Source organism: Indicator indicator, chromosome 1, assembly GCF_027791375.1.
Source record: "Indicator indicator isolate 239-I01 chromosome 1, UM_Iind_1.1, whole genome shotgun sequence".
Classification (NCBI taxonomy): domain Eukaryota; kingdom Metazoa; phylum Chordata; class Aves; order Piciformes; family Indicatoridae; genus Indicator; species Indicator indicator.
In genome coordinates, this window is record NC_072010.1 from 105027128 (window position 1) to 105099216 (window position 72089).

Genomic DNA, 72089 nt, shown 5'->3' on the forward strand with positions numbered 1-72089 from the left:
TTTTTATTTTTTGGCGCCCAACGTGGGGCTCGATTGCTTGTGATTTATTTCTGCTCAGATTAGGAAGCAAAATGAAGCTGTTTTGGATTTTGAGTAATTTTATTTCCTCTGTTATCAGTGTGATTGTCTACAGATGGGCTGTTTCCTGCATGATAGACAAGATTGTGAGATATGTGGCATATAAATCATTTCTTTGGGTTAAGAACAAGTTACTGAATGTTGGTGAATTCTGTTGTGGTCTTATTGGGCTTAGAAGCTATGGTAACTCAACTATGGATCTGCTAGCAGACACATATGAGTTTGTTACTCCTCTTACAACTACAGAGGGTCTTTGTAACCAGTGGTACCCTAGATATCTTGTGCTAGCCTTAATCTTAATTTTGTTGCTTCTTGGAATAATCATATGGCTACTGATAGCACTGTGTCAAGAAAGACATAAGGCTACTTGCTCTTCCAACTCTGCTGTGAATGTGAAAACCAAGCCAGTAAATTTGGTGGCCACTGTAACCAGAAAGCGTAAAGGAGATGCAGATGCTGCAGGAGATGGTGCAGATGGAGATGAGGGTCCTTCTACTCAGGGTCCCTCTGTTAAGAAAGATCCTTCTGATGAGGAAGAGAGGGTTAGCCTTAAAACTCTGGTAGACCTCTTGAGACCCCACATGGATGATGGAGATGTAGGTCAGGATGTAGACCCTAGTAGATTAGCAACTGCTGGTAGTGCCTCTGAACTCAAAGAAATTCAACGGAGGATTAAAATAGGATTATGGGGACAGCGACCTCAGGATGATGATGATGATGATGATGATGAGGATGACATACAGTCAGCTAATGCACCCAGACAGGAAATTAGACATGTGAGGAAGGATTACATCAGAGGAGATAATGAGCCAGTCCTGTCTTGGCTAGCCAGGTGTTTTGATATGGGAGCCCCAGCATTGGTGGTAGGTGACAAGTCGGCCTCTCAGTTGGGGATGCTCTCAAAGGATACAGGCATAGACAGGCACCTAGGCAAGTGCATTGGTAAAGTTTCTCTGTGGGCACGCCTCCTACTGGCAGTCTCGCTGAGGTACCCCAGCAGAGATGATTTACCATGGAACCCTAAGCCTTGGACCACAATAGCTGAGGGAATCAAGCGTCTGAGAGAGTTTGCTGTGAGAGAAGTAATGTATGGAGATCATAAGACTCTGAATCCTGATGAAATTCCTGTTGGAACAGGCCTTGCCAAAAAGCTCATTAAGCTTGCTCCTCCTAATTATGCTACTATTCTGGCAAGCAGGATTGTGGCAAGAAATTATGGTGGAGCACCTCCTACTGTTGGCCATTTCACTGACCAAATGAGGCAATTGGAGGATAGTCTTGCACGTACTTCTTTGGTTTCAGCCATTGAAACTCTGTCTGGAGAAATAAAGAATTGCATGAAAGAGCTGAAGGAGGAACTTAAAACCTCCATATCCAACTTGATGAAGGGGGATGATTCTAATTCCTCTTCCTCCAGATGGATACAAGTTTCAGCTGTTAGGAACAGACGTGCTCCAAGAAGGCCATTCCAGAATAGGTCAAACCAAAACAGACAGCAGAGGCAATCACGTGGCAGTATCTGGATAACTCTGCGTGATCAGTTTGGTGAGAACATGAACAGATGGGATGGTCAACCAACTTCTGATCTTTTCAAGAGGTTACAGGAGCTGCAGAGGGGCAGATCCCGAGGTAACAATACCAGGAGGGTAGCTGTCGCTTCCTCAGTTTCCCAGAACAACTCTGATAGCTCCAACAGTGATCCTAATTCTGGTGCTGGACATGGTGCCAGCTGTACATGTGGAGGTAATCCCCACCATTAGGGGTGCCCTGCCTTCCGCCAGGGGGAGGTAAGGGATAATGGAGATAACAGAATCTATTGGGATGTGTACATCCAGTGGCCTGGCACTTCAAAATTTCAGAAGTATAGGGCCTTGGTTGACACAGGAGCTCAGTGCACCATAATACCATCAAATTATCAAGGGGGAGAATCTATAACTATTCAGGGAGTCACTGGTGGATCTCAAGAGTTGTTTAAGATAGAGGTTGACATAAGTTTAACTGGGAAGCAGTGGAAGAAACATACTATTGTAACAGGTCCTAATGCACCTTGTATTTTGGGAATTGACTTTCTGAGAGAAGGGCGTTTTAAAGACCCTAAGGGTTACAAATGGGCTTTTGGAATAGCAACTGTAGAAATTGATGGAGGGAAATTGAAGTTGTCCATTAGACCTGAGCTTTCAGATGAATGTGCAGTTGTGGGACAACATGAGATAGAGGATGTAAAGCTGCCGGTTGCTTCTCAAACTGTGCATCACAGACAACACAGAACCAACCGTGACTCTTTGGTGCCCATTCAAAACTTGATTCGTCAGTTGGAGAGTCAGAAGGTCATCAGCAAAACTCATTCACCTTTCAACAGTCCAGTCTGGCCTGTGAGAAAGCAGAATGGAGAGTGGTGTCTGACAGTTGATTTCTGTGCCTTGAATGAAGTAACTCCACCCATGAGTGCAGCTGTACCAGACATGATGGAACTCCAATATGAGCTGGAATCCAAGCAGGCCAAATGGTATGCTACCATAGACATTGCTAATGCTTTCTTCTCTATTCCCATAGCAGAGGAATGCAGGCCTCAGTTTGCTTTCACCTGGAGAGGCATTCAGTACACATTCAATCGTTTGCCCCAGGGGTGGATTCACAGTTCAACCATCTGCCATGCAGTGATCCATGATGCTTTGGAGAAAGGTGGAGCTCCAGAACACATTCAGTTCATCGATGACATCATCGTCTGGGGTGAGACTGCTGAAGAAGTCTTCGAGAAAGGTAACAAAATCATTGACATTCTCTTGCAAGCTGGTTTCGCTATCAAGCGAGACAAGGTGAAAGGACCTGCCAGAGAAATCCAGTTTCTGGGAGTGCGGTGGCAAGATGGTCGCCGTCACATCCCAATGGATGTGATAAACAGAGTCTCCACCATGGCAAATCCCATCAACAAGAAAGAAACTCTGCGTTTCTTAGGCATAGTGGGATTTTGGAGACTGCACATTCCTGGATACAGTCAGATTGTGAAACCTCTATATGATGTGACTCGAAAGAGAAACAGTTTCCAATGGGGTCCTGAGCAACAAGCAGCCTTTGACCAGATCAAGCGAGAGGTAGTCCAAGCGATGGGTCTGGGACCTGTCCGAACTGGTCCAGACATTAAGAACATTCTGTACACGGCCGCGAGTGACAATGGTCCAACCTGGTGCTTATGGCAAAGAGCTCCAGGGGAGACACGAGGACGTCCTCTTGGTTTCTGGGGTCGTGGCTACAGAGGCTCAGAGGCAAACTACACTCCAACAGAGAAAGAGATTTTAGCTGCTTATGAAGGAGTGAAAGCTGCTTCTGAAGTGATCGGAACTGAGTCACAACTTCTTCTAGCTCCTAGATTGCCAGTTCTGAACTGGATGTTCAAAGGCAAAGGTTCTTCACCACATCATGCAACAGATGCTACCTGGTCTAAGTGGATGGCTCTGATAACACAGAGAGCTCGAATGGGAAATCTCGAAAGGCCTGGTTTGGTGGAGGTGATCACAAACTGGCCAGAAGGCACAAGCTGTGCTAAACCTCCAGAGGAGAGAGTAACTCGTGCAGAGGAAGCTCCTCCTTACAGTGATCTGTCTGATGATGAAAAGAGATATGCTTTGTTCACAGACGGTTCCTGTCGTCTGGTTGGGAACAAGCGGAGATGGAAATCTGCAGTGTGGAGTCCAACGCGCAGAGTTGCAGAAGCGAGAGATGGAGAAGGAGAATCCAGTCAGTTTGCAGAGGTAAAAGCTGTCCAGCTAGCTCTTAACATAGCTGAACGTGAGAGATGGCCAAAGCTTTATCTCTACACTGACTCGTGGATGGTAGCCAATGCCTTGTGGGGTTGGCTGAAAGACTGGAAGAAGAATGGCTGGCAGAGGAAAGGAAAGCCAATCTGGGCTGCAGATCTGTGGCAAGACATTGCTGCTCGCATTGAGAGAATCCCAGTGAAAGTGAGACACATTGATGCTCACATTCCTAAGAGCAAAGCTACAGAGGAACAACAACACAACCATCAGGCAGATCTAGCTGCAAGAGTTTCCCAGGTGGACACAAACTCTGATCCTGATCCTGATCTTGACTGGAAACACCGAGGTGAGCTGTTCTTAGCCCGGTGGGCCCATGACTCGTCAGGACATCAAGGCAGAGATGCAACCTACCGATGGGCTCGTGACAGATCCATTGACATTTCCATGGATGCTATCACACAAGTCATCCATGACTGTGACATTTGTGCTGCTATTAAGCAGGCAAAGCGGATCAAGCCCTTGTGGTACGGTGACCGATGGTCCAAGTACAAGTATGGTGAAGCCTGGCAGATTGACTACATCACTCTACCACGTTCTCGATCTGGTAAGCAGTATGTGCTGACTATGGTAGAGGCAAGCACTGGATGGCTGGAAACTTATCCAGTTCCTCATGCAACTGCACGTAACACCATTCTTGGCCTGGAGAGACAAATCCTGTGGAGACATGGAACTCCAGAGAGGATTGAGTCAGACAACGGAACTCATTTCAAGAATAATCTTGTAAAAAACTGGGCCAAAGAGCACGGTATCGAGTGGATATTCCACATTCCCTACTATGCACCAGCTGCAGGGAAGATCGAACGCTACAACGGTTTGCTGAAAACCACTCTCAAAGCCATGGGGGGTGGATCTTTGAAAAAATGGGAGAAACATTTAGCACAAGCAACCTGGTTGGTGAATAGTAGAGGTTCAGTGAATCGAGCTGGACCTGCCCAATCAGATTTGTTGCGAAAGGAAGAAGGTGATAGAGTTCCTGTTATCAGAGAAAAGAATCTGTTAGGCAAAACTGTTTGGGTATTTTCTCCTTCAGGAGAGGCCAAACCTGTCCGAGGGGTGGTTTCTGCTGAAGGTCCTGGTCACACCTATTGGGTGATGCAAGAAAATGGTGAAATTCAGTGTATTCCACAAAGAAATCTAACTTTGGCTGAGAGAGGTTAAATTCAGAGTGTTGCGCAGATACAGCATCGCGCCCAAGAGGAGAGTTCATGAGATCTACGGTGCACGAACCCTGAGAGCCCTGAGTCACCTGAGAGTCCCTGTTCCTTCCTTCGCTCCATCTGCGAGGAAACAAGCTGTTTGCTGTTTTTCCTGTGATTTGACTCTTTTGAATCATCTACATCTGAGATAGCCGGAATGGACTATGGTCTTTATTCACCTATTGTTGTAGATATTATTTTAGATTAGATAAATGATAGTAGCAGCCAATGGAATTGTTTAGAAGGGGTGGACTGTGATGGTTTGAAACTGTCTTTTTAATTTTTCCTTGCAAAGTTCAAAACAGAGAAAGTGAAAGAATGTAAATAAGTCACTATTGGGTGTAAGAAAGCAAAATAACGATTGTTCTAAACACTTCCATTGGATAGATAGAAATGTTTAAGAACTATTACCCAAAACAAAGTAGGCATTCGGCACATTCTGCGTTCTGCAGTGCGGGCAGTTGCTGGGCTGTCTGGCTGCTGTTTCTTCTTCTCTTCTGGCTGAAGATAACACACTGACCTTGGCAGCTAAGTTAACGACTCTCTGCTTAACTAACTGTGCTTCTCTGTCCAGGGGGGTCTGGGGGGGAAGCTCCTGGGAGAGGGAGGCCCCTTTGGGAGGGTCCCCTTGGGGGGAAGCAAAGGGAGATCGGTTGTGCTTTTTCTGTTGATTGTATATATTTATGAATGTTGTGAATTTTTGTATATTTGTACATATTCATTGCATTTCATTGTAGATTTTAGACTCTGCTTGTAAATACAGCTTTTCATTTGCTTCCAGACTGGGCTAGCCTGGTTATTGTTGGTGGGGGGGGAATTTCAGCTCACACCAACACAGCCCCTCACTTCAGGAAGGATATTGAGGTGCTGGAGCACGTCCAGAGGAGAGTGACAAGACTGGTGAGGGAGCTGGAGGGAAAGTCATATGAGGAAAGGCTGAGGGAGCTGAGATTTTTCAGCATGGAGGAGACTTACAGGGGACTTTATCACTCTCTACAACTACTTAATGGAGGTTGTAGTCAGATAGGGGTAGGGCTGTTCTTCCAGGCAACTAGTGACAGGACAAGAGGGCATAGTATGAAGCTGCACCGGGGAAGGTTTAGGTTAGATATTAGGAATCACTTCCTCACAGAAAAGGTGATTAGGCATTGGAATGGACTGCCCAGGGAGGTGGTGGAGTAGCCATCACTGGAGGTCTTTAAGAAAAGATTGGATGTGACACTTGGTGGCATGGTTTAGCTGATGTCATGGTGTTAGGTCATAGGCTGGACTTGATGACCTCAGAGGTCTTTTCCAGCCTCAATAATTCTGTGATTCTATTGGCAAATGAAGCCAGGAGGAAAGATCGAGTAGCATTCCAGGAACCTCTGATGAGAGATGAACAAAATTATTTATACAAACCAGACCTGGTGTTCATCAAAGGAAGTCACGCCCTTATAGCATATGAGAGTAAATCTCACGTCTTTGGCCCATGCAGCAGCACAGAAAATAAAGACATACCAAAATCTTAAAGACCAAGTTCAAGAACTCTCAAATGCCAGTACTATTAAATTTACTGGATTTCCTATACAAGCACTTGACAAGTGGTATCAAGGCAACTACAAATTCTTAGAACTAGGTGTCATGGTTTAGACCCACACAGCCAGCAAAAAAACACCACACAGCTGCTCACTCACTCCTATGTCCTTGGTGGGAGAAGAAAACGTAACAAATGCCTTGAGGGTCAAGACAAGAACAGGGAGAGCTCACTCACCAATTATGCTCACAGGCAAAACACAGTCAGCTTACACAAACCAAACCAAACCAAACCAAACCAAACCCAACCCAACCAAACCAAACCCCAATTTAATTTAAACACCACCATCACCACAAAACTACCAACCAGAGCAGAGCAGGACAATGAGAAATGCAACTTCAAAACACCTACCCCTTCCCAAGCTCATATCTGCTCCTGATTCTCTATGTCCTTCCATCCAGCAGTACAGGGGAAACGGGGACTGCAGTCAGTTCATCACATGTCTCTGCTGCTCCTTCGGGAGAACTCCTCACACTCTTCTCCTGTATGGGGTCCCTCCCATGGAAGACATTTTACCAGGATCTTCTCCAATGTGAGTCCTTCCCACACAAGTGCAAATCTTCAAAAACTGCTGCAGCATGGGTCCCTTGCATGGGGTGTTGTCCTTTAGGAACAGACTGCCCCAGTCCTGGCTTCTCATGGGGTCACAGTTTCCTTCACGTTTCCTCCTCCGGTGTGGAGTCCTACATGGGCTGCAGATGGGTACCTGCTCTGTTATTAACCTCCATGGGCTCAAAGGGGACAGCTTGACTCACAAGCCTGTCTTCACAACAGGCTGCAGGGAAGTCTCTGCTCTGGTGCACCTCCCCTCCTCCCTCATCACTAACCTTGGTGTCTGCTGAGTTGTTACTCTCACTTTCCCCTTCTCTCCTCTGGTCCCAAAAAATAGAAAAATACTTGCCCAGCAGGTGTTTCCCCTCTTAAATATGTTATCACAGAGGCACTGGTTAGTTCAGCCTTGGCCAGAAGCAGTTCCAACTCGGAGACAGAGCAGTGTCCAGAAACTTCTTACAAAAGTTATGCCTATGGCCCCTCCCCACCACTAAACCCCACCACCCACAGCCCAGTTTCTGTCCCGAGAAAGTCACTCATCATCTATCAAATTGGCCACTATTTATGTCAGTAGATCTTGTACATATATTTACTAGCCAAGAACAGGTTCATTTAAGATCTTAATGAATCAATGAACTTTAATCATATGAACTAGTGAATTGTAAATAAATTGATTCTTTCTATCCCTCTAAGGTGGGAGCCAAAAGATGAAAGGGCAAGTGAGAAACCATTGGGTTATTGATAGCATGTGGGGATGACAAGGTGTCATGGGTTGAGTTGAGTCTGCTGCTGACACTCAATACCATGTTGCTGTCATGCCAGCTTCAAAATTAGTGCTGGCTGGAGCAAAGTATCATGGGGCTTGAAGTTCAGATTGTAGCATAAGAGGCTTCCTGTTCCAGTTGCTGCTTCCAGTTTCTTATTTTGGGATGTTGGTCTTTTCCGCTGGGCTGGCTTCTGCATGCTTGGGTGGAGGAACCATTTTTATCGCTGGCTTCTGCATTTTGCTGCACATTTTCTCTAAATAGGCCAAGGTAATTGTGCATTATCTCAGTAAATGTTATCTCAATCCATTTTGGTGTTTTCCCTTCTATCTTGTGGGGAGAGGGGGCCTTCTGAAGGTGCACTGTGTTAACCCAGGACACAAGGGACTTGGAGTCATGACGTGTCATCTGTCCTGCTGAAAGATACTAATCACTAGTCTTTGACTAGGTGGATAGGTCGCTTTTACTTAACCAGGAAAAGGAACATGTACAATTTTATCTATGTTCGGTAAGCAGCAATTGTATTTCAGTTATTCTTAAATCCCGATAAACGTACAACATCCAGCACTTTACATTTGTATTTTAATAGCAACCACCACAATGCTTTATCACACTTATGACAAATTCTTGAAGGCTTTAACTGTTTAAGCACTGGCCCAGCGGCCCTGCTCCAGCAGTTGCAGTCTCCACCTGCTCCACACGATGGCGAGCGGAGGCCGCAGGTCTGCTCCCGCGCTGTCCTGCAGCTCTGCGGTGCCCAACCAGTCTGCCACTGCTCTCTTGTGATCTCACCCAAACGAGAAGGAACTACGGCACGGGCGCACACACGCTTCCTACCCAGATCATGTTTCTCTGCAGTGCATATTGCCACTGGCAGGCCTGACCCTTCCGTTCAGCGGGGAAAACCCAAGAGAAAGCAAATGAAAGAAACGTCTAAAAATGCTTAAGTTCCTTTCCTCCCCTCTCCCCAGATTAAAAGCAATAGCAAGCGCCTGGCACCAGCCGCCTGCAGGCTTAGCGTCTCTCTAAACCGCTCTTAAATAAAGCTGCATCACAGAAGTCATCGGATTGGAAAGGACCCTCGAAAGTCATCTTGTCCAACCCCTCTTCAGTAAGCCAGGACATCTCCAACTAGATCAGGCTGCTCAGGTCTATTTACAGCTACGAGGCGGCCTCCAGCGGCAGCAACACCCACCGCGCTCCGTTTCGCTCTGCTCTCCCCACCCTGTGCGGTATTCCTTCACAGCGCACCCGCAGCAGACGCCAGGCACCACCCCTCGCACAGAGCGCTTGGACCCCCAGCTCGCTCCCTAGCAACGCGCCCGACCGCGCGGCGCTTTACGGTCTCTCGGTGGGACCCGGCGGTGGCGCCACCATGTCCTCTCCGGGGCGGTCCGAAGACGCGGACCGGACGCTGTTCGTGGGGAACCTGGAGAGCCGCGTGCGGGAGGAGATCCTCTACGAGCTCTTCCTGCAGGTGGAAGGCGGGCCTCCAGGGGCGGGACGGGTCCGCAGGGCGGAGGCCTCAGCGGGCCCCAGCCAGGCACTACAGCCGTTTTGGGCCCGGGCCCGGGCAGGGACGAAGTAAGGCTTCTGGCTGCGATTCGCTCCACCGGCGCTCTGCGCTGGAGAGCGGTCACGGCAGCCTCCGCCGCAGTAGCGAAGCGGTGCAGGCGGCCGGAAGGCGCGAAGCCGCTGGGCAGGGAAGGCCGTGGCTTCTCCTCAGCCCGCCGCAGGGTGCGGTAGCCGCAGTCTGCCTCTCGCAAGCCAGCCCGCATCGCCGTCCGCGCCGCATCTCGACTGTTCACGACCGCCGGCCGCGCCGGCCGCTTCGGCTCCGTTACCCTTGGCGCGTCGCGGGTGGGAGAGGTCCCTGTCCTGCCCATTTCCCCATCCCTGGGTTTGCCTCATCCCGGCTGTGCAAGTTTTGGTGCCTTAGATGGGCCTCGAGTTAGGTAGTTAAAGACTTTTTTTTTTTTTTTTTTAATCTCTAAGGGAAAAAAATATTTTTTACTCTTTTAAAAGATGTTTTCTGAGTATGCCATTTTTGATCGGTAATTTGATTAAGAGAAAATAGTGTAAAACCTGATTGTGTTTTGAGCAAGGTTGAAACTATTAAACAGTGTGAATGATCTTCTGGTGGGGCTCAGGACTTACACCTGTAAATGACCATTACAGGTGTAAATACATAAGACCTAAATGTCTTATGTTTCAAGGCTTGAGAAGATATTTAAAATTCCGTGGATGAGATTTTCAGAGAGGTGGGGAGAAAAAAGTAGCTGGACCAGTTTCAAAACCTGTGTTTTGTCCTCTTTCTTTGGAAATAAGGTATGCCAAGGAGGAAGAAAGCAGAGACAAGATGTTGACATTGACTTGGCTTCAGTTTTGATCTCAGATTGACAAAATCTCTGGCTAAGCCAGACTTATTAACCTTCAATTAGTAAACAAAAGATGGAGAAGTATATGGAGAGGAGGGAGCATTTTATCACTAATGCAAGCTTCAGATTTCAAGGTGGATCAACAAGAGTTGCTGACTGTGGGATTTTCCTGAGTTTGTTTATGGTGTATTTCCGTGGTGGTTTTAATTTTTTTCCCCCATCTGACATGATGTAGTCAACCACAATAAAGTAAAAAGCTCTTGACTGGACAGCTTCGTGATGGTATGATGACAAGCTTGTTTCTAATTTCCCTCAGTCTTGGAAGTGAACCTTTCTTCCTTCTAGTGAGTTTGCAAAATAAGGAGATGTGGACAGAATCATCTGTTCTCTTGTGATTTTATTTGCTAATCAAAACTATTTTTATTGGCCATCATTCCACTGATTAATCTGATATTCGTTCTGTTAACTATGCAAGATCTCTGTATGCTACCCCATTTGCATTGAAAGGCGTTTTCATTTGGTATACTGAGGCCCCTTGGGATTTAAGCAGTTTCCATCTCTTTGTAACTTTCAAGTTTTAACTTTTTCATAAAATTAGCTAAGAAACACTTGTTTCCTTTTTTTTCCCTCTGTCTTATTTTCTATGCAAGTAATCCTACCTGTTTCCAACACTGAACAGTAGACTGCTGTTTAACTGTAAATCTTAGGTTAAGAAAGCTTATCTTGCCAGTGGACATGAATAATACCGTGCAAGTTCTGAGAGCAGATGCTCTCAGAATGTGCTTTTGTCTGACTCTTCTGTATAATCTGCAGCAGTCACAGAACTGCTGACTTTATCTGGGTCTTTAGGTCATCCCAATAACAGCTGCTTATCTGTTTCCTTTGATTCATCTGGTTCTCACTCAAGTTTCTCTGTCTTTTGCTGCAACAGCACATGCTTATCATTGCAATATTGTCCTTTCTTGGAAAGCATACAGTTCAATGCTCCTGCTATGGCATAATCCTAAACACGCACTCCTAACCTGCAGCTTTCCCCCCATCAAATTATGAACAAGTACTTGTTATTGCTTTTAAACTATTCCTATTTTTACTTAGGAACAGGAAGACTACATATTTAAAAGTTGGACCTGCAAAGGACTCTGTTGCTTCTAGTTCTTGAAGAACCACATCCTCCTCCTTATTAGGCAGATAATAATCAGGAGACTGTATACATGTAATTTTTTTAAAAAATGCAGGGTAGTGCAGAACAACAAAAATGCTTTAAGGAGCCACTTGAATTGAAAAATAAACGTGTTAAGAACCTTTCTCATACTGTTTCTTTAAAAACAACAAAAGAAAACAAAAAACAGATGAAAAAGCCCAGAAAACTTCAAGATGAGATCAACTTTTTGAAGATTCCCTGCACAGGACAACCTAGGTAGTATCCATTGCTGCGTAGTCTCTCCACCAATAATAAAAATAATGTTACATTATTTTTGATCCTTTGTATTTATTTGTATGACTTCCCTACTTTCACCAGGGTTGAGGGCTGGGGAGCGTTTCATTTTTCAGCAGAAGCATCTTAATTGAGGATGAGTTTATATGCAGCTGGCAAAAGTGTACGTTATTATCACAGATGACAATCGTAATTAATATCTTTATTCTGACAACATGGAGGGTATAATAAGGGAGATGGCACCACATCATCACTCTAAATGCTCGCAGCAGACAAATTGCGGATTTGTTGTTGAAAATGCAGAATATTAATAAAGTAGATTACTTTTTATGGCTTATTCATTTGAGTATATGCTGTGTTTATTTTGAATGTTTATGCAGTTTAGTTCTTCTAAAGCCATTGATGATTTCTGAGTGACTTTTACTGAAAAGTACTTACTACTGCATCAGTAGTAATGGAAGCTATTTCCACCAATGAGTGCGTTTGGTTTTTTTTTTTTAATTCAAAACAAAGAATTATTCTTCTACTGTAGTAATTTAGATATTCAGGTTTGGGATGTAGTTTTTTTATTGTTGTTTTGCTTTGGTTTTGTACTGAGGGATTTTTTTTATAACTTACATTGGCTTCATTGCTTATCCAGATACTGTATCCTAGAGGTAAGTTGCATCCTTAACCCTTCCGAGGCATGGCAGGAGACTGCTGTTGGGCATTTCTTTTCTCTCTGCTAAACTAGCTGTATGTATAGTTTTTTTGATGAGAAACTTAATTTGGTGATTTAATACACTGATTCCAGCATGTGTAGAAAAACATAATTTTTAGTAGCTCTTATTAAAATGATTAAACATGGAGCCAGTGTTTATCACTGCTTTAATTTGGTTCTAGAAGTCCCATGCAAGGATTGAAATGGTACATGTAGGCAGAGATGGAACTTTTCAGTGAAGGAATTTTAGCCAAAGTGTGTGGTTCAGCATTTTATTTTACTGATGGGGCTTGGGTTGGCTTTTTTTCTTTGAAGAGCGGCAAAAACAGTATGTTCTCTCTGATGAGATGATAGAAGGCTTCCTGATTTCATGTCATGCAATTGTGATGAGGGTGACAGAAGATATTGTGGTGCTTCCAGAATCTTGCTTTCCCACAGTGCTGATGCTGCCCATTTTAGAGATTTAAACAAGACTAAAATGGAAGCCTGTTAATGAAATAGGTAACTTTTAGATAACTGGTATCAATTTTCCTTAGTTGTATTAGCTGTGCAAAGAAAAAAAAAAACAACTAATAATTGTACATGCAAAAAATAACTTTTGCTATGGAGTCTAAATTAGTCTCCTTGCATCAGGTATAATTTTTAAAATCATCAAAAACATCTGATTATTAAACACTAAACATTACCCATTATAAAGTGATGCTTGGCTCCCCTTTAAAATTTGTGGAGCTAGTTTTTGTCTGCAGAATGCTCAGAATTCAAGCTTGGGGAATGTGAAGAGATTTTCAAATTTGAGATTTTTATACTGACAAATTTATATGGTTTCTGACTATGGCTAAATATACCTCACTATGACATATTTAAAATAGAATGAAATGTCAATTTCTTTTAATTTCTGTAAGGAAATAATACAGCTTTCTTTCAGGCTGGACCATTAATCAAAGTGACGATTTGTAAGGACAAAGAAGGAACACCTAAGTCTTTTGGATTTGTCTGCTTTAAGCACGAAGAATCAGTGCCTTATGCAATAGCTTTGCTGAATGGAATCCGTTTGTATGGAAAACCAATTAAAGTGCAGTATCGGTTTGGTATGTTAGTCTCGATTAAGTTTTTGTAAATTTTTCATTTTTCTAATAACAACTTTTGTATCCTAAAGCCTTTTACAAATATGACGATTTATCATTGAAACAAATTCAGGTCCATGGGTTTTTAACAAAAATTTCTGGCAGCTTTTGCATTTGGAAGGATTCAGTCTTTCTATTTTTTTGTTTACTAAGAGAATACAATAGGTTGGTTCAGAACAGCATAACATACAAGCTAGCTCAGACTACACTGTATAGAAAACACTGCAGCAAAGGCTTTCATGCCAGTTTATATTTAGGAACCAAGGTGTGACTTTAATTTGCACACTGTCAGGAAAAGTTAGTTTAATAAGTGCTGCCACATCAAGTGGTTTAATAATTTTTATACTAAAGCCACAGGGTTATCAGAACTGTTGTTTTAAGTGGAAGGGATCGTTTGAAGAATATAGTTAAATCAGAGTCACATTCTTCATTTTATGTTTATGAAAATAAACCTAGAGAGATAATGATCAGACAAAATTTGCAAGCCAAACATTAAGGGCTCATGTTCCCACTTTGCACTGTGCCACTCCTTACTTAGAAACTGCTCTGTACAGCCTTTAGAGTTCAATGGCTGGGGTTCCTAAAATCATAAACATCTTTTACGTCTGTAACTGAATGGGAATTGCTCTATTCTTTATTACTTCAACATTCCTGATTTATGCTTCTGTAAGTAAATGATAAATGAACTGCTTTAAGGGGTAAAATGATGCTATAGATTACCTGCCATAAAATGGCACCTTATCTTTATATTCTAACTTAGATACATTAGCACACTACAGATGACTCAGAATGCTTTCTGTGGTTTTGATTTGTTATTTGAATAGTTGTAACTGAATAGTCATTATGCTCTTGTCTTATTTACAGGGAGTTCTCACTCATCAGAACTAAGCAGTCCCACACAGGGTTTTGAGAACTATGTTGACTTATATTCACCTTCATATAGGTAAAAAAGATCAGCTGTGAATTAACTGTATGATTAAAATTTTTTAAAATTGATGTTTTAAAATAATTTGATGTGGTAGAGCAATCTTTAGGCTTTTCATTAAAACAGCTGTTGCATGCTTTTAATTGCATCCTTACTGATGACTTGCAACTGGGCACAGTTAGTGTTTGGGTTATATTGCTAGAGGTTCAATTAGCTTGAATTGTACATTTATTTGTTTTGGCAAGATACAGGACCATAAGAAAATACAGAAATACAGTGGTTTTACTGGCAATGTTTGCAGCTGTAACAGGAAAAAAATCTGACAACATTTTAAACACCACTGAGTTTGTATCTGTATTTTTTTGTCTGTATCTATACAAGCAGCTGTCGTGCACATATGAACGCACAGGTGTAGGCCTTTTGCAGTGGAAGTCTAAACACCCCAGATTCAGTATTTTTCAATGTTTCAACATTTTTATTTAAAATGTGACAGAGCTTTCTGTGGAAGCTAAACTTGGATGGCAAAAATACAGAACTCTTTTGCATTTGCACTTATGCACATGAGGCTGTGTTTTCCTTCCTTTGTAATATTTTTTCATGGAAGTCTAGTTGTTAATATCTCAATTCTCCTCTTGCTTATTTTAACTGAAGAGTTAAGTCTCAGCACTCTATTAAGCAGTATGTGGTAGATGTCTGGTCCTTGTGTATTTGCTTGTTTTTCCTAGGTATCAAGAGCCTTATGGAAATCCTCCATTTCCTGTTACTCCTTTTCCCATGAACAATAGTTTACCTCATGAATACTCAGGCTTTCAAAAGATGGTGAGTTTGTGTTAAAAGTTAACAATTTTGGAGCTCTTTTGCAAACAAGAGTCTTAAAATGTGGTTTAGGCTCCTAACTTTTACTGTATTAGGTCTGTTTATTTTAGTACCAAACCAAACTATTTTCATACTGCAGGAACGTCTTAAAGCTATTTAGGTTAGGGAGGCGAAAAATGACTGAAGTCTACAGATGGAGCTCTCCTGCACTGTGTTCCAAATCAAATCCCGTTGGTGAGACAACCTAACATAGTAAAATTACAACATTGCAAGCAATAGCTTCTTCCTATAGAACTAAGCGGTCAGGAAACCTCTTAGCTTTTCTGCTTAGTTCAGAAATACCCAGCAGAAGTTTGAAATGTCCTAAAACTCCCCCAACAAATCACCATTGCACAAACTGGGGCAAGGAGACTGTGAGGGTTTCTGCCCCTGAAATTTTTCACAGGATCACAGGATGTTAGGGGTTGGAAGGGACCTCTGGAGATCTTTGAGTTGAACCCTCCTGCCATATATAATCTAGTGCATATCCCTGCAGTTCTTGTGTTCATGATTTACTTTCACACCAGTGGACAGTGAGAATCTGTGTTCCACTTCCCCTCTAACAGACTCTGGCACACTGGGCCATTCTTGTCCTAATCTTTTTTTTGTCTGAGATACTCCTCAAGACAAGGGAACTGGTATCTTCAGATAGCAAACTGTGAGCCAAGCCTTACTCACCAGAGACATTCCAGTGTTTCTGAATCTGATGAATTTGGATTGCTAGGACTGAATAAACCCAGAATTGATTGTGAGGTACCAACTGGACAGTTTTGCTGCCATCCAATCTGACTTGAGGAATTGGCAGGCACTTTCTAACTGTACAAGGGGTATGGTATCTGGACAGGTTACTCTTGTAGGCTGCAACCTGAGCAGTAAGATGGAGAGGTTCTGTTCCCTCTTGCACAGATGTGCTGGTAGCCTGCCTTCCTTCTTACCAGGCTGCACTCTCAGAAGAGCTGAAGCATGCACAAACTTTCCCATTCCCTCCATTCTGGTAGGACAGTTTGGGAGTATACCATCTCCCTCACTGTGCTCACTGATAAGCCCACTCCTCAGTAGCAACACCAGTATATAAATACTGAAAGCACATGATTGACTTCACTGTGTTTTCTGCTTCCTAGAGGGGGAAGGTATGCAGTATGTCTGCAATAGTAAGTTGGTTGCACCTTCAGCAGGAAGCAACCTCCTGACATGTACACCATCATGCATCTTCCTTACCTTTATTTGGGTCAGCCAGGCAGGCTACCTACTCAGACATGTTCCCCCTAATTCTTCAGATTATTGACCATCATTAGAAAGATGCTCTTTTCTGACCTCTATGTCTGTATTTGGGATGTGCATTTTGTATGAGAGGGGACTCTTGGGATACTTTAGGGACTGTAGAAAGAAGCTGGATAATTACTATGGTGTTCAGAGCACTTTGATCTAGAAATTCACTGTGCCTTGTAGGAATGCTTTATTTCACATTAATTTTAATTAGTTAAACCGGTTAAAAAAAATGCAGATGTGTATGTCTTTACATTAACAACAGGCATTGCAGTTAGAGATGTTTACAACATATAAAGATGAAGTTATGCCATGTTTGATTACCTTACACAAAGACTAATTAGCATTTAATCTTAAATCAGGTGACACCTCTGTTCTTACTTTGCCATGAAAGATTGTCTACTTTTTCCAGGTAGACTAGTTGATACAATAAATGTTTTATTTTCAAACATTCTGTGTTATGTTATTTTATAATGTATTAGTATTTTCATTGTAGAAGTTGTAATGCATGCAAGATTAAATTCTTCAGAACTTCCTCTTTACAGTATTAACAACTCAAATTTCTGTTTCTCTAGATGAACCATTTTTTAGCACAGCAATACACAGTACAGAGTTCACTGGGTCAGCAGTTTCCTTACTGTCAGATGACTCCACCATTGCCTTCAAATTTTTCCTTTTCTCCCTATCAGAATCAAGCTGTAGATTTTAAGTCTGCACAGAGTTCTTTTGAACTGGCTCTGCCACATTCAAGTGAATGTGAAATGCACCAGATGGATGGAAGCACCTCTAAAAGAAAAAGAGAACAGCAAAATTGTGACAGTGACACTAGTGTTGAGGATGACAAAGTGAGACAAAGAGAGCGTGACCAAAAATACAAGAAGCGCAAAGCCAAGAAAAAGATGCATTAATACTATGCAAATTGTTAATATTTCTTTTTTCTTTTTTTTATTATATTCAGTACTTTTATTTGAGAGAACATCAACCTTTCGCTTTTGCACTTTATTTAAAAAGCAATTTTCAAGATTCACATTATTTTTCTAATGTGTTATGTAGAAGATGTGCTGATACTTTATTTACAACCTACTGAAAGAGCAAAGTTCTATTTAAGATATAGGAAGCATTTGAAAAGTCTTCCTAATAAAGGAAAAAAGACTTTGGTTTCTCCCATTCTGTCCTCCCCTCCTAACTCATGTAATATAGAAACTTCATGAAAATACATAATTTCAGCCACTCATGAAGCATATGTATCACTTCATCACTGATGGAATGTGTTGTTTTGAACCGTGTAAGAATTTTCTGGACACTGAAGAAGTGGGCAGACTGAAAATTCTAAGTGTCACATCAGAGATGTGCTTGTCACTGAAATACCAGCACCTATAAATTTTTCTCTTTTCTGATTAAGCTCTGATTTAGCTGTTAGAATCAGCTTGTATGGTTATTTGAACTGGTTGTTTGTTTTTGGTTTTGTTGTTTTTTTTTTTTTCCCCAGGAGTAAATCTGAGGTAAATACAAGGCTTATGTATGTAACAGTACTGGAATGTATGTACTTTATGGGTTACAGTTATGTACTGACCAGAACTATGTGCATATATATATATATATATATATATATGTGCATCTTTCTATAAAATTACTCTCTAGTGATTTATTTTTTTACTTGAGAATCTAAATGTTCATTGTAACAAATAGATAATAAATTTAATGAGTATCTTATCTACTTGTTAGCCAAAAAGCATGAGTCAGTGGAGTTAGTGCTACCTCTTAAGAAGAAAAGTTCTTCTCTTGTGCATCAGAGGAAGAATAAACTATCTGATACCATGATGAATCAAAGTAGTTAAAGAACCTGTTTTCTGTTGTGAATTCACAACTGCTGCCAACAACCTTAAGACAACTCCAGAGGTATTATCTTATGCAATACCAAGTACAGGTGAAACGCTTCTAAGATCCTACTATATGAGAAAGTGAAACAATTATCAGTTCTTTAATATTAGTGAAACTTTAATATTGCTTTAAGATAAATCTTCATATTAGATGTAGGCTTCAAATTGAACCTTATGATAAAAAAGGATTTTGGTTTTACTGAACTCAGTTTTCTCGATTATACTGTTGGTTTGCTTGAAAGGAATACTTTTAATCCTGACACCAGTACTGAGGAAGAGTATCTGAGTTAACTCGTTTAAAGGTGATGTGTTTTGCAAGCCCGAAGAAGTTTCAGCAATGGACAAATGTTTAGCTTGTGACAATTTCTCTTTTGTCTGATAAGATAATCACAGTAAAATTATTTTCTCAAGACATAGCTTTTAACTTCCCAAAGGGATTGCCTTCTTTAGCTTCAGGGACATTCTTATAACGTCACACAGTATAGGACCCTTGAAATGTCATTAGCAACTGAATTCAGCCTTCTTTAGAAAGAACTTACGTAACAGTAGCTTATGCCTTAAATAAGATTTATGCCATATGTTTTAAGAAACTTGGTAAGTCTACCCAGTTCCTTTCTCTTTTGCCCTGTAACCTTGAACCCTGTAAACATGAACACTCTGTTTTATCTTTTGGGTGGTTTTGTTTGGGTTTTTTGGCTGTTTGTGTTTTTTTTTCTCCACCAGCAACTTTAGGACTATGTAAATGTAATTAACTTCTGTGGAAAGATACTGCTGACCTTATACTAGTAAATCACTGATCACAGCATTTGCCACAATAATTGAAAAAAATAGCAAGCAAAATACACTGGATTTCTTTAACCCTGTTCCCTAATGTTAAAGAAATGTAATATAATTGAATAGAGGAAGAATACATTAACATTAGCTTAAGTTAGAATAAAGTTCATCAGACAAAAGAGAAAACAGATGCCCAATCCAGAGTTAGCCTAGAGAAAGAGAATCTTGGACAGGTCTATGCCAATATGTCTTTATCAGACTTTCTCAAACAGATAAAATAATATGTTCTATGCAATTATGCTGTATAAAAGGGATGTCTGGGAGGATCAGATTGAATATGGCTAATATCAATAAAAATCTTGTGAAGGAATAATTAATGTTTTTTTCCTCAGTCTTTTTTTTTTTTTCGTGAGGGAGGTATGGGTTTTAATAAATTTGGATATCCCCATATCTGAAACTCATCAGTATGTTAAGAAAAGCTGGGCATGTGGGAATGTGCTAAAATTATGTTATCGGTAACTACGTTTCTTTTGTACATCTGTAAACTTAGGACATTACTTTGGTCAGGGCCCATTGATATTTCAATTATATTGTTACCATGTTTATGAAATAAAATACTGGAAATAAAACATGTGAGTTTGGCCTTGACCAAGTATTTCTTCCACAGAAGAAAGCTAATTATTGTTATTTTGTCCTGGTCTTTCGCTTCCCATGCTGGTGGCTGACCACATGACCTTGCTTTCCTTCACATCACACAGGTCTTGCATTTAGACTTGCTTCTCTGTATTTTATGATACAGAGTGCAGTGCATATTTATTTCCTTTTAATTTCCAAAACTTTGGAGAGATCAATATTGCTACAGTCAGTGATGCATTCATTTAAGGTGGCAATGTGCCAGGTCAATGCAAGACAAAGGGGAGGTGCCATATTAACTAGAGTAAAATTAAGATACTGATTTTTACTAACTTCTGGGAAAAAACATTTATGTTAAGGAAAAAAACACAGCACCTCTTCCTTTACCACCTGGAAGAGGAAATTGCCATCTATGCGTTCCAGGAACCTCTTAGATTTCTGGTAACTTGCTGTGTTGCCCTTCCAACAGATATCTGGGTGGCTGATATCTCCCATGAGACCCAGGGCTTGTGAATGTGAAGCTGCTCGTATCTGTTTATAGAGGGCTTCATCCACTAAGTCTTCTTGGTCAGGTGGCCTGTAGCAGATCCCCACTATAATGTCACCTTTCCTTACTTTCCCTTTAATCCTCACCCATCAGCTCTCTGTTGCTGCTTCTTCTATGCCCAAGTAGAGCTCTGCACTCCAGCCGGTCTTTGATGTAGAGGGCCACACCCTCTCCCCTCCTCCCCTGTGTTTTTTCCCTAAAGAGCTTATATCCATCTAGGTCTACACTGCAGTCATGAGAGCCAGCCATCCCACCATGTTTTACTAATGTCAATGACATGATAGTCCCACAAGCACATGCGCATTTGTAGTTCTTGCTTGCTCCCCATGCTCTGTGCGTTAGTGTAGAGACATTTAAGTTGGGGTTCCATTGCAGCTGCTTTACTGCTTTACTGACTGGAGTTCCCTTATCCTGCTCTTCAGGTACTCTCTTCACAGGTTGCTGTCCAACTTCAGGCCTGGGGTGCTTCTTAGTATCATTGGCATTGACTGAGCACCCATTCCCCCAGCAACTCTAGTTTAAAGCCCTCCTCACTAGATTGGAAAACTGTTGTCCAAAGATGTTCTATCCCTCCTCTGAAAGATGGACCCCATCAGCTCCCAGAAGACCAGATTTCTGAATGTAAGTTTTATGGCTTAGTCAAAGCCCTGTTTATGACACCGCTACCTCAACCATTTACTGATATTCCCTATTCTGTCAGACTTTTCAACCCCCTTCCCCTTAACAGGGAAGACTGATGAAAAGACTATCTGTGCTCCCAAATCCTTCACTGCCACTCCCAGTGCCTTGTAGTCCCTCTTGATGCTCTTTAGGTTGCTCATTTCTGTGTCGTTGCTGCCCATGTGAAACAGCAGCAGTGGGTAATAGTGGAATGTACAAGGTCAGGCAACCTCTGTTATATCCCTTCCTACCTACCTTTACTTTTAAATACTAATGAGAAAACTGTTTGAAGCCTGCAAAAAGCAAAATAATAAAGTATTGAGAAGTAAAAAAAGTCAAAACTTGCTTATCTGGTACACAGTAGGCCAGAGCTCCTGAGTGCTGCATCAGCAGGTTCCAGAGACAGGCTGGAGTTTCAGCTGCTAGTCCTAGGTGGAATAGTTCTGCTGGTAGTGAGCACACACTTTCTAAGCTTTATCTGTAAATGTTGTAAGTTGGATCTATTCAGCAGCAATGGTGCTGCTGTGCTAGTTCCATGAGACATGGAGCTGGGGTCATGAAGCAGTTTGCTCTGTGAGCCCAACTCTAAGGTGAAAATACTGTTGTCATTTTCTGGTGCACTAATATACTTCTGGTAGAATATATCCAGCTACATGCTAGTAAAATGTGGTTTTATGCGTTTAGTCATAAGACGGGATGCATGCAGACAACCACACGCCATTTCCTCCCCTGCCCTCTCAATTTTTCAGCTCCCTAGTGCAACACGCGTCGGGCCTGTTATTCGGTGCCACCAAGGAGGCAAGAATCACTCGCAGCCCATGCCCTTGGTGCTGCAGGTAACGTTTTGGAGCACAGAATATATTTCACCACAAGCTCTGCGGACGTGGGGACACCGGGCCTTACGGCCCGGCCAGGCCGGCAGAGTTACCAGTGGCACCCCTTCTCCGGCCCGGTGGGGCTGGCGAAGCGCACGGGCCTTAGTAGACTCCAGCTGCACGAAGGCTGAAGCTGAAGCAGAGCCGCCGCGCCTTGCCTGGTCCCAGGTCCTCCGAACGCCACCTCCCGCTGCCCCTCCCGGCGGAAGGGCCGGGGGAGGCTTTTCACAGCGTCAGGCTCGGGAAGGAATCATGGCTGGCTCCCGCGGGAGGCAAGGCTTCTACGAGAGCCTGAGTCTCAGCGGCAAGAAGGTGACACAGCGCGGGGAGAAGAGCAGGGAGGATACGATTGTCACGGTGTTGTGGGCGGGATGCGCCTCACCGGGGCCCGCATCGGGGCCCGCTTGTTGTCCCGGAAGGGAGCTTGCGGCTGCCGAGTGTGCCACACCGCCCGGGGCCACCGGGACAGCCGCAGGGACGTGCGGGTGGTTTCTTTAAACCTGACCTGGTTTTGTGTAGGATTCGTGCTAAGTCTGTGCCTAAAAACAATGAAGCTATTGACAACTGATAAGCTCTGCTCCGTGTCCTTTGAATTTTTAAGGTGGGAATAATCTTTAGGTCATGCTTTCGCTCAGTATTTCTTACCATTCTTTTCTTAGGGGAAATAGGAATTTTGCTACAGGCAGGAGTAGGAGCAGGGTTTAGGCAGGGAACGTTTTCGACTAAGGTTTCTACCGGTGTTGTTCAATAGTAAAAGACAGTAGTTTAAACACGCAATGGTAAATGGTAATGATCATGGCAGACTTCTATCTGATAGTGAAGAGTGAGTAGATGCACAAGCAAATGTATCCGGGCTTGTTGTGTGGGGTTTTTGTTTTGTTTTGGGGTTTGTTTTTGGTTTTGGGGTTTGTTTTTGTTTTGCTTTGTTTCTCATTTAATCATTTGGCTTTTCGCTGAAAGTACCAGAAAAATTGTGGAAAATAGAGAATCTGAGGGCAGCCGTAGCAAACCTTTTTGATAGGTGGATGTTTTACACCACCTACCGAAGAGAACTGTAACTGCATCTTTGGCTAGAAATTATTTTAAGATGGTAATTAACTCCTTAGGTGTGCTGAAGTCACTTCTGGGTGTGGATGCACGTTCCTCAATAAGTATGGGAGAGTGCATATTTGTTTGCCTCTGTTACCTCCAGTGACTCATGAAATTGGCAGCAGTGCACAAGCTTCATATTTTTCTCCACATTTATATGTGCAGTACATGTTGGTAGTGTAAATGGAGTTTGCTGTTCTTTGGGTGTTAGCAGCTGATAACTTTCAAATGGGGAAACCCCCAGGATTTTAACTGTCAAAGATTTAAAGGATGTTTGTGTATATTGGACGTAGAATATCTCAATTTGTAAGGGACCTATAAAGATCATCAGGTCCAATTTCCACGCTTTACTGTTGGTGTGATCATACTCTAGAGTATGTGAAAACAGTGTAAAATTAAGTTGTTGGTGATTAATATCTTATTACTGGAAGTTAAGCTGTTCAAAAAGACTAGGAAGCATAGATATTTTTCATTCTTCATACCTTGAGTTAAAGTGTGTTGGTGAGAGAAAGTAGTGTAAGTATAGACCTTATTATAGCTCAGAATTAAGTAGCCCCAAAAAACTGCATGTTTAATAAAAGAAAAAAAAACAAAATGGAACTCTTTCAGTCTTTCAAGTAACTTTGATTCATTTTCCTTTTTTTCTTTTTTAAACAGAAACACAGTCCTGAAGAGAATGTTTTTTTCTTTAGTAAGTTAACATATTCCTGGTTTAGCAGGTGAGAATGTAATCCTTCTTGTTGATGTTCATTGATGCTCACAGAACTATAGAGCTTGCACTTGCTTTCTGCACTATCAGTTCTGGCTTGAGCCAGAGCCTGAGTCTGAGACTGCTGCAAGCTTTGTCTATAAAAATCGAAGTTTACAACCTCTAGAGGTTGTATTGAAATGTTTCATGGAGTATTGTTTATAAATAGTAACAGCCATTTTATAACTTACCAAATGGCATTATTTAAAACATTGCATTTTGGTAACATTCTTGTTACAACACACAATATATTTTGGCTATATTTTCTTTTTATTGTGGCTATCATTTTTTATTTCTTATCTCTCTGTGTTACATTTGTCAAGAGACAAAAATTAAGATGTTTCCTTTATACTCCATGTAGTGATACAAACATTTGATAGATCTCCGGAAACAAATATTCAGTATTACATTTTAAATATTTTCCATTTAGCCAATTTCATGCTCATTTTCTCCCCTCTTTTATGGCAGGCTGCATGTTGTTAATGTAGGTCACCTGCTAATAAACACCAATAAAGTCCCCACTTCTTGGGAAATTTTCCACTCAAAAATAGGAACAGAAACCTCAACTGTGTCAAGTCATGCAGCTTCCTATTACTTAATATTTTGGATGTTATTTCAAACTATTTCATGTGTCATGTCTTGTAACCATTACTCATTTTTAATATTTTTATTTTTCCTTCTTTATAAAATCATTTGAGTCAATATGTACACTTAAAAAATGTAAAAGTGAGTTAAAAGTATTTAAGGGTATTGTAACTATTTCTTGCTTTATTCAATGTTATTAATTTTAAAGGAAATTAAGGAAAAAGGGAAAACAAAACAATCAGATTGTTTTAAGGATTCAGACTATTCAGTTAAACTCTGGCCCAGTTAAAGTTAGATCTTTCAGATGAGCTCTGTTTCTTATCATATTCTACACCATAAATACAAATTTTAATTTTTCTAGAAAGTTCTGTAGTATACTAAGTGCAGTGATTCTATATCACATTTGTGTGTTCATTATTTCATGGTGCTCACCCAAATGTTTAATTATCCTTTGTATTTTTTAACCAATTCCACAATATTTAACAAAAGAAGAGAGGAAAAACCAAGAGATTTTAGTTCTTCTTACTGAGAGCTTATTTAACTGTGAAATAACTGGATGAAATTAAATTAATATTGTGAACATTTCCAATCACAAGCAAACAAAATTAATTGTGGCTAATATATAGGTGTCCTAAGTGCTTGCAATCTAAATGAGGAAGTTTCAAATTAATTGTCACATGTAATAAACCTATAATGCTCTATTATGTTTCTTTACAATTCTTTACCTCAGAAATGGTATAGCAGGATTTGCCTTGAGGTGTCAGAAGGCTCCAAGGAGACCTTACTGTGGCCTTCCATCTGAAGGCCACAATATCTGAATGGGGCCTACGGGAAAAGTGGTGAGGGACTTAGAATCATAGAATGGTCCAGGCTGGAAGGAACCTCCAAAGGTCATCTGGTCCGACCTCCCCGCAGTCAGCAGGGACATCCCCAACTAGACCAGGATGCCCAGGGCCTTGTCGAGCCTCACCTTGTTGAGCCTCACTTTGAATATTTCCAGGGGAGGGGCCTCAACCACCTCCGTAGGCAACCTGTTCCAGTGTTCCACTACCCTCATAGTAAAGAACTTATTCCTAATATCCAATCTAAATCTGCTCTTCTACAGCCTAAAGCCATTGTCCCTCATCCTGGCACTGTAGGCCTTTGTGATCAGTCTCTCTCCATCCTTCTTGTAGGCCCCCTTCAGGTACTGGAACGCTGCTATTAGGTCTCCCTGGAGCCTCCTCTTCTCCACAGTGAACAACCCCAGCTCCCTCAGCCTGTCCTCATAGCAGAGGTGCTCCAACCCCTTCATCATTCTCGAGGCCCTCCTCTGGACCCTCTCCATCAGGTCCATGTCCTTCCTATATTGAGGGCTCCAGACCTGCACACAGTGCTCCAGGTGAGGTCTCACCAGAGCAGAGTGGCAGAATCACCTCTCTGGATCTGCTGGCAACACATCTTTTGATGCAGCCCAGGATGTGATTGGCCTTCTGGGCTGCAAGCGCACACTGCCTGCTCATATCCAGCTTCTCCATCAGCACCAAGTCCTTTTCCTCAGGGCTGCTTTCTAACACCTCATTCCCTAGTCTGTATTGATAGTGAGGATTGTTCCAGCCCAGGTTTTAGGTTTTTAGAATGTTGGGTAGTGATAGGACTAGAGGGAATGGGTGCCAGCTAGAGGAGTGTAGATTCAGATTGGATGTTAGGATGAAATTCTTCACCATAAGGGTGTTGAGACACTGGAACGGGTTGTCCAAATAGGTGGTGGAAACTTCCATTATTTTTGTGCTGAAACTCAGTAATTTAATATTGTGACCTTGTTTAAAGATAAGTGGTAACATAATGAGTCCTCATCCCTGGAGGTATTTGAAAGACGTGTAGACATGCTGCTTAGGGACATTTAACGGTTAACATTTGTATCTTCAGGGTGTTTTCTAACCTAAATGATTTTATCACAGTGTAGTCCTGTGATACAAAAGGTATTCCAGATCAGAATAGTAAATGGTAATGATGCTGCAGATATTTAAGAAATAGTATATTTTCCTGTAAAGAAATAGGGGAACAGACATGTAGACAGATTCCAAGGTACAAAGGTTCTTCAGAATTTACTGTTCAGATGTGACAGTCGACTTGGATTCTTCAGGTGAATTTCAGTATGTTTAAGGTGACAGTAAGTATGATACCCTCTTTAGTCGGTAGGATAACAGATACTATTTTGATTATAGATATTGATTATAGATTTTATTTATATACACTCAATTACTTCGTTAACTTTTTGAGTTAGTAGTTTTCCTTGTTTTGCCTGTGTTTCAAGCTTTCTAAATCCATTGCCTCCATTCAGACTAATATCTCTAGGCTATAAGAAGCCACTGGAAAGGGATGACCTGTTTGAACTCAATGAAAGTGATTCACCATACAGCGTGTGTCCTAAATTTGAAAAGAAATGGAGAGAAGAAATCCAGAAGTTCTCCACAGGATCAAGGGTAGCTATAATTCTGACAATAAACAGTATCCTTTTCTAAATTTAAGGAGTTTGGAAGCTGGAGAAGATTTCTAAACTCTTGTTGCGTATTGAACAACCTACATTTTGTGCATCACAAAGGCCGCTTGGTGTTGTGATGAGTGATCTCTAGTGGATCTACAAGATTTCTCTGAATTGTTTAACTTCAAACTTACCTCTTAGAAAGATGTATAGTTACATTGTAACACTGCAAGTGATACAAGGTCTGATAGAAAATGTACTATGACTTTACTTTGGTCCTTAATTACTGTATTTGTAAAATGGTCCAATTAATTTGTCTCTGAACTGGTTTATTTCCCTGTGTCTTATGTGTTCATCTGTATTTCACATAGGTAGAGAAATCTGCTTTTGACTTGTTTATCAGTAGATTCTCTCACTTATTGAACACCATTTAAAAAATAAAATAACAATATTGTTTTTTACAGTATTCTAAGTTTTTACCCTGGTGATTTTCATCTAAATCATTGAGATTTCCAGTCACAGTTATTATTTTGTTATAGTTAAAGTGTACTGTTCTGTAATGTTAGGAAGTTCAGAAGAGAGAGGACTTAACCTGTGAGTCCACTAAGGGTGTAGGTTTTGGCATTTAAGGATTTTCCATGAAGTGGGCTTCTACACTCTGACCTCACTGCATCTATTCATTTTTTTTTTCTTACCTATTTGGCCTTTCTTGCACTGATACTGTACACACACCAAAACCTTTTATAAAAAAGCATTCAAAAGTATTTTTCAAAAAGGGTAATTTTAATTCAGGTACTTGTTTTCATTATTCAAGCAATCTGTAAAAAATATCCTGTCCTTTGACACTGTGGTAATTAAGAAAGGCTAACTCACTGGTTTTTGAGCTGTTGTAAGAATATGTGCAACTGTTTGAGCTAAGTTCAAACTGAAAAAAAATAGTTACTTGACAACTGAAAATATTCTGAAAGAAGAGAAACGTTATTCAACATTAAATATAAAGTTGCTGTAAGTCTCATATGGATGAAAATGCATTTATGTTGAAACTTTCTGATACATTTTTTTTGACCTGTGGCAATCATTTGAGAATGAAACTATTTTCTAATTATATTTGTGGGTGATTTGGGCAGCCCCAGAAATTATATTTATTCTTTCCTGGAAGACTACTAGCCAAGCTAAATAAAACTAGGTTTCATTTCTTACTCCAAAGCTTTTCTTCTACCTGTAGGAAATGCATTTTTCTGGATAACAATCATAGCGGTGGCTTAGATGGACACTTAATATTGTGTATTTTATGTTATTTAATGTAAGTGAAGTTAAAAATTTTATCTAATTCTGTACATGCTTTTGTAATCTCGCAGGCATGTTACATCGAAAGAGCTCTATTTAAGAGAACAAGTTTCCATAAACCATCTTTAATTTTGCCATTATGGCAAACATTTAAATTTTTATTGATTAAAGTTGCTTTTCTGAAAGTTACAACTGACATTCTGGCTTTCATGAGTCCACAAATAATGAAGTAAGTTGCTAATGTGTTTCACGTTATGTTCAGATGTTATGGTTTGAGGCTTGGGTGCCTTTAAGAACCATAAAGTTACAGACCTCCAGAGGCTATATAGGTCCAGGAGGAGGACTGAAAAGTGTAATTTTTTTGTTATTTCATTCCCATAAGCTCTGCATATCTATAAAAACGAACAGCACAAGCTGTTCTTCCCTTTTCCCTTCCTCTCTGCTCCTTGTTGGATGCATGGAGCCTTATCTTGGGTTTGGTGTGGGGAAGTGAGTCCTGGTTTGGCCTTATTCATACTGCCAGGTTTGTCCTGGAGCTGTCAAGCTGAATTGGTTGTGTGTCACTCGAATATTGGGGGTGCAGAAAGGCATAGTATGGGGGAATGGGGCATTCAGGTGTTGGATTTTGGCATGGTTTGGAGGGATGTTTGTGGAAGCTTTGACCTAAGGATGTTTTGGAGAACCGTGGCCTATGGATTTCTTTATATTTTAGATGCTTTTCAACTGCTATATGTAGTTTTGAATAGTATTTCGATTTCAACTTTTAATTTTATCCAGTCCTGATGTGGATTATTTAACTGCTTTAAGAAAAATTAGAGACCTTGTCTCGCTCCTTAAACCGAGACAGATTAATGGTCCTTTGAGCCGGAAAACAAAACCAGATAAATGGAGGCACTGCTGGGATAAAACCTCATTGGCAAATGGTTTGAAATTAATTGTATGGGGGTTTTTTGATTGGAAATAGAAGTTAAAATGGAGCTATTTTGGGTGTTTCAGTTTTTCATCGCTTGGGAAATAGTGATATTTAATGCTTTGATAGACTCAATTATACTTACTGCTCTGATGTCCCTTTTATTAGGGGCAGTCGGGGTTTTTGGCTTGGTGGAAACCTAGGTGTGACACAGTTCCCGTAGGTGTTTAGAGTAACAGTAGTAATGAAGCTAAATGATTACCAATATCAAAACCAAACTAAGCAACAGCTTAGATGTGAAAAGATTTTGTTCACTCTGCCAGTAGAAGTTAAATTCCACAGTACTGTATGTAAGTATTTAATATATAATTCAATGTTAAGAAAAATGGTATATTGAGGTATTTAACTTCCCTGCTTTTTTGTCAATATTTTTCACCTTCTATTTTTTAAAAAAACCCACGTGCTTACATATATAATAACATTGACAGGTTCAGCATTTGATGGAAAGCTGCAATAACTCTGTTGTTATTATATTGCTGGTTGATGGAAGTGGGTCTAGAAATTGTACTTACTACAGAGGTGCTTAGAATTTATCAAATACCTGTGTGTTTATAAAGAAAAGATTCAACAGAATTATTGTTAAGCTCCATATGATTCCCTGAATCAGTACAATCCTGAAGAAAATTCTTAACCCTGAAATCTGTTTGAAGGCATTGCAGTTGCTGGTTATTTAAGATAACCTTTTACGAAGACAAAAATACAAATTATGCTCTATTTTTTTTCCTCTCACTTTCAAGGTTGATAGTTGCAACCTTTCAGAGTACAAATACCTGATTTTTTTCTTTTTTTTTTCCCTTGTATGCCATTTTTCCTTTGTACTTACTTGTCAGTGAAGTCAGCATCAGTGTATTCATGTCTGGAGTAGTATTTGAGAATTGTTTCCAAGCTATAAAACTGAAAAACACTGAGAAGAGTTTCCTTATTTTTAACATTGTCTTTCTTTGTGACCTGCCACCATATCTGGATCCAAAATGCACTTAATTAAAGAAGCTGCCAGTGTGTTGTTTATTGAACTTTTTATTGTTAGCTGTTGACCTAGTGCACAGAATTTAAATTTTATTTTCCTTCATTTTCAGAGCAATGATAATGATCAGTGAAAATCATCCTAGCTCATATGGAAGTGGATATGGCTATGCTATTGCCCTGTTTTTTGTAGTTCTCTCACATACTTTTCTCCATCAGTTATACCAGCGTAACAACATGCTCACTGCAGTCAAAATCAAGACTGCAGTTGTTGGCCTGATATACAAAAAGGTAATAATGGATTCTCCTACTTTTCTTTCAAAACAAAAACTAAAATAAATGCACATTGTTAAAAGACAATACCAGCATAAACAAAACCCAGGATGTTATATGCTGGCAACAGACTGACCTTGTATTTTGTTGTTTATTTATAATAATTTGGAAATTCACCAGCATTTCTATTGTAAGACTCTAATCCTGAAATTGCATGTTTCTGTCAGACACCAATACAGACATAATATTGGAGATATACATGAAAACTGACCTCTGCCTGTTTCTGTTATGGGTTATTTTCCCAAATCTACTGAATGAACTTGGAAAATGTTTTAGGTTGGATGTCTAAGAAAAAGTAAGGGTATTGGGGATCACTGTTTTTGTGACATGGTAGTAGTGAATATGAGAAACTGAATTTTGCCACATTGTTTCCTTTGAAGGTTGAAAATTTCCCCCTGAATTTAGTGAAATTGATTTGAGTTGAATACCCAGAGGGTTCCTTGTTTTTCATATGTTTAAAAGACAGGTAACGGCTGAGAAACCTGTAACTTACCCTACCTTTAATAAAATGTGCTGAGGTGGCAGCATTATTAGGTACAGGAAGTGCAGGTGCTAATAATGTAGTAGAAAAAAGTAGCTCTCTGACCTGCAAAAAATAAAAAATGTCTGTTACAGTATGTAGTTAATATGTAGCATATAAGATGAAGCTGACTTCACAGTGCTGCACATACATAGTTTTCCTTTTTATAAACATGGAGCATTGGTATTTTACTGTGGTATTTAACTATAAAGCAGAAGTTAAGGAAGTGAAAAAATAATCCAAGTATGTTAAATACAGCTGCTTTTCTCAAGACAGTCAAGACATGAACTTCTCAGATATTTTCTGAACCAGTAGACAAAATTTAACTTTTAATTTACATCAGTTAAATAAAGGAATTGATTCTCTCAAGTTGCATATTAAGGCATGTCATTTACATCATATTATGAACAGGAGTATAGATGCTCCAGCTGGGGTGGACATATGTTCTAGCAAATTTTCTCAGCTACAGGTTAGAAATAAAGCTTCTGCCTCACTATGAGTAGAGTTGTTTAGTGAATACTGGATCAGGTTATGCTTTGCATGTGGGAGGGATGGCAGAGTGAGTTTCTGCAGCACTGTCTTGATACATGAAGGAGTTGTAGGTGGAAGAATGTAAGGCACTAATGCAGAGAGAGAGAGAGTGTGTGTATTTGTGTGTCGGTTCTCAGACACCTGGAACATGCAGTATCTGCCTGCCACGCTGATTATACCTGTGCTTGTTGTGAACTTTGCTGTTGCTGGTTTCTGCACTGGGAAGTTCTAAGCTAGGAAAAAACCTGAGGCTTTCTCAGCCCTCTTTGCACCATGTTGTCCTGTTTATTTCTATAAAGAGTTGCAAGTCTGTTTCACTGAGTTCATCTTTGCTCTAATTATTGTCTTTTTAGTTTCTTCTGAGCAGGTAAACATGTAAAAACTGTCAGTTTTTGTGACCTCTGCATTTCCTGGTTGCAGGCCTTAACTTTAGCAAATTTCTCAGGACGAAACTATACAACGGGGGAAATTGTTAACCTGATGTCAACAGATGCTCAGCAGCTCATGGAGCTAACTGTAAACATCAACCTGTTGTGGTCAGCACCCTTTCAGATCATCATGACTGTATTCTTTCTCTGGAAAGAACTTGGCCCCTCAGTCCTAGCAGGTGTTGCAGTGCTTCTTTTGGTTATACCTATAAATGCACTCGTTGCAGGCAAAGTAAAAAGACTGAAGGTGAGATATTTAAATAAGCACGATAAGGAGAGGTTAAATTGTCATGATACAGGAATAAAGGGAGGGGGTGTATATTATGCATGTATAGGAATGCTATTGGTACATCTGAATTAAAGCCCAGACAAATTAACAGTGTCAGTGTGCAGCTATTTTCATTGAGAGGGGAAGAATAACTACAGTAAGAAAGCCACATTTTTCAATAGCTAACCTAGTATTTTCATTATACTGAAACAATACTTTTGTATTAGTTAAAATTACAGTATGACTCAATTTAGGAAACAGCTATGTATTTGCATATTACAGGAGTTAATTCCATTAAATAAGGGCTTTTGTAGGATTATAGCCCTCTCACAGTTTTATTATTGTGACTAAGCTCTCACTCAAATGTAACACTTTCTCCTAAGATTATGAGAATTCTCACAGAGGTACTGCATGTGTTTTGACTTCTTTTCTGCTTCTGTGATGCTACAATTCTCTTGGCATTTTATTGCTTGTTACTATGACAATTTCTATGAGCTTCACTGAAAAAAAATACTACAGCCCGAAGTTTTGCATTCCTATCAAGGAAATCATTTGTCTCTGTGTTATTTTGCCTTTGATGGTACAACACACAGTGAAGAGTCTGGATCTCTGTTAGTTCTTTTATAGGGATGTAACAGTTTATAGCCATTGAAAACAGCAACAACAAACAAAAAATCCAGCAACAACAAAAAAACAAACAAAACCAAACAAGTGACTCGCTTTTTGCAGGTGAGCTGCAGCAGCTATATATGCATGTAGATCCTTACTGTGATATGAGAGATGGAGAGGAAATGCAAAGGACAATAAAATAATTCTGTCTAAAGTTTACAACTTGATGTTTTATACTGATAAGACTAAAGCATTTATAATGCTGTTAATTAGTATTTTAGAAATGTGAAATGCAGAAAAGCCTTTATGTAGAATAGTAGTCAGAAGCATTTCTGTTTGTTGCTTTCAGTAACAATGGATTAATTGGTAACAGGAAACTTGAACTCATATATATATATATGAGTTCAAGTATATATATATATATATATGCACTTACATACATATATATATATATTTATACAGTGTTTTGTATATAGTGTTATGAATATATCCATGTATCTATGTATATACTGTTATACTATGTTTTTATTAAGTCTGTATTTACCTGATTAGTGATTTTTGAAGATCCTGAACACTGTGGGAAATGGATGCCTGTTAAGATTTTCATTCAGTGTGAAGAAAAGCAGAAAGGACAACACCAAAATGCACTCTTCAATGTATTTTAGGGGCGAAATGTTATTTTAATGTATTTAATATTTTATCCTATTAATTTTTTAAAACTACACATATATGCATGAAAATGGTACAACTGCAGTGCTAGTGTGGTTTTGAGCAAGGTAACAAAGGTAAAAATAACATAAAATGTATTTACTGCCTACAGTACTCCACATATTTTGCTTTCCAATTTTTTCTGCTAATTGAAAAATGAAAAACTTACTGTCTTTTAACCAGAAAAAACAAATGAGATATTCAGATCAACGAGTCAAGCTCTTAAGTGAAATGTTACATGGAATAAAGGTAATGCCACAACTAATAAGGGTTTGGTGGTTTTTTATAGGTTGTAAAGATAGGAAGTTATTTAAAAGCCTAGGGTTTTATGAGTAATATTTCAACTGATAACGATCAAGTTTAGTAGAAAATCTTTAAAAATATTAACTCATTTAATTTGATTTGAAAAACTTAGTATCCATGATGCGTTAATTTTGCTATCACATCCTTAGCGAGAATGTGAAATACGTCAATAGATGCCTGAAAACCTTTATCAGAGTAAAATTTTAACATAGAAAAAACCCCACTTTTAAAAGTCATCCCATTTTTGTTATTTATCCCTTTTTGAAACAAGCCAGCCCATTATTTATGATACATAAAGGACAGGTTGCATGCTCTTCTGTCTGAGCATTGTATTTTTAGAGTTATCCCAGGTCTTGCATTCATTTGTAAAAATTGTAGGTTTTTTTGTAGTTTGGCATTACTGAATGTTTGAAAATTACATTTGTAGCTTAAGCTTATTTTTTGAAGCATGGTCAGTGCTTTTGTTGGTCTTTATTAAAATATGTATGTTTGTTTATTTGTCTAGATCCTCAAACTTTATGCCTGGGAACCCTCCTATCAAAGGAAGGTCATAAGCATCAGAGAATATGAGATGGATGTTTTGAAATCATCTGGGTATCTGACAACTTACTCCATGCTGACACTGACGTGTATTCCTTTTATGGTTTGTTTTATAAAAATACTAATTCATGCAAGACTGTTTGTCATATTCCCTATTATTTTAGTAGCTGAATGGTTCACAGATGTTGCATCACAGTGTCTGAAAACATTAAATTTGTCAACACAATATATTTGAATTATCAAGTTTTATTAGTTTGTATAAGACTGGAGAAGAATGGGATTATGAATTATCAAGCTTTTAATGTTGGAAAGTCAGCAACCAAATCCAAAGCTCCTGAATCTTATTTCACTGTTTTAGTCATACTGTTTCTATTGCCATAGAAATCAGCTACCTCCTTTATACTCCTCCTTTATTACATTATAAGGGAATTCATTTTCAATCTGAAATTTTTATCTATCCCTTCTCAAACACTAACCCTCTAAATACATTTAAAAAAAAGAAAAAAAATAGGAAACAAAAAAATTTGAAACAAATTCATCCTAGCCTTGTTTCAGTGGAATTCTATCAGGAATGTATTCAGATCTTTGGACCTTTAAATCTCTTTGTTAAACTCCATTGGAAAGTAAATGGAGACTTTAGGGCCTTGGGACAACCGGTTAAGGGATCAGGACAATTAGTGTTCTCCTCTGCCCTTCCAGTTGCAGAGAATGATGAAGGAAGAAATAGGAAGAGCCAGCAGATCAATACCTGGCTCACCCTGCTGTCATGGGCAGAATTTTAATCACAGGTCAGTCTATATGACACCAGGGCTGCCAGCAACAAATGGAGTACACCTGCCCCAAAGGAAAAAGAATCTTTGTGGGGGAGTTAGCAGGGTATATTGAAAAAGCTTTAAACCAGATTTGAAGGGAGAAAGGGATAAAACCAGGCTCGCTACAGACAAGCCTGGTGGTTTTGGTTGACAGCCAGCTGAACATGAGCCAGAAGTGTGCCCAGGTGGGCAAGAAGGCCAACATCATCCTAGCCTGTATCAATAATACTGTGGCCAGCAGGAGTAGGGAAGTGATCATGCCCCTGTACTTGGCACTGGTGAGGCTGCACTCCAAATACTGTGTTCAGTTTTGAACTCCTTGTCACAAAACTTTGAGTTGCTGGAGCTTGTCCGAAGGGCAGTGAGGCTGGTGAAGGGTCTAGAGATCTAGTCGTCTGAGGAGTGGCTCAGGGAGCTAGGGTTGTGTAGCTTGGAGAAAAGGCAGCTGAGAGGAGATCTTATTGCTTTCTACAAGTGCCTGAAAAGAGGGTGTAGGCAGGTGGCTGTTGGTCACCTTTCCCTGTTAACAAATGATAGGACAAGAGGAAATGGCCTTGAGTTATACCAGGGGAAGGTTTGGTTGAATATTAGGAAAAAGTTTCTTCAAATGAAAGGATTGTCAAGCACTGGAAAGAGCTGTCCAGGGAAGTGGTTGAGTCACCAACCTTAACGCGTAAAAGATGTGTAGATGTGGCACTTAGGGACAGAGTTTTGTGGTGGACCTGGCAGTGTTAGGTTTATAGTTTGACTCAGTGACCTTAAAGGTCTTTGCCAGCCTAAATGATTCTGTGAATCCAACTGGAACCGTCAGTAGGGCTAAATGAACACCATTAACTTCAGTTACACGAAATTACATCTTCTAGTGCTTAATTCACAGTATGTAAAAGTTGAAGAGCAATATTCCTTAGGAATAGTGAAAATGAGGATTAAGGCCATCCTTCAATCTGTAACTTTGATAATAAACGAAATATTTGAAGTAGTGAGAAAGAAAAATTCAAAATTGGAATTAAATGCAGTGAAATTATCAACTTACTATTTAGAATTTTCTTAGGAGTCCTACTTTACAACTAGTTTAATAGAACTACTAAAATCACTAAAAGGCAGAGGAAACCCCATAAAACAGGTTGTTTAAGTTTTTCTGGATGATTCTAAAGGCTTTAGTATGTGCTGTGTAAAAGCATATTGTCTGATGACTGCTGACTAGATTTGTAAAAAAAATTCCAAGGGGTCAAAATAAAAATAACTTCAGTAAATAATTCTATTTTATGTGCAATATCATAGCAATAGCAAGAAGAAGGAAAAACTTAATTTCTTGAGATGTCATGGTTTAGTATTTTTGAAATGAAGAAATAATTTACTGAGATGGAAAAGTTATTTCATATAGTTTGATATGCATCTGGTTCTGTTAGTCATGTTTTTTACTCATTAAACTTACAGTGTTGTTGCAGCTATGCAGTAATTTCCATCTGCAGCAGTTACAGGGGCCCTCTTTATGCATGAGCAGAAATGAGATTCTACACTTTCCAAATGCAAACAAATGGTTTCTGTTTATAAATTTTAGTTATGATGTGATTTTTCTTCTGTATATACATTTTTCATTTTTTTATTTAAAAGGTCTCATTGGCTACATTTGGAATCTTCTTTCTTCTGGACAAAGAGAATGTTTTAACAGCAACTAAAGTTTTTACATCTATTTCTTTATTTAACATTTTGCGACTGCCTTTGTTTGATTTACCATCCGTAATCTCTGCTGTAGCTCAGGTAAATATGTTATGAGCAAGTGCTAAAAAGGCTGATGTTTATACTCTGTAATGTTTCATCTGTTTCTAGGAATGATTCATTTCATTATTTCAGGTTACATTTTATTGAGGTGATACTGCACATGCTTTTATAGAACGGGAAATATGAAGGCTGTTTAAAGGATCTCTGTCTTAAAGTAGAAGGAAAATTGGGTAGCGCACCTAATTTGGACTGAGTTTTCTCTTCGTTGCTTTTCTTCCTTCAGTAGACAAGACTCAACTTCAGCTCTCACCCTCTCAAACAATTCAGGCTGCACGTTTAACTGACTCAGCCATTGGTATATATTGGAGCTCTTGTTACCAAGTAGCAGAGTCACATTGTGGACTGTTTTTGTCACCAAAAAAGGAAGTAGAGAAAAAAGGAGTAAGCTGCTATGGATACTGTATCAGCAACCTTCAGTCCTATTTGTACACCATATGAGTAGGGAACTTCTAGCTTTTAAAGCTCTCTTATGGGTATATTGTATGAGCTTCTCATAAATGTACTCTGTCATCGCTTGTACACAACTCAGCTTTCTCTAAGGAAGGGGACCACAGTAAGCAGATACTCATCTCATTTAAATTCATTTTGTGGTTAATGTACTGCAGGATCAAAACGTTGTCTTTTCCTAAGATTTACTTCTACTAGCTTAAAAATTAGCACAAGTTCATCTCACTTTGTCACAGCAAAGTAATGGTGATCTCATGGTGCATGCACAGTAAAATAACTTTCTATATTATATGAAGAGAGAGCTACTGTGTTCGGAAAAAGTAAAGTGTTTTCACCACATAATGAAAGTAAAATGAGTCAGAGGAACCAGACATTCAAGGATTAACTGTACCTTCTAATTTTGATTATGTCAAGCATGCTCTGTTATTTTATAATAACTAATCAGTAGATCCTCAGGAAAAAAAAAAGCTTATTTATGACTTTAAATTGTTTAGTACTTTAAGGAAAATAATTTTCTAAATGCCTAAACACTTTTTGTCTATCTTCAAATAAGACAAGGAGTATGTCTTTCCATAATATCTATAACTTTTAAACTATTTTAAAATATAGGGAGCATAACCATGTTATAAATAGTATATATACATGTATGTGTGTGTATGTGTTCCTCTTGCAGACTAAAGTTTCTCTGAGCCGTTTAGAGGATTTTTTGTGTGCTGAGGATCTTAACCCTGAGGATGTCAATACAAATTACAGTGGAAGTAAGCAGTAGTTATTAATTTTTAATTGGTCATGAGTCATGGGATAATCATTAAGAAACTCAGTTGAGGGGGTGGATTAGCAACCCTTTCTTCTCTTTTCTTTACTGCAACAGGTCATGCTATGGGGTTTATTGGTGCTTCTTTCTGCTGGGAAAAAAATGGCCTTCCAGTCCTGAAAAAGTAAGATATTTTTTACTTATATTTATGAGATGCTTCGGCAAAATGTGATGTCTAGAGGCTTTGTTCAGAGTAATGTAGTCTGATTCAGGCTAGTTTGTGATGTTACATATCAAAAGGAACATAAGTTATTGTTTCCGGAGTATCCTGTATGATCAGTGTACTTTGTAAAGCACTGATGCTCCAAGAGGAACCAAGTACATATTCCCCAACAGAGTACTGTATAACTGCTCTGGGAAGTCAGCGCTACTCCTTCATTCCATCTTCAGTCCTCTGTCACTCTTCTGTCACTCTTTCATCACTCCTTTCCTACCATCTCTTCTTTCAGTTTGCACAAAGGAGATTTAACTTCACTATCAGTTTTCCCTGACTTGTATTTTGGGGTTCATTAACTTGCAAAATGCCCTTTTTTAACGGTGGTATTTTCTATTGAGTTCAACCTTACATTGTATACTCAAAGTGGGCTGTGTCTTTCTTTGGAAAGAACAAGCAAACAAAAAGACTGCTTTTCTCACAGTGATTTCTCATGCCTGAGAACTCCCTTCTTTTTTATTTTAGTCAGAACAACAAAGTATTTCTTAGGTGTAAATTCAGCTATCTTTAAACTGCTACACAATGAACATACTGGAGGATTAGTAAGGAAATGTGTTAACCAAGTTCTGGAATGGAATGAAGAACCTATTTGATATACACATCACCAGATTAAACTCAAACCATGACATTATCCACCTCTTATTCTGTACCATCTACATCACTCCCAGCAGCAATTAACATCAGACAACATACATTGTACATCATACATCATTGACTGTCTATTCTGACCCAAAATGAGATTGCCTTGTGGTAGACCGAAGGCTTCTCGCTGCAGATGCTCTGGAGCTCCACCCTGTTCCAGTACAAGTGCACATGGGCCCCAACCACCCCCAGAAAGCAAATGCATCAACTTAGCGAACATACCACAGGAAAAAAACTTAGATAAAACTCTCTTAACAAGCCATAACTGAATTCTGTTGTTATCTCACTTCTTGCTTTCTCAACCCTTTTGTCTCCTTCCTGAAAAGAATGTCTTGGTAAGGACACCCCACTTTTTGAGTTGCATGTAGGAATGACAAAAATGGCCTGTCCTGGGTTAACACAGCCTCCTCTCACAAGTTCTCCTATCCCCACACAGATGGGAGGGAAAGTAACACAAATAACCATCACAATAACCCCCTCTGGGTTGAGTTAATGAGTTCACTGAGATCATACACTATACAGTTGCTGTAGCAAAAGCAGCAACAGAAGCCATTGATAAAACAGATTCCCCCCACCCAAGCATGCAGCAACCAGCCCAACAGGAAAAAGCAACACCCCAAAATTGGAAACTGTGAACAACAAGCAGAATGGGAAGCCTCTCATGGAAGCCTGAACTTCAAGGCTCACGATACTTTGCTCCAGCCAACACTTTTATTTGGCAACATGATTTTGAATATCAGCAACAGACTCAACTCAACCCATGCCAAGTCATTATTGCAAGTTTCTGTATGATACACAATCAAAAGATGTGCAAATCGCAGTACTAACTTCTCACCATTCTGAGGATAAAACAGAATATTTATTTCTTACAGTGACCACAACTCATACATGATGGAGTATTTACAAAGTAGATAACTAATGTGTCTTCAATATTTCCAGCTTGAATGTCAGCATTCCTGAAGGCTCTTTAGTTGCTGTTGTGGGACAGGTTGGATCTGGAAAGTCATCTTTTCTTTCTGCTGTTCTTGGAGAAATGGAGAAACTTGAAGGAACAGTTCAGAGAAGAGTAAGATTGTCTGTGTCCCCTTCCCCACCCATGTCTAAATACCTATGTTAAGCATAACTGCTTTTAAAGTACAGTTTTTCCTCCTCAACTACTTGCGATTGTAGAAAAAACGGCAAGGGTAGCTCCACCTTCTTAAAGCATCAGAGAAAAGTATAGCACAGTGATCCTTTTTTTACAGTGTAACAGTGAAAAACAGTATCTTTGTTTTCAACCAAAGTGACATCAAAACTGTTTTTTTTTTTTAATATAAGCTATATATTTTGGTGCAAAAATCTTGAGTGTTTAAATCACAATTGAGCCTAAGCATCTAATGGTTGCTGGTTTTGAAAAGCTGTACAGACAAGATCCACTTACAGAGTTATACATTTTTGTGGAAGATGGTAATTTTTCTTGCAACAGATTATGTGTGAAGAAAACAGAGAATATGGAAACAGAGGGAAAAGGTGAACTTTAGACAGACCTGGAATTAAGGTAGTAGCTCTCCTAGTGATAGGAAACCTAGCTTGTCCTGTAGTCATATTGAACCATGAACATTCCCATCACAGAAAAGAGTTTAGGGAAGTTTACGTGTTATAGATATGGGGGAAATTAACCTCTGATGACAGACTACAGTGCTTGAGCCAATAAATATTAACGGATAAGCACAATAGTGGTTAATCTGGTTGCAAGTGGATGTGGCAACTTTAAAAAAACGTTTCAGCCTTGAAAATAAGTGTTTAACAAGAATCCACTCCCGTGGAAATGTATCCTGTCACTGTTGGGGAATGAGGGAAGAATATGTAGTTGAGGTGGTCTGAATCTAAGAGTATTAATTAATGGCAAAAAGATCAGCTGTGTCAAATCTAATAAGGAAGGCATATACCCAACAAGTGTATCTATACTATCAATTTATTGTAAAATTCACAGAGATTTGCAGTTACCATTCCTGTTCTGTAACTTTAATTTCTAATGGCTGACACATTTCACAGCATGGTATGTATAAATACAGTCAAATTCTATTTTAATATGTACCTAATACAGAACCATTTTTTTGTATATAAATCCTGCAATGGATGCCCATCTGTCACTGAGATCTTTTTCTGAAAGACTTTGCTCAATGTGTCCCCCAGCTCTGTCAGTTTTGTTCGATGTGCTCTTATAACAATTACAAGCAAGCCGCTACACAGGAATATTCCACAGATTAGTTCTGTTACCCTAGTCAAAATTGGAACAGTTTAATGCTAAAGTTTTGGAAGTAATTACTGGTTACTTTTAGGTGAAGCTGGAGTTTCAAAGTGCTCTTTTTTAATCTTCAGAAAGTCCAAGTAAAAATACTTGTGTCCAATTCTTTTCAGGGTTCAGTAGCATACGTTTCTCAGGAGGCTTGGATTCAAAATGGCAGTTTACAGGAAAACATCCTCTTTGGTGCAAATCTAAACAGGACGTACTATGAACTTGTTCTAGAGTCTTGTGCTTTACTGCCAGATTTGGATCAGTTACTGAATGGAGACCAAACAGAGATTGGCGAAAGGGTGAGAATTGGAGGTGTCAGAAATTATGCAATAAGTTAAGTTGTGGCTTGTATGGGTTTACATATTTGACCATTTACAGTGATGACAAATCAGTGCTAAGCCAAGTAGCCCATCTAGCCTATCTCCTTTCTTGACTGACTTATTTTGAACTTCACCTGGTTCAAGTTCTGAACTCTTACTATTTTTTAAAATGGCTTTTTCCTATGCAGAAGCTTGGGTTTCTTCTATGTTGTATAATGCCTGTATGACTGTTAATAAAAATTATTTTTTAATTTTTCAAAGTATCTTTCCTGGTAATTTAATCAACGTAGTCCAGACTTTGCTTTAATTACTTGAAAATCCAAATCTTTCTTCTCTATTTTCATATCTAGTATAAAATTTACTTTTATTACCTGAAATAAATAATGACAAGACTGAGTGTGATGCACTGGTCTTCTTTAGTATTTCATATTTAAATATGAATTATTTTGTCTTTTCTTAGGGTGTCAACTTAAGTGGAGGGCAGAAACAGAGAGTGAATCTTGCTAGAGCTGTGTACAGTAATGCTGACTTGTATCTTCTGGATGACCCTCTCTCTGCTGTAGATGTACATGTTGGGAAACATCTTTTTGAGAAGCTAATTGGCCCTTCAGGCCTCCTAAAAAGCAAGGTAAAGTAGGGTGGCTTCCTTTCAGTTTGAGGATGAACTGCTTGTACAATACAACAAGCACAGAGAAAGTCCCAGTCATTCTGCAAAAGCTCATTTCTTACCTAGTGTGTTCATGAAATTTATTATGAACAAAGAGGCTAAATAAAAAGTGCATCTGATTGTTTGAAGCCTATTGGATAGGCATAGCCCAGACCAAAAAAAAAAAAAAAAAAAAGAGGACTGGCATGACTTCAGAAAGATTCATGTATTTGCTTGTTTCTTCTTTAATGGCAGTTTTTGAGGAGTGCTGTAATCTGCATATAGAAGACAGGGTGGAGCCCTTTATGGTCACTCTTGCCTCACTGCAGTAAATAGGTTCCAGCCAGTAAAGATGATAGAAAGGCAGGCTTCTTGTTGAACAAAGAAATTCCTAGGAGAAAGTGGAATCAAGATAAATAGATTCTCCCACTGAAAAAAAAATCACGTGGGAAGGTAAGATGGCTTGTAAAATTCTCTTGTCAATGTTATGAATTAGTACAGGTTATTCCTGCTAGCTGATGCCTGCGAAACACATGAATCACAGGGTATCTCAAGTTGGAAGGGATCCATAAGGATTGTCAAGTCCAGCTCCCTATTCCTTACAGGACTACCTAAAACAAAATTGTGCTGTTCAGACTCTCTGATGCAACAGCCTGCATTCTGTTCTATGGATCTGGGCTACTGTGACCTGTGGCCGCACCATGTATGTGTCAAAAGTGACTTGTTGAACTTTACTAGGAAGGTTCGTTAGCTCCAGTCTAGCATCTGTAAAAAACGTACTGAATCATCATGAGAGCAAAGACTGGCTAATATCACACAAAAAGAACTAGTGAGATTTTTGGTGCTGGTGACATTTGTTGTCTTAGGTGTTCCGTTGTGACATTCCCCCAGCTTCTTCCTTACTATTATGGATATGTTATTACAAAGTAAATGTCTTTCACTTTCCTTCTCTCCCTTCTTCCTTTTCTGAACTTACCTGTTCCATAGGTTACAATATCTGGCAGAAGCAAGTAATGGTAGACTTGCAAGCAGATTTTAGTATCTAAACAATGTGGTATTATAAAAGCTAGAGTACGTACCTCTTCTCTTTACAATGTGACCTAAACTATTCCTGAGCAGAAGATACACATTAAGAAACAGTTAGTTACAAGTAATAGCAAGTGGCAATAAGCATAAAGTTTGATATTTTAATCATTAATTAAAAGAGTAATATAGTAAAGTAGGAAATAAATAATAAAAATAGACAAATGAGCAAAATCCCAGAAAAATTCTGTCATTCCAGCTTTCATAATATAATGTCTACGTTTATTATATACTTTGTATTTAGATGGTAAAATAGAAAACATTGTGTTTCAGACTCGTATATTGGTGACCCATAACCTGATGTTCCTGCCTCACACTGACCTTATAATAGTAATGGAAGAGGGTAGAATAAGTCAAATGGGGACCTACCAAGATCTTATTTCAAAGGGAGCTAATTTTGCAGATCTTATTCAAGTCTTTGGTACAGAGCGTGCAAGTGAAAAGGCAACACCAATGGAAGGTGAGAAAATTTGTATACTGTATTTGCTAAGTACTTTTTCTTTGCATTGAGTCTTCTTGAAATATTCCTCCTTTTCTTCCTGGAAATGAATAGATTAATTGCTGGAAAACGTAGAGCATTCCTATCTATGCTTTGGTATAGAATTATGGGTTATAAACTGAAAAAAACTCAGACTTTAATGTCTTGAGTACAAACTAATGAATGTATGATGAAGCTGCCTTATGCAGCTGTTTTCTCCTTTTACATACCATATTAATTACCTCATTTTGCTGAGGATTTATCATCCATGAAATAACATGTGGACATTTCAAATAACTCTTGTAGTATCTTTTATTGGATTCTTCCCATTTCCATTACATTAGACTGCTGTAATCATGGAACACAGCAGAAGTAGTAGGACCATATGATTCATTTGTAGGGGAAAAAAAGAAGCTTTTAGTACTCTTATGAAATACTTCCAACCAACAAGTAAACTGCATAAACAGACAAATACCAAATAGTACCTTAATGACACATGCTTACAAATCATTCACACAAGTTGTGACTGAATTTACTTCTGTAAACAACTGAGTTATTCAATCTGTGAGAAGATTAATTATATAATATGGAGAGAAAGAATCTCTCCACATGACATAGAAAAGTCGTATAACAGATAAGTGACTGCAGATATTTATAATGCTGTTTTCCAGTCAGAAAAAAAAAAAACTCTAAACTGAGCTTGTACTAAGTACAATGCTCAATCTGGTCGATTTACTAATTCAAGCCCTATACTGGACCCAGCACTCTCAAATATTTTCTGGGCTTTCATGGAGAGGAGAAGAACGACAGAACAGCAAATCTGGAAGAGGTTTTGGTGGTCAGTTCTGAGTTAGCTGCATTGGGATAAAAGTGTGAGGTAGCTATATGAAACATATTATTCATCAAGGGTAATAAAGAGAGGGAAGGGGAATCAAAGCAGTGAGGAGAAGAAACAGCATGCAGCATGTTGTGATACAAAATGGTACAGCAGAGATACATTCAGCAGGATAGATGGATGTATAAAGCACATCTTTGTCTTAGCAGATCTGCTGACAAAAATAACATAAAAAATTAAAAAGAAGAAAACCATCCATTCCTAGAAGAAAAAGAGTGCAGACTCCTTTCATTAACACATAAAGAACATCAAGCTCAGTGTTTCAGCCATGTTGCACTGATACTTTGAGATAAAAAATAATGTTAATTTTTGCAGGGATTTTCACTAAGCAGGAACTTTCACTAAGCAAGAATGGAATTCCAAAGAGACTCTAGGCTCATGGGAGAGATTTATCTGCTGCCACAATTCTAGCATTTGATCATGAGTATGTCTGTCCCAAGACTAGGTGGACTTATGGAGTTCATAATTTAAAGTATCCCAATTCATCATGTTGTCCTCCTTTTTTATTTCAAGCTTCCTGTACTGTATCTGTCTACTCATGGTATAATATGGAAAAGATTTTTCTATCTCTTTTGTTACAGTGAATTCTTCAAAACGAGAAGGCCAACTGGGAGGGAGTCTGCAACAAAGAGAACTGCTGAAACATAAGGAGTAAGTGTTAAATAAGTAAAAATAATAAGCCATTGCTTAACCAATGCAATGCTAGAACAACCCTAACTGCTGAAGGCTGTGCCAGTGTGCTTCACTGTGTAAACATGAATTAATCCAGAATGCCCATTAGCAGTTGGCTGGAGACCATGATCTGGAGGTCATCTTCTGGTTTCACTTTATACAAAAGGAATCCAGTTAATGTGCATCATGAGTTCAAGAGGTCCAGTTCATAGGCTGATTCATAGCATAAAGCAAAGTACATTAAGCAGGAATGAAAGGATCTTTCAAAATTACCAGCTGAAGTCACTGACGTGGATGTATCCACAGTTAGTCCCTGGCAGAAGTTTGATTTCTTGGTGTGCTAACAAGTTGTTTATGCTTTTTGTTTTTTCCTTGCAACATTGATTTGTTTTTTTCCATCTTTAAGAAAACTTCTCTAAATTAAAAATAGTTGAATGACCTCTTACATGAATTCATAAAGCACTGTAGTGCTGTATCTAAAGTGTTAGAATATAGTACAAAGATGAACTAGAAGAGATTCAGTTTAGCAAGTTCAGACAATGCAGGAAACTTAAGCTTAATCACCCTGGTTCAGAAGTAGTAGAATTGGATGTGTCAAGTATCAGGCCCTAAACCTGCCCCAGACATGGCCTAAGATCCAAGCTGCACCATACTTACATGTCTCAAAAATGGGTGGTCTTGTATCTCCAGCTGACACCTATGCAGGGCAAGCTTAGTTTTATCTACACACAATTACACAAGAAATTAAAAAGCCACGCCTAGTGGTGTCTTCTGATTGCAACATTATTCTAACAACAAAAATAGAACAGCTGATGACAGTTCATGTCTCTATATGAAAAAATAACAGCATTTTATAGTATCTGGTTTTTGTTAGGAATGAATGGATACATTCTTTGTATAATGATTCACAGGAAGATTTGAAAGTGTTTCTTGTTTGCAGTTCTTCCTTTGATCAGTGGAAAATACTCACTAACCATAAAGAAAAAGTTGCCACTGGTGGTGTAAGTATCACTAATAGAAGAAGCTTTTACATTCGGTTTTATTAAAATGTATTATTTTGCAGCTGCAGTTTTCCATTTCTTATTAATGTTGCCTGACCTCTTTTACCAAATGTTAAGTGTGTAGTCTGAGATTTTCTATTTCAGTGATCTGCTGCTGGCTGTATTTCCATATTACATCTAGGTCCAGTCTGTTTTGTATGGTAATACGGCTGCAGTATTGTATTATGTTAGAAGGACGCTTTCTGTAGTCTACATTAAAAAAAAAAATCTGCCAAGCAATAGGGAGAAGGGGAAGAAAAGTGAAACAGAGTGTAGAGAAGGTCAAAAGTTCCTGGAAAGCTATGGTTTAATTAAAATAAGAACGGGGGATGGAGGGAGGAAGAAGGTATGAGTTTCTTAGCAGTATGGTAGAAATAAGCATTTGAAAAATGGTAAGTTGCAGAAGAGAGAGATGAGTTTGTGTCGACTAGAGCGCGTTTTACTCCAGGCCCAGTAATAAAATCCAAGAATCTGTCATTTTGCTGCTCCTGCAAGTTCTGCCTTCCAAGTGGCCTAGATGAATTTGGCCCCACTAGTTGTCATCCACAACAAGGATGGTACCTTTCTTCTGCTAACACCAATTTCCTTGGTTCCAGTAGCCTAGACCATCAGTGATGAAGTTTCTAGTCCTACTGATGAATAGAGTAAGATTTGTTTCCTACTGCCCAAGAATTGCATTCTTGTTTGTTTGATTGTTCTGTGTTTTGTTTTTATTTGTTTTGCATAATCTACATGTGTAGTAAGATTTTTAATGTAATGTTTTCATATTATGTTATAATCCTATGTTATAATATTTAATTAAGAAATTCTTTGGATTTATTCTGAATTCAGTGTATCCAGTTCCCATTATATAATGTGTATTTGCCTTCAACAATGATAATGATTTCAAGAGTATATAAATTTTTTTAACATATATTTTATTTATATATACATTTAGATTAAAATATCAGTTATTTTGAAATATCTCCAAGCTTTCAACTGGCACTGGATGTGGCTAACCATAGCTGCTTATGTAGGACAAAACACACTAGCCATTGGACAAAATCTGTGGCTTAGCACCTGGACTACAGAAACGGCAAAAGTTAGTGATTTTACAGAATGGAAACAATCACAAAACTATAAACTTGCCATCTATGGCCTTCTGGGATTCATACAAGGCAAGCACAAGCGTTAATTACTATTTTCTCACCATTTGCCAATTTTTATCTGCCTGAATGTGTATTAGTGAAGAAATAAACAGAATTGTATGCAAAGCAATATAATAGTTTAACCTGGGGAAGAGAAGGGAGGAGATATATAGACATGCTTTATTATACTTCTGTGAAATCTTGGACAGTCCATGTGTAACCTAATGAAGTTCTGTTGGCATCCATTGAAGAAGGAAATCATTGTTGATGTATAGTGGCACAGTAGCATGACGGACTTATTTCCAGTAAAACATACTTATGAAGTAGTAAGATGTAGCAACAAAATATCAGTATGTACATTTGTAAAACTAAAAATGAAGCATGACTGTCAGGTTGCTCACTGTGTGGGAAACAGCAGCAAAAACAAGCTCCAGCTTTTTTGTCCTTCCCCAGCCATTCATATTGTCTTTTAATTTATCCATTCACAAGGTCTTCTCGTTTGCTGTGGTGCTTATGTGCTTACCAGGGGATCCCTGTCTGCTTCTCGGGCATTGCATCATCAGCTGTTAGATAACGTATTGCACCTTCCTCTTCAGTATTTTCAAACTAACCCAGTTGGTCAGATCATCAATAGATTCACAAAGGTAAAAGGAAATCTCTTGCATATTTTCCATTTTATGAAAATGAAACATGACTGCAGATTTAATTCCATTTAATATCATTGAAAAATTAAGGATATCAAAATAAGTGAATGCAATATCTAGCAATATAAAGCTATTTTAATGCATAAAACCTTGAAGAACTGTCTCAAGCTATTTTCTTAAAAAATATATCAAAACATGTTATTAGTAGAAGTTGGATAGACACTATCCAAGATCATCGTCAGCCCTTTCCTCGGACCATTCCTACAGTGCCATGAGTTTATATTTATATGTCTTCCTTCAATAGTATATTGCATATCAGAATCAAATATTACTGTCAAAACATTCTAATATAATAAATTCACATTCTTAGAGTCATAAAGACTTAAAGTGAATGTTATTTTCTATTTTTATAGCGTTGTGGCTTTAGTGGGAGCCTCTAATATACAGACAAGTGTTATTTGCTATGACTTTAATACCTCCCACTCTAACCAGAGCTAGATCATTTCAGCGCATTACCATTTACATCAGATACAGTGACTGCAGATGGCTATGTTCTCTAGAATACATGCAAGAGTAATTGGCTAATACACTAAAAGATCAGTTGATTTAGGTTTCACTCAACCCCATAGTCTTTGGTAACAACATATTATAAATTGGGTTTGAAAAAGCTTTACTGTGTACAGTGAGAGATTAGTAATATTTCAGTACACTTCCAGAATTATTAACAGGAGTTTACAATAGCTAAGATTTGAATTCCTGGCCTCCTTTTAAGTCTGATAAGATTTACAGAAGCTAGATACTCTTAAGCAGCAAATTAGCAAGAACTGTCTTTTTTTGACTTCACACACTAAGCCTGTTCTTTGACTTACCATGAGTAGTCTCAAAGCTATTATGTGTATTTTAAATATTAATGATATATAAATATGTTTCATTAACATATAATCAGGCAGGATCCTAATATTTTAGTTTGATTCTGTTTCTAAAGGATGCTTTCTTGAAGTTTTTAGTGGAATTTACTCTTAAAATTTTGATTCTTTGCATTGTTACAGGATTTATTCATAGTGGACTTCCGTTTCCATTACTACTTACGCACTTGGCTAAACTGTACACTAGATGTTATTGGAACCATACTGGTTATCACGTCTGCCTTACCACTATTCATACTGGTAGTTATTCCCTTGGGATACTTTTATTTTACTATCCAAGTAAGTGCATTAAGCTTTTATAAAGATTTCTACATGTATGTAGATGAGATGTCCGAATCATAGAATCATTTTGGTTGGAAAAGGCCTTGAAGATCATCAAGTCCAAGCATTATCTAACTCTGCCAAGTTAGGTGCTAAATCATGTCCCTTAGCACCATGTCTGTGTATCTTTTTAACATCTCCAGGGATGAGGATTCAACCACCTTTCTGGGCAGCCTTTTCAAGTGTTTTATAACCCTTTCAGTGAAAAAGTTTCTTCTAATTTCCAATCTAAACGTCCCTTGCTGTAACTTGAGGCCATATCTTCTTGCCCTATTTCTTCTTACTAGGGAGAAAGACTGTCACCCACCTTGCTGCAATTTACTAATCAAGGATACTGCTTAAAGTATTCTTTACTGTGAAAAACTCCTACCAAACATATATACAGAAAACATCTGAAATTGCTTTCATTAAAAATCTTCAGGCTTCTTAAAAGGCAATTAGAACAGTTCCTGTAATGCTTGAGAGGATACATTATTGACAAAAATCCCACTAAGAAATTTGATGAAGTTACTCCCCAAAAATGGGGTGTATATTGTAGAGAAATTTAAAAGTTGAAGAGTAAACCTGATACAGCAGATGTAAAATAGATTCAGAAAGGAAAGAAGGGGGACATTCTATTTTGAAAGTTTACTTAGAAGTGCTAGCTTGTTGTTACACACCTGTGGTATAGCACATTTTGTATAGAATTTGGAAATAAAGTTCTCTTACTTTAACATTGCCAGTAATTTATATATTGTAGTTTTCTCAGCATTACAATGTTGGAGTGTCCCAAAAGATGCTGTGGGTGTTTTTTCTATACTATTTGTGAGTAGCTTTTTTCTGTGTAAACACTTCAAATTTTCGTAGTCAAAATTTACAAAAATTACTTAACAGGTTCCTTATGTGGATATACATATGGCAATTATTTTAAATAATAAAAAAGCAACTGCAGCAACATAAAATGTCTTTTCTTTTTTCTGTACTCTTTTGTTAGCGATACTACATCGCAAGTTCACGACAAATTCGACGGCTAGCAGGAGCCTCACATTCTCCCGTGATCTCCCACTTCAGTGAGACCTTTGCAGGGCGATCAACAATTCGAGCATTTGGCCACCAAGAGAGATTCATTAGGAAAAATAATGATGTTGTATACGAGAACCTAGTTTACTTCTACAACAATGTCATCTCAAACAGGTACTTTACAGCAGTTTTGTGTCTGTGACTTAGACCTTCTTCTGTAGAATTCCACAACTGTTTACCTTTAATCAGAGTAAAACCACTGCGAGACAAGGGCAAGAGCAGTTTATCCACCACTGTGTTGCAATGAATGCAAAGATGATGTCTAAACACCACAATGATTTCTTCTTGATGTAGCAAAAACTAGCAGGTTTCTAGAAAAGATGTATATGCTGTCTGGGATGACAATATTACAAGAAAAAAGATACTAATAGATTATGAGCGTGTTTTAACTGACATTTCTTCTTATAAGTTTATGAACAAATGAGATTTATATTTCAGTAGTTCATGTGGAAATAACCTGGTGTCTGTACCTACAAGTACTAAGCAGATCTTGGTTTAAGGAAATAAAGCCTTTTTTTTCCAGTGGCACCATCAGTTCTAGGTATGTCGTATTCCTTCCCCAGTCCATCTGTAAAAAATCATTTTACAGATGTACTTACAAAAGTACTTAGCACTTTTGTAAATTGGGTAAGTTGCTAGTATAATGATCTCAAAGAGACATTGTATTAACAGTATCACAGAATCACAGAATGCTAAGGGCTGGAAGGGACCTCGAAAGATCATCTAGTCCAACCCCCCTGCAGAGCAGATCACATAGGAACGCATCCAGGCAGGTCTAGAATATCTCCAGAGAGGGAGACTCCAAACCCCCCCTGGGCAGCCTGCTCCAGTGTTCCATCACCCTCACAGTGAAAAATGTTTTCCCCATGTTTACATGATATGTTCACTATACTATAAAATTTTTGTAGGTAATTCACTTTTTTCTTTGCCTTGATTTGCTACAGGTGGCTATCTGTCAGGCTTGAATTACTGGGAAATTTAATGGTGTTCTTTGCTGCACTGTTCGTGGTACTAGCTGGAGATACAGTGAGTTCCTCTACAATAGGTTTGTCCATATCCTATGCTCTAAATGTAAGTAATTGTTTTGCTGCTGCCATATTGCACATGAAAAAGAAAGTACACATACAATGAAGTTGAGTAGGTGTCCATAAACAGTGGCATCAGTGAAACTATATCTCATAGGCAGAACAGTTTTCTTTTGAATTCTGTGAATTCTGGGAAGCTTCACGTTAATTATTTCCCACTTTTGAATTTAGATGAAATCTTAATTACTATATATAAAATCCCACTAGTGAAACTAGGTATAATTTATTTTAAAGTGTTTTGTTAAACAAAATAAGAATCCTAGTCATGTACAACTATGCTTCATACTTAGTTTCTTGTTCACTTACCGAATGTTATGTAAGAATGCTTACTTTAATTAACAAACAAATAAATAATTTATTTTGGCATTGTCCTGGTAACAGCAATATGTGAGAGCCACATTTGAAATGTGTCTTAAAGTAAGGTTAACTGTACTGATAAAATATATACTTAGTTAAAATTAATACTAAGTATTATGTATGCACAAACTAAGCATCCAAGTTTCTTGAATGTTGTGATTCTTAGGAGTCTAATGGGCTCCAGATTCTGACTGTGGTAAATGCTTCAGAATCACAGCTGGCAGACACTAGTGAATACAAAAACATACATAGAAAATTACCTGTTATGGCATATCCACATCACCCCAAACTCACAAGAGTTCCATTTTCTGTTAGTCAGAGATAAAACAATTTCTTTTATATTATCAGATACTTGGTGATGACAGTCACAGGTACTGCAGTTTTTCACCTTTACTTGATAGAAGATTGACAATATTCTTTATTTAGTTATATGCAGCATCTCAAAACAGTTGGCTCAAGGAATTCTTTTGGCTCACTTTTTTTTTTCCTGTAGAAGAGTGGGAATATTTAACCACAGAATTGGTATCGTGGTGTGATGGCAATTCTCTTTACAGCAGCATTGCCAGTGCTTGAAGATGACAAATTTGACAGACATAGTAGAGCAAATACACATCTCCACTACAAATGCTTTGTTTGTATTGCTAATTTACTTAGGGAATAGTGCAATAGTGTACCTACAATATGAGCCATATGTGTTTTTCCTTCCATCATGTTGTACAATTACTGTGAATTTTCTGTTGATGCAGAGGTAGTTTCAGATGTCTGAAGCTGCTATGTTAGTGAAAACTACAATAGCCATTGGGCAGTCTGAAAGCAGACAAGAAGTGCTCAGAGGAGTGCTAAGATCAATGATTTTCTAAGTGATAGTTCAGTATGTCATCATTTTTTGTATACTTTTTGGCTTCTGTGATTAAGCATCCATCTTAGGAGATTATTACATTTAGGGTAAGATTTAAAATCAGCACGTTGTATTCTAGCAAAGTTTTACATTCTATGATTCAACTATTTCCCCAGATAATTCAGAGTCTAAATTTTTGGGTGCGTAAAGCATGCGAAATTGAGACCAATGCAGTTTCAATTGAAAGAGTTTGTGAATATGCAAAAATGGATAAAGAGGTGAGCATTCTTCTAAATTATTTGCATAGAAAATTGATAACTTAGATTGACTTTAATATTTGTGACTGACAGTAACAGGTTGTAATTTGTTATGAAATACTTTCTATTTTTTTTTTTTACATTGAGAATAATATGTAGCTTTTTCTTTGCATTTATAGTCGTAGCAGTCTGATTTTGATTGGTAAATTTCTTGGCATCCTTCTTAGCAATACATTTTGTAGCAAGACTAATGCATCTACAGGTCAGGTAAACTCTCTAAGCTATGTGCAACCAAGGGGAGCATTTGATGAGAGGAAGAGAGGCCTGTCAGACCCCCACCTATTACTCACCTCATGTCTGAAGAAATATTTGTTAAAAACTAATTTGCCTTGGTTGTTGTGCTTTTCTGAAAGTAGTGTCCATGCTAAGTATGGGAGCATATGAGCCTTGTTCTCTCTTGGAAAAAAGGGTCTCTTCTGCTTCTTCATTCTCTTTTATCCTTCCACTTCTGTTCACATCTTTCTGTTCTATTCTACTTCTTAAAACAAAATGTTTCTCATAAAGTATACATTTTTTTTATATCTGAGAGATTAGGCATCAGATTAAATTCAGTTCCTGTCAATTTACGGAACAGATTTTAGACTATTAGCAACTACCCAGTAAAACTGAGTTTATTTTTTAAATTGAGTGCATGTTTAAAAAAAAAACAAAACACAAACAAACAAAAAAAACCTCAAAGCAAATAAACCAACCTACCAACCAGAAACCACAAACAAACCACCAAAACCAAAGCAACCCAGACACCCTAAAAAACCCAGCTGGAATATTTTTGCACAGTGTTCAGGTATGTAAGTTCTCTTTCTCTTAAATTGCCTTGAAATCATCTTATACATACTGGGATTTTTAAAGATATATATAATTTTCCTAACATTTTTATTGTACCTATATTAACTTGTAACATTTTTACTGTCATATTCTAAAATACCAATGATTTTTATTACAGGAACCATGGATAATGTCAAAAAGACCACCAGTGGGGTGGCCTGATAAAGGAATAATAGAGTTTTTTAACTACAAGGCCCAATACAGGAAGGATCTTGGTTTAGCCCTGAATGATGTCTCTTTTCAGACAAAGAGTAAAGAGAAGGTACTGTATACAATACATAAATCAGAGGTATAAAGTTTGGTTTCCCAACTTTCTGCTTCAAAAAGATTTTGTGTGAGAAGACTCCAGTACTAGATCCAGCAAGGTGATTTTGGACAGGGAACATGTTAAGTAGTTAAAGTGTTAAAGGCAAATGAGACAAGAAAAAGTATTTTCTCCTACTATGTAGCATTTCTTATTCCTATAAGAAAATGAAATGTTTTATGAATCTGGCAGTCTTAAGGAAGATTAAAATTTTAAATTAAATATCTTTTCCCCTATGCTGAGTATTTATGTAAGAAACACACTTCCAGATTAGTGCTAATCAGTTTTGGGCCTGAGGTCAAGGAACTGCAAGCGAAACATAGTTTAAAGTCATTGGTTTGAGCTGAGGAGTGCTAGACAAAAGGGAAGGGAAATGGAAAGGACTCCCACCGAATCAGGCATAGGATGTACAGCTTCTGAGGGAGAGCTGTGATTATGAGTCCACTTGTGTTCTAGAAGTGAGTTTTAAAAAGTTTTATCCACCTATGGGATTGGATGTGAGTGAAAGAAACTAAAGTTTTGAAGTGGAAGTTGAAACTGAATTCACTGGTCATTTTTTCACATAGAATCTGTAGCATGGAAAGTAAGTTATAATATTTATCAGAAAACTGTCTGTTTCAGGTTGGAATTGTTGGAAGAACAGGAGCTGGTAAATCAACACTCACAAATTGCTTGTTTAGAGTTCTAGAGGGATCTGAAGGCAAAATAATTATTGATGGAATCGATATATCAACTATTGGACTCCATGACCTACGTGAAAATCTCAACATTATTCCACAGGTGAGACGTGTTTTAGAGATAACTGGCTTGTTTCAAGCAGCTAATACTCTACAAATCTGTGCAGTGTGTGACAGCTGTACATTACACACCTGCAGTTGCAGGTCTGATCTACTATGGATAGAGTATATTGGATCTGTATCAAAGCAACTCAAGAGAAGTACAGGGAAGTTCAGTGAACTAAAGAGCTGGGATCAGACCAAGGAAACTAGAACTGGAAGGGTGGAAAAATGGAGACTAGAATTTGTGGAGAGTAGGTGGAATCTGGAGTGTTGAACTCTATAAGGTCAGAGAATGGAACTGGATGAAGATAAAAGCCCGGGACAGAAAAAGGGCATGGCAAGATACCAAAGCTTTCAGTGAATCACAGAATCAGTAAGGTTGGAAAAGACCTCAAGGATCATCAAATCCAACCTGTCACCCAAGACTTCATGACTATTACACCACGGCACCAAGTGCCACATCCATTCCCCTCCTGAACACCTCCAGGGATGGTGACTCCACCACTTCCCTGGGCAGCACATTCCAACCTCTAACAACTCTCTCCATGAAGAACTTTCTCCTCACCTCGAGCCTAAACTTCCCCTGGTGCAGCTTGAGACTGTGTCCTCTTGTTCTGGTGCTGGTTGCCTGGGAGAAGAGACCAACCCCCTCCTGGCTACAAGCTCCCTTCAGGTAGTTGTAGACAGCAATGAGGTCACCCCTGAAAGTTTTTGGCCTTTTACAGTCTACTTATTGGGTCACAACCACCGAGACTGTGCTTAATCAGGGTGTCTGCTTACTGTCTCTGAAAACATCAGTTCTGTTTATAAATCTGTGCAGGTAATAATTTGCTGTCAAGTACTGACTTGTTAATTTTGCCTCTTTATGAAAAAGCTTTCATGTGCATCCAAAAAAGTGTTTAAACTTATTTACTGAACACTCGTTCCTGTAGCTGTAAGTGTTGGGTGTGACCCGCATGCATTCTGGCATGTAGTAGGCTATGTGTCCTTTTCCAGACATTCCCAGCTGTATTGAGCACACAGAAGCTAGTGGTACTTCTTTATGCAATAAGTGCTTTTGGTTTTATCGCTGAATATGTCACCTTTCCTGTAGGAAATTAAGAATATTTGATGTATAATTATAGCTTTCTATTTTTTCTTAACATTTCTCAGGAAGGTGGCATCTAGTTCTTCACAAAGTTGACAACAGTAATAATTCCTGTGTTGCAGTTGCCAGGTGTTCAGCAAGCTTTTACTCAGCCGTAGAACTGGTAGCAGAGACTGCATAAGAAATCTTTTGCTCTTTACATTTCACCTTAACAAAGAACTGAGTACACTGAGACCCCACATGATTTTTGTCTTTTTATCCACCAGCTTCAAAATGTTGCAATTTCCCTTGCCAAGCTTAATTTCCAAAATTATTTGTCCCAGTTTCCTGTGTTAAGGTAAGCGTACATGGAGACTGTTTTAGGTTTGTGTTGGAATTCTGCACTCACATTCTGCTCTCACTTAGGACCCTGTCTTGTTTTCTGGGACACTGCAGTCAAATTTGGATCCACTTGGAAAACACCCTGACCTTGAACTGTGGAGGGTACTAGAATTGTGTGACTTAAAGAATTTTGTGCAGTCACTCCCAAAGAAGCTCCTTCATGAGATTTCAGAAGGTGGTGAAAATCTCAGGTACATAAACAAGGAAGTGCTACTGCAGTTGTTTTCTGGTACTGTAAAACTGTATGTTCCTTCTAGAAAATTGCTTCAGAAAGTATCAGTATAGAAATGACACTTCTCCCACCATTCTAAGGAGAATTACTCTGGTAGTGTGAGTTCTTTTCGAGGTGGCTGATTGGTTACAACCATATAAATTATCACAGTATATCAGAGGCTGGAAGGGACCTCAAGAGATCATCAGGTCCAACCCCCCAGCGCCAAAGCAGGATCACTTAGGGTAGTCCGCACAGGAATGCATCCAGGTGGGTTCTGAAAGTCTTCAGTGAAGGGGACCCCACAACCTCCCTGGGCTCCTGTTCCAGTCTTCCATCACCCTCACTGTAAAGAAGTTTCTCCTCATGTTGAGGTGAAAGCTTCTATGTTCAAGTTTGAAGCCATTGTTCCTTGTTTTATCACTGTGAACCACGAAAAAGAGCCTGACCCCCTCCACTTGACACCCACCCTGCAGAACAGGAATCTATGGCCTGTGCTCCATGAGAAGCCAAGGAGGTAGAATAATTTCAGGTAAAGTATCAGGAGGTATAAAGGAGCAGGGGGAGGGGGCCAGTCTGTGCACAACCTAATTAGGTTTGGATAGAAAAGCAATCATTTATTTAAATTTAAAAATACAAACAAAACCACAACATCCCCCCCCCCAACAAACAGAAAAGGAAAAAACCCAAACAACAACAAAAACCCAAATAAAACATAGAAACAAAATAAACAAGCAAACAAACAAAAAATCCAAAATCTGAAACAGAATAAAACAAACCCCAAACCCACCAAACTGGAAAGACAGCAGAACTGCAGAGAGCTTATTCCTTTGCCTTAATTGCTTAGGCAAAGCAAACCTTGTAAAACATTAACCCATGGTTATGTAAGGAGGGTGCACTTAAAACAAAAAGACTCTAAACCCTAGGAGACAAATAGTGAAGCTTTTGGCAGCAAAGAGCCAGGTCTTAAGTGGAATGTACTGAGTATCAACTTGAATTTTTGACAGATCATTTTCAAGAGGTAGTTTCTAGAAGGCATACACCACAGCTAACATGTAGGAAGGTCCAAAGTTTTACAATGAACATTACTAAAAGTGCTTTAGCATACAATATATCTTATTCAGAATCCTCATTATCATGTGAATATAAAGTTTAAGGCAAGACTGGGTTTATGGTACAAAATTTGGCCACAGGTGCTTAAGAGTCATACCATAATTATTATTGGTATGGTGAGCAAATTATTATTCGTATGGTGAGCAAGAAGAAATCAAAACTTCCTAAACAAAGTGTACATATTTCCCTAGTCTTTTCAGAAGTATAAAGTATTGCTAAGTATAAAACAGCTAGGCTTCACACTAATCTCAGTTTTATTTTTATTTTCTCCTGCTCCAACGTGCCTGACCTGACCTTAAAATGTATTTTTAACAGTGCTGGGCAAAGACAGCTGGTGTGTTTGGCCCGTGCGTTGCTACGAAAGGCAAAAATCCTGGTCCTAGATGAGGCAACAGCTTCTGTTGACATGGAAACAGATAACTTGGTGCAATCCATCATCAAAAGAGAGTTTTACAACTGCACAGTATTAACTATAGCCCACAGATTACATACAGTCATGGATTCAGAGAGGTATGTAAGTTTTGGTAGGCCATTTTAAAAATAAATTACTTCCTTTAAATGCAGTGGTTTTCAGACTTGCACTTTTTTTACCTTAGCATCTTTGTATCTGTACAATTAAAAGCATCACAAAAGCTTTGAGCATTCATAGCAATTAAATATCAATAATCTGTGTTCTGTTTCCCCCTTTCTAATTACAGAATTAATTTAATATTTTTCCTGCCAAGGTTCATGTATAAACTACTATTAAGACCACTTACTTCTCTGGAGTATATGTGACTATACTGTAGCTTTTTTACTATTTAAGCAAAAATGTTTTTCAAATGTTTTTTTTATAGAAGTTTTTATAACTTCCTTTCTTTAAAAACCAATGAGTTACCTGTTTCAGTGATGTTTCATACCTGTATTAGGACTGGAAAATGTGGTCAAATAGCTGATTTTTCTTCAGTAATCTTACTGCTTTTGCATTGCAGAGTGCTTGTTTTGGATGCAGGAAGGATTCTAGAATATGATACACCATATAATTTGTTACAACGAAAAGGTGCCTTTTCTGAAATGGTTGCAGAGGCTGGGATAAGAAGATAAACTAATTAATGAATTGCTAATGAAGACAAGACTTCCTTACTCCAGTAAACACCCAAAGGATATCCATCATTCCGCATATATTCAAAATATTTTGTATTCCATATAAAATAAGTACCTTACTCAAGAGGTCCTTGAAGCATTGATCTTTACTACAAACAGAATCTGCTTCTATTCTTAACATAATTTTCTGATTTTATACAAATCACTTAATTTTGATCATCTCAGCACTAGAAGAACATAATGAAGCAGTAATTTTCATGGCATATTTGAACTGTTGCACTTGTAAAGACTGACTGACAAATAAATGTTGCTGTTCAGACTGGTTTTAATTTAAAAAATAGTACTTAATTAAGTTACTCTGACATTGTGTACATTTAGTTAATACGCTCTTACTATGATTGCAAATCCATAAAAACCCAAATCTGCTTATTGTGTGGACATACAGACACATCTCACACAGTGAGGATTTTTAGGACATGCATACTTACATGTATGCTTAGGTAACTTCTGCCACCTTAAGTTAATTTTTCTTTTGACTTTGCACTTTCTGAGTAAGTGAAAAATTATTTCAAATAACTGAAAACCACCTTTTATGTTTCTAATGGAGCCTTACATAACCTCTTTGTGAAAAAATTCCAGAAAAATGAAGTCAGGTGCAGCAATCTCTTTGCTAGTTAGATTTTAATGCAAATCCCATTACTAATTACAGCAGTGGGACATGTTAGGTACATTTACTGAAAGTGTCAGTTAAACGTGCCTGTGCTTCTGCAGGCCACATAAATATTAACTTGCATTTGTATTACAGTTCCTAAAACACTTCAGTCTTAATACCAACTCAAGCAATACAAGCATCTTCAAAAACTAAGAGATTCCCATCACCTGCTTTAAAAAAAACAAACCCCAAACCTAAACTACATTAATATAGTTATATTAACTATATATAACTATATATAACTATATTAATATAGTTATAGCCCTGTTACGTTACTTTAATATTGACACCTGGTTAATACCAAGTATCACTGAATCAGCCAGGTTGGAAGAGACTTCCAAGATCATCAAGAACAACTGATCACCCAACCCTAACTAATCAACTGGACCATGGCACTAAGTGCCTCATCCAATCTTTTCTTAAACACCTCCAGGGACGTTGACCCCACCACCTCCCTGGGCAGCCCCTTCCAATGGGCAGTCTCTTTTTCTGTGAAGAACTTCTAAGAGCAAGCCTAAACTTCCCCCTGTGCAGCTTGAGACTGCGTCCTCTTGTTCTGTTGCTGGTTGCCTGGGAGAAGAGACCAACCCCCACTTGGCTATGACCACCATTCAGGTAGTTGTAGACAAGAAGAAGGTCACCCCTGAGCCTCCTCATTTCCAGGCTAAAAAATCCTAGCTCCCTCAGCTGCTCCTCATAGGGCTTGTGCTCCAGACCCCTCACCAGCTTTGTGGCCCTTCTCTGGACATGTTCGAGCACCTCAACCTCTTTCTTAAATTGAGGGGCCCAGTATTGGACACAGTACTCGAGGTGTGGCCTAACCAGTGCTGAGTACAGCGGCAGAATGACTTCCCTAGTCCTGCTGGTCACGCTATTCCTGATACAGGCCAGGATACCATTGGCCTTCTTGGCCACCTGGGAACACTGCTGGCTTGTGTTCAGCCTACTGTCAGCCAGTACCCCCAAGTCACTTTCTGCCTGGCCACTCTCCAGCCACTCTGTCCCCAGCCTGTAGTGCTGCATGGGGTTCTTAATTTCTTGTCTGATAGCAAGGAAACATTATTTCCTGTTTTAGAAAGGTAGTGAGAATTAATGGAAGCTCTCTGAAGAGTTTCCAAAATGTGATTCTACTACAGTGAAGGTGAATTGTTTCTCTGTCCTTTTCTGAAGATAAAGAAGCAACCCTGCCTTCCTACATTACAAATCTTTAGTTGACAATGGCTAGTTTGTAATCTATTTTCATTTGCTATGTTAAACTAGATTACATTAAATATACTATCTAAATATACTAACTAGATTACATTAAGTATACTACCACTTCCACAAAACTGTTAGAAGAATATAATGATTTTAGGCTGGGAATAACCTGCCCAAGTAACTATTATCTTCAGAAAGTTCTGGAAAGAATGGTGTGACAACAGTTCTCTAGAGAGAACATCTTTATGCTTTTATGTTTTCCTTTTCTTTCCCCCAACAAAGCAGAACCTTCTCATACCATTTAACTTCCCCACAACATTCAGTGCACCAGAGGCTCCGCTTGTCCCCATACATTACCCACCTTCATGTTCCAAACCAAATCCACCCTTACTTGCAAGTATGGTAGGAAGTGGCTAGGACCGAAACGAGTGCCATTACTAAGTTTTAGGCATAAGGCTAAAGGAAGTGGGCTTCAGTGGCTCAAGAGACCAACCCCTTTTGAAAGGTCCAGAGAAAATAAACTGATGGTGGGCACCTCGCAATTCAGCAAGAGAGCTCTCACACTGGAAACAGCAAGCAGTGCGTGCGGGGTCAGGTGACAGAGCGCAGAAGCCTCAGTGGTAGCCTGAGTAAAACATAGACAGCAGTCAGGCAGGATTAAAACAAAAACTACTTTTTATCATCTCAGTGAAAATGGTCTCTACCCAGCAGAAGATCATGCTCCTGATGCCAGCCAAAATGGAGGTGGGAACGCAGGCAGAGCTCCCACAGGAGGATGCAGTTATACAGGTCACTGACTCTAGTGAATGCCTCAGTCTGCCCCTGGGAGCAGGGAGGTGTGCACGCTGTGGTGGAATTTCTACTCAGCCGTGCAGCACAGCTTCAAAGCGAGGTTGAAAGTCTGAAAGATGAAGTTGGTAGGCTCATGAGCATTATGGGAGCTGAGGATGAGATTGACTGGTGGAGCCAGGCTCTGACTGCCCTGAAGAGTCAGGGACATCCATTAAAAGTACTGAAGGTCAAGTACTCCCTGTAGCCTTCCCCCAACAGACTGAAAGCAGTAACATAAGGGAAAGGAGGGAATGGAGACAAGTCCATGGTCAAGGCAGTAAACAAACTCCTGCCTTGCCCACCTCCCCCCACCCCCTCAACAGGGGGGAGTGGCAACACGTTCCTGCCCAGCATGGCAGGAGTGTTGCTTCAGTTATTCCCCTAGCCCCCCAGGTGCCCTTGCAGAAGAGATATGATGCCCTGCAACTGCAGCAAGCCAATGAGAAAGATGAATCATCTGGCTTGAAAGTATTCCCGAGATGAAGGAAGCCCAAGCCTAGCATACAAACATTTTCTGTCAAAAAAGGAGAAGAGTCATTGTTATAGGTGACTCCCTTCTGAAGGGAACAGAAGGCCCAATATGCAGACCTGACCCACTTCAAAAGGAAGTCTGCTGTCTCCCTGGGGCCTGGGTCAAGGATGTGGTAAGAAGGCTTCCTACCCTGGTACAGCCCACAGATTATTGCCATTATTAATCTTCCAGATAGATGACCTTGAAAAAAGAAAGCTGAGGGCTATCAAAAGAAACTTCAGGGCCTTGGGTCAAGTGGTCAAGGGAATGGGAGCACAGGTAGTGTTCTCTTCTATCTTCCCAGTTGCAGGGACCAACCCAGACTGAGGACTCACCAGATCAATTCTTGGCTTCCAGCCTGGTGCCTCCAACAGGACTTTGGGTTTTTTGACCACAGGTCACCTCACATGATGCCAGGTCTGCTGGTGGCAGATGGGGTGCATCTCTCTCAAAGAGGGAGAAAGTTTATATTGCAGGGGTTGGCTGGGCTGAAATAGGCCTGGCAGGTGCCTTTAACAATGGAAAGAGATGTTTCTGCAAAACCACTCCAGCAGTGCCATGGAAAGGCCAATGGCAGATATTGCATTGAAGTCCTCGCCTCTCTGTGATTTGGAGAGACACCACTATGCCCTCACTCCCACCAAAAGCATATAAAAAGAATGCAACTTCTGGAGTCCCTGTGTGGCATCTACCACTGAAGACCCTGCTGGGCTGTACACCTGCCACTGAAGGACTTGGACTATGCTCATGAGACCTTGTGGGATCTTTTTCATTTCTTAACTCATCCTCTCTCAATTTTTACTATCCTTTTTCTTCCTATTTTCCTTCTGCTTTGGTCCAACCAAGCATCCTTAAGGTGCACGTGACCAAGAGTTTTCATTGGCTCTAACAAACCCAACTCATCAGCTGTTTGATGTGGGTTAACCTTAATTTAGTTCAAATTTTTGAATCTTAGCATGACCTCCCCACTGCCCAGGGATGGCTTGGGACACCTCGTCATGACACCATCATCAGGCTCTCCAGATCTTACATTTCCCAGCCTGAATCCCAAGATGACATACATGTAGAAACCTCCTCATAGGTGGAGTACCAAAGGACCACTTGAAACCTACTGGGACATGCTTCCCTACCTACAGCTTTTCAAACTTCACATTTACACATATTCTGCATGAACCTGTCCCCAACCTTCAGTCTACATATGCTAGGAGCCATTCCCCATGTCCATCCTGCAGCTGTTGACTAACACAGGGAAGAATCTTGTTTCTGTCCCAGATCTGCCTCAAGCTTAAGGACACAAGGAGCATAAGAGGCGTAGAAATTGCTCCCACTCCCAGCAAGAGCAAGAAGTTCATGGTTGCTCCCTGCAACCAGGGTTTCCCTGCCAAGATAAGGCTTATTCCTCACCCAGCCATGTGTTGCCTTTCCTTGTACAAAGCCACATTTTTCTTCTCAGTCCTCCAACTGTAGCTTGAGGAAAAAAATGTGGCTTTTCCCCACCTCCCACTCCAGTTCTTAACATCCCTCTGTGCTAATTCCCAAAGATCTGTAACTCCAGGGTATAGCAACACCTTGACAAGTAGAGGGTCTACAACCTCATCTTCTAACCTCTAATGGAACTTGAGGAAGACTGCTGTTTCTCAGGGAAATAATGTAAGTGAAACAAGACATGTCCAAGGAACAGAAATTGCTTTTATTAAAAACATTCTAAAAGACTATTTATAAAATGCATTTCACCATCTGCACTTGGAACCAATTCAGGAACATACAAATATGAGGCATCTTATACTTTCTGAATTTCAACTGGCAAAACAAGCTTTAGCTATATAAATTTGTTACACACCCAATGCCACAGACAACCATACTTGGATTTCAAGGATTGTTTGTACAAAGACTTGTTTAAAGAGACTTTTGGTAAGCATAACTGGAAATACCCACTTAGTAGACTTATCTTCAACATTCAATGGTTTGTGCCAAAATACAGTATTAAAATCAAAAGATAATAAATAACTTTGAATGCAGAACTCAGAAAAGTTATTTAATAAATAAGGATGTATTGCAAAATATCCAATGTATAGCAATTCCTCTACTAAAGAAAATATCTATGTAACAATCTGAATAAATACCCTTTTTTTCATACAAGTAAACAACTCACCCTTCCCTTACAATTCCCAGAATAACACTGAAAGCTTTAACTTCACCACAGTATAGGACCATATGAAAGAAAAAAAGTACTTCATTTATTTGCACTGAAAGTTTAACAATTTCAAGTTCACCCACCCCACACCTTCCTAACTTGTCCCAAAATTGCAAGAAGCTTTTAATAGTTCAGCTTTACTGTGCTGTGGCTGTATTTTTATACAGGTTTGTTCATTTCACACAGTGCTTTAAAAAAAAATAAATATATATATATAAAGACCACATACTGTAACTCTAGTAGACTTTGAGATGAATTTACAACAGGGTAGAAGGCCACAATGACTCCAAAGACACTGGAATATGTTGAATTAAATGCATACATCTGCAAAGCAAAGGCCCCAAATAGCAACTGTGTTTGAAAATGGTACTGTATATTGGCATTCATCCACAAGTTCACTGAAGAGGCACTTCTTTCAACAAGAGTTTAGTTACTGGAAGTTCCATACAGACCTAGACAGGGTCACTTTCAAAGAAGTACAGAGGAAAAAAAAACCCAAACCCTCAAATAATAAAGATCACTTTGGTTTTCAACTCAGGGAAATTAAACAGATGTTAGCAGTATTTTGGGAATCCTCAGTGAAGTTAAACAAAGCTGATCATACGGTTTTGTGCAGCTATGATTCAATTTAAAAGGTTTTTAATTGGATTACTTCAAAGATATGTTTAGACAACAGCTATGCAAACAGCTGAATCAGCTCAACTGATTTATAGCAGTACCATAAATCAGGCCTACTGCCAGGAGAGTAATAAGCCTACTTTAATATAGTCATAGGTTAAACAATAAATCTAAGACCCACACATTATGTTGGCAAGCTTAATAGGAACAACATTATTTTAGAGAATACAAGAATATGCTTGGAAGCCCCTGTTACTAGAGCTTACCTGATTAAGACTGGGTTGATGGATACTGAAGCCAGTCTAAGCTGAATCAAGTGTTTTCATTGTAGGAAGTTCTACACAGGTAGAATTCAACTGGCCATTAAGTCTGATTCAACTCTCCAAAGACAATAGAACTGTCACAAATTTATTTTATTCAGATCATTAGTTTTTTTTCCCCTCATGCATTTGCTAGATAGCCAAGTAGCAAACTATGTGCCTGAAGTCCTAAGAAAGTACTACTTGAAATCCTGAGTTCCACGCATTGCTTCCTTCCCAAAGAACAGCTACAAACTCCCATCTATGTTCAGAGTGGGGATAACAAACCTTGAAACACAGATACAAGCTAAAAAACTCAAACCAGTTGGGTGAATTTCCATTTACTAGGACTATAGGAACTAGACTTCATGCAGGCAGTCCCTTCTGTCCCATGCTTTCTCCCCAAGAATAACACAGCTTGAGGTACTCCAGGGGAATAACATCCAACACTTGTAGATGTGCAACAATGAAATTGGTGTTGGTCAAATTCAGAGGAAGATATGAAGGTGTGGCTTTAAGATACCCAGAATTACTGCAGTTTTCAAATAAGGTGAGAGGAGGTATAAATAGTTGGTAATATGCCCTTCTGTGGGGAACAGTGGTACAACAGCAGCACCTGTACGTTAACCATAAACACTGGATCAGGAAGTAAGCCCTTGAAGACACTAAGTAACTCTACATTAGCAAAAGCTAAGTTTCTTTACATCGTTTGGCCGAACCATGAGACAATTTGCCATATAGCCTCAGTAATACCATTATGCTGTTATGAACAGCAGAAGAATCAAATGAATGCATGTCTCATTCAAGCTGCAACATGCTTTTTAGAAAGGTGCTTAGATGCTCAGAGGACTCCATTTAATAAATAAATTTAAGCTCAGCACTGCTAGTGCTATGAACATTAACACTACTTCACATTCTTTCAAAGTAAATATACTGGACCTGGAAATACCTACAAGTGTATCACATTAGCTCTATCCTTTGGTCACACCCCTTTTCTATTTTAAGCATACACCTCTTCAGTATTTGCTAATAAAATCTAGCAAGAAAATGCATGTCATCACTAGCATTTTCATCCAATATCCAGTCTACAAGGAAATACAGGATACTTCCAAATTTCAAATACCACTTGTACCTTTGCAATAGCATCTAGCATTAATACAGTTAGGTGTCTAAGAACACCTAAACAGAAAAGGTAAAAAATTTTATTAATACAGCTAAGATTGGGCTCCACTGCCAGTCAGATAAGTATACACCAGAGTACACTTTTAGAGAGAGGGAATGTGATGGGGAAGAGTTTATTTTCAGTTAAAATTAGTCTTCTGTAAATGCTTATTAGGAATTTCTATAGCACTGACTTGAAGTGGCCAGGACCCACCAACGATTCCTGCTTGGATAGCTACCCCTGTTACAACAGCTAGATCAGGATCTACAGAAGTGTTAGGTTCCTTTCCAAAGAAATCCTGAATAACTCTGCGTATTTGAGGAATCCGGGTGGAACCTCCAACTAACACAATTTCATCCACTTCTGCTTTGTTCAGGTGGCCTTCCTTCAACACTTGTTCAATAGGCACAAGGATCTTCTCAAAAAGGTCCTTGTTTAACATCTCAAATAGCTTCCTGGAGATTTCTGTTTCAAATAGAACTTTGACAAAATTTTTCTCTACTTTTGGAGTGTCTCCAAAATTCTTCAGATCTGTTTTTTGTGAAGGCTTTTCTTTTAGCACGGTGTTTGTTTTTACCTCACTTTCTGGAACTTCTTTTGTAAGCTTCCTTTCTGGTAAAGTCAATGACACTCTTAGTGTAGCTGCCTCATGAACAGTCAGGTTTAATTTCACTGCTTCCACAGCCTGTCTGAGGTGATGTATTTCTTCTTTTCTTGTTGGCAGAGAGCCGTACATTTGATGGAGCTGATCATATAAATACAGCATCAACCTCTGGTTAAAATCCTGTCCTCCAAGTTTGTTGTTACCTGAAACATCAGAATAGAAGGCAACAGACATCACTTCAAAACTTCAGAAAGCAGCTGGCACCTTCTCAATTGCCAGAGCAATGATACTAGGACCATAAGCATAATGAGAGCTCACAGAGCTGTGAAAATAGCCATGATTTTTGTCCACTGAAGAGTGCATGACAGACAGTAATTTACATATTTTTATTTAGCAGCTATTGTAGAATCTACAGCCCTCTGTTTTTCCCCTGGGATTGTTCTGCTACACTGTAACAGAAAAGGCAGTGGTTGTTTACTCATTCTCTGTAGAAGACATGTTGATAAATTTCTAGCAGGAGCCCTGTAACTGTATCTCTCACAACAAATTGTTTTTCCAGCTAAAATTCCCAGTTTCAAGTTTTTCTCTGCTCCAAATGGATTTTTTGTGTTAGCACTTCAATAGTACAGCTCTATTAAGGCTGTTTTACACAGTTTTAAGTTATTCAAGATCTTCATGCCCCGCCCCCCCCACAAAAGGACATGCTACTGAAGTCTAGGCAGAGATCCTGCCAAAAGTGGCAGCGATGAAAAGCAAGCAGGCAACTTCAAGATCTACTAACAGGTATCTTTTGTAACAGCTTTCAATGAGAAAGAAGGAAAAAACAGTACAAATGTATAACCAAGTTATATGGAAAGGTTATTCTTTAACCATGCTTGCGAAGCCTTTCAAAGAGTTCTTCATGCTTTCCATGTAACAGAGTTACAAGAAACAACCTGCAAGTTTTCATGTGTTGAACAATACTCTAAGTCTCCACCATTTTGTTTTGATGGAAAATAGGAATTCACTTAGTGAATCTCTAGCTAAATAAATCAGTAGGAAGTTGGTGAATATTTCTTGCTGTTCCACTCTTACTGAGCATCTCACATGAAAAATCTTGTTCACTGAAGGCAATGCAGACAGCTGGCACTGCAGTTGTCTGAATACAGGTCATCTGAAACACAGTTGTGTATTCACAGCTGTTTTACTACAGAGTGCTGCCAGAACTCTCTCAAGTGATGAAACGCTCTGACACGTACAGATCACAAAACTTACACCTGGGTTAATGGCATGTACATTCCCAAAGCCTGCCCAGCTGAGCTAGAGTCAGAGACAAGGTGAGAATGCTGTACAGCACTGCTCAATGGTTTAAGAAGTATTTCCAGTTTGGGAAAAGGGATCTGTAATCCCCAGACCCCCAGAAGTCCCGTCAAAGTAACTGTAACATACACCAGCACTTCACTAGTAGGGACAAAAGTTAGCAGACATGGATAAAATGAAGCCATAACTTATGCCTTTGAGTCACCCAAAACCTGTGAATCTATTTTAATTGCTGAGACCAAGCACAAACCTAATTTTGCATAAAAAGCAGCTGAGCACACATTCAGAGGATACTTTGTGACATGGCTAGTATGTTTTAAAAAGCCCTTCTAATAGTGATTTTAGGTGCACCTTTCACCCAGTTCCTGGAGAAAGTAAAGAATTTTTCTCACCTGCCATGGCTCGTGTGAGGAACATCCCTCCCTGCTTGTTCAACAGAGACACATCCAAAGTTCCTCCACCCAAATCCACCACCAGAACATTAAACACATCAGCTTTGTGGAGTCCGTAAGCCATAGCTGCAGCTGTGGGTTCATTTATCACTCGTAAAATGTTTAGACCTACGAAGAGCAAAAGATACCAAGCAACACTTGGGTAAATTTTGGAACAAACTACAGTTCTCACATCATAATGACACACACCATTATTTGGTTTTGTTGTCTTCTGGTTGTGGGTTTTGGTTTGGTTTTTTTGTTTACTTGTTTGCTTGTTTCGGGGCTTTTTTTGTGTATGTTGGTTTGTTTTTTTTAATCTGGATTTTGCCTTAAGTAAAATGTCAGATGTAAGGGAACTGGTTTTCTATGCAGTAATACTCAATGAACTTCCCTTATTTAAGTATAAGTAGTACTACTTCAGTGTCAGGGTGAAGTCACGAACCACCATTTGCTCAAACACAAGAGAAACCTTGCTAAGGAGACTTATTTCAGATGTTGCACTTCTATTTAAATTATTGTTCAAGAGTACTTTGTGCAGTCTCTCTATTTGAGACTACTGAAAAAAAGACTATTTTCCCTGAGGTAAAACTTACTACTCTAGCTATCCATACTTGCATAAATGAGCTACACTTGTCAGTACTCAAGAGTTCTCCGCTGTTCCTCACAAATGCTAATCGTCTATGAAAAAAAACAAACACACAAAAAAACCAAACAGGTAAAATCTATTCTAAGGATCTGTCACCCATTTACTGTTTCTATATGCTCCCCAAAGACTTTACTATTAGTGAAATAGACCTGAAGGTTTCATAATGATGCCAGCGAGCTCTCTCCCTAGTTTCATAGAAAAATTCTGGAATGAAGAGACATCACCTGCAAGGTTAGCTGCCTTAATGGTAGAATTCCGCTGCCTTTCATCAAACTCTGCTGGCACAGAAATGACTGCCTTTGAAATGGGCATGCCAAGAGAGTCTTCTGCCATTCTCTTCAATTTCAGTAGCAGCTGAGCACCAATATGCTCTGGAGTGACATGGAAGGTTTCATTAGTTGTCACAGAAAATTCAGCTGATCCATTGTTGTTGAAAATCTACAAGGAAAAAGCAACACAATCCACACGTGAAAAGTCTTTTTCTTTATTTTTTTAATGCTGTCCCACCCTGCTCTCAACATGAGTTTTTATTTGTATGTAGTCTAATTATTTCAGAAAAACTGTGGATTTCCCACTGACAGAATTACTTTTATTCCTTGACTATGAGCGGTATGAGAAACATGTCACTTAAGGCATCTGAGTATATCCAAAGCAGTGATATCCAATGTGCCCAGGTATGAAACATTAAAAAGACATTAAGACCTATCAACTCTGTAACCAATCAACTTCAGCAGCTTATTCAGAAATGAAAGTAATACTTCTTAATCATTAGGTCTACCCTACTGGTAAAGCTTCTCACAGGTTCTTCTTTCTGAAAAAAGAAGAGGTTGGTACTGGAACAGCTTCTCTTAACAAGTAAAGAATTCAAAGACTGTTTGCAGTACCTTAAAATTTGTCTCTTTTCAGCAAATATTGCACCATGCTCAATTAATTCATTTTTGTGTTTGTCTGGTTTTGTTTGGTCGTTGTGTTGTTTTGTTTTTTTAAAGCAGCTTTCAAAACCTGATTCAGGTCAAGTAAGCAGGATGGAGCATACATGACTGTTTTTAATCTCAGGGAAAAAGCAGAGTTAGCAAAACATAAATTAAGAACTGAAAGTTAGAATTTATACATAGAGAGAAGAGGCTCGTAGGTTACCCAGAAACACATTCCACCATAGTGGACAGGGTCCTCTGGAAAAATCAGTATCAGCTCTCAGAGGAATACACAACTTCCACAAGAGTTTCTTCCTCCCCTCTCTGGATACCTCTTACAGTTTTCAGGCATATCAGATTTAGCCAAACTGCTCAAGGTCAAATAAGGTGGTTGGCTACTACGTTTCAAGAGTCCCATAGCATACAGCTCAAAAAGAACTCAAGAAGATGGCCTTTACCTTAAAGGGATACCTGCTACTTTCACTCTTCAGTTCTTCTGAAGAAAAGATTTTCCCAATAAATCTTTTTGCATCATATATGGTGTTCTGTGGATTCGAATCAGCCAGTTCTAGGCCATCATATCCTACATACACATCTCTCTCTGTGAAAGAGACTATACTTGGTATGCTGTTGTGCCCATTTTCATCTGCAATAACCTTCACCTGCCCCGTTCCAGGAAGAAAGACGCCAACAGAGCAGTAAGTTGTGCCAAGGTCAATCCCAATTATTTTTGGTGTAGGCATTGGTAAATATTGCTGTGCTAGATAGCCAGCTAACAAGAGAGCCAGAATAGCTGAACCTGAAACACACATTAAAAAAAAAAAAAAAGGTTAAATTATCTAATGCTACAAAGTTAGAAGTCAAAGCAAATACACAGCATCACACATTACAATTCATGCAGTTTTATTTCATGCTCTGATGCCTGCTCAATTACCTAATTAATTTTCAATTCCTTCAAAGGTCACCAGCAAGTGTAGGTCTCTTAATTCAACAGAAAGGAGCTAGAAGATTTTTATCTTAGGCATTAAATACTTACCTGATTAAAAAAGACCCAAGAGGTACAGCAACCCAAAAATATCACCAACCTGTAATAATTCTTTTTCTCTTTGCAATGTATTTGGAATATATAGGCCGATTAGTATTTTGAAGGGAATTGTCTAAGAGTGACCCCTAAGGGACATCTTAATGAGGTTGTACAAAATCACAAAAGTGAAACGACAAACTCTAGATTCAAACACTGCCCCAAACTTCACGTAAGTCTAAAAAAAGAAATGCAAAACCATGCTAACTGCCCCTATTTAAGCCATAGCTCCACAACAAGCATCTTCCCACACCGCTGAAGCTTTTCTATGCCTTGAAATCAAGGGATAGACTAGCTTAAGTGCAAAGTAGTTTGGGGTGCGTGGGGAGGGGGGTGAGTATTTTTTGTTGTTTTGGTTTCAGTTTTTTTAATTTTACATATAATTAACATTCAAAGCAAGAAACCCAAAAATACAATTTTAGGAAATGCTTCTGAAGAGGGGAGAAAAGGAAAAAACAAGCAAGCAAACAAACAAACCAACTAAAGGCAAAAACAACAACGATGCACCAACGAATAAAATTTCAACAGATTTAACTTCAAAGAGAGGATAAGGCCTTTTTCGCAGCAGGCAAGCTTAGTGAAGAGTGTTCTTCAAACGGAGTAGTGAGAAAGAAAAACAGCTTTATTT

At 38.9% G+C, this 72089-nt stretch overlaps 3 protein-coding genes across 3 annotated transcripts in view; 2 read left to right on the forward strand and 1 right to left on the reverse strand.

Annotated features, from left to right (window-relative positions):
- The first annotated feature begins 9356 nt into the window (after positions 1-9356).
- On the forward strand, positions 9357-17572 carry RBM11 (RNA binding motif protein 11). Its single transcript, XM_054390459.1, has 5 exons — positions 9357-9458; positions 13420-13582; positions 14483-14561; positions 15269-15362; positions 17240-17572. The coding sequence occupies exons 1-5, from the start codon at positions 9357-9359 to the stop codon at positions 17570-17572; spliced, it is 771 nt and encodes a 256-aa protein (XP_054246434.1).
- A 4713-nt stretch (positions 17573-22285) lies between these two features.
- Positions 22286-58959, forward strand: LOC128981152 (ATP-binding cassette sub-family C member 2-like). The gene is made up of 27 exons (XM_054399826.1): positions 22286-22355; positions 26793-26920; positions 28278-28435; positions 30253-30430; positions 31944-32198; positions 33720-33785; positions 34345-34482; positions 36806-36952; positions 38094-38178; positions 38292-38358; positions 40030-40156; positions 41491-41667; positions 42149-42316; positions 43691-43877; positions 45372-45441; positions 46403-46463; positions 47440-47659; positions 48119-48273; positions 49323-49478; positions 50494-50693; positions 51524-51650; positions 53036-53137; positions 54120-54263; positions 54927-55085; positions 56577-56743; positions 58192-58386; positions 58848-58959. Exons 1-27 carry the CDS (start codon positions 22286-22288, stop codon positions 58957-58959), a joined length of 3819 nt encoding a protein of 1272 aa, XP_054255801.1.
- A 7663-nt stretch (positions 58960-66622) lies between these two features.
- HSPA13 (heat shock protein family A (Hsp70) member 13) overlaps positions 66623-72089 on the reverse strand; it is a 5845-nt gene continuing 378 nt past the window's right edge. Inside the window, exons 2-5 of the mRNA XM_054388409.1 lie at positions 70839-71179; positions 69691-69904; positions 68779-68946; positions 66623-67290 (exon numbers count right to left, since the gene is read on the reverse strand). Coding sequence (XP_054244384.1) covers positions 66623-67290; positions 68779-68946; positions 69691-69904; positions 70839-71179 — 1391 coding nt within the window. The remainder of the gene's footprint in view (positions 67291-68778; positions 68947-69690; positions 69905-70838; positions 71180-72089) is intronic.

What these genes read in the sequence shown, in the direction of transcription:
- RBM11 (XM_054390459.1), top strand. Translation starts at nt 9,357, where the DNA reads ATGTCCTCTCCGGGGCGGTCCGAAGACGCGGACCGGACGCTGTTCGTG. An exon ending in TTATATTCACCTTCATATAG is followed by an intron (nt 14,562 to 15,268) that starts GTAAAAAAGATC and finishes TGTTTTTCCTAG; the next exon opens with GTATCAAGAGCCTTATGGAA. An exon ending in ACTCAGGCTTTCAAAAGATG is followed by an intron (nt 15,363 to 17,239) that starts GTGAGTTTGTGT and finishes CTGTTTCTCTAG; the next exon opens with ATGAACCATTTTTTAGCACA.
- LOC128981152 (XM_054399826.1), top strand. Translation starts at nt 22,286, where the DNA reads ATGGCTGGCTCCCGCGGGAGGCAAGGCTTCTACGAGAGCCTGAGTCTC. An exon ending in ATGAGTCCACAAATAATGAA is followed by an intron (nt 28,436 to 30,252) that starts GTAAGTTGCTAA and finishes CTTCATTTTCAG; the next exon opens with AGCAATGATAATGATCAGTG. An exon ending in TTGGCCTGATATACAAAAAG is followed by an intron (nt 30,431 to 31,943) that starts GTAATAATGGAT and finishes TCCTGGTTGCAG; the next exon opens with GCCTTAACTTTAGCAAATTT.